Below are 72,089 nucleotides of genomic sequence, written 5' to 3'. Positions count from 1 at the left end.
TTAGTGGATTCTGAGAGGTGTCGGCAGGTAGAATGCTGTGGCCATTTGTTCGAACCTCCTGCGCAGTGGCAGGACTTCGGCGGCCACAGGGTGTCCTCCATCGTGAAGTCGCGCAGGAGGTGAAGCGCCGCCCTGAGCGCCCGCTTTTGAAGCGATTGCAGGCGCTGGACGTGGGTGTGAGCCGTCTTTGAGCAAAGGTCGTACGAGGGACTTGTATAATATGAGGCTGACGGGGACTGGAAGTGTCGCGGTGGCGTTAAGCAGTGGGTAGAGCAGCCTGAGTCTGCACAGTGCGTTCTCATGACGAACTCGAAGTGAGGGTCCAGGATGGCGCCTTAGGTACTTCGCGGTCGCGCTCCGCGGCAGTCGGACTCTCCGGACGGAGATTGTGGGCGCACCGTTGCTGTAGTGGCGTGTCGCGACGATGAGTGGTCGGAAGACGCCACTTTGTCGCTCACTCCGTGAATGCGCCAGTGGCCTTCTCAAGTCAACTGTGCAGTGCCTCGACACATCTGCTGTGGCTGTAGGTGGCCGTGTCATCCGTAGGTTGACTTGTGCTGTGCGCCGCGGGTCGGTGGTGTAGAGTGAGTACACTGTCGGTTCAACGACCGAGCCCCCGAGCTGCACATACAAGTGTTCGACATTCCGTGGAAATTCCACTGTCTGCTCTGACACGAACGTTCTGCCCTTGAGGTAGCTCTCGATGAGCTTCGTGTGATACACACAGACTCCCATGTCAAGAAACTTGCACAGGATGCTCACGTGCCACATGCAGTCGAAGGTGTGTGACTCGTTGAGGAGAAGAACGCCTAAATATCCACGTCGGTCGATGAGACAGAAAGCTTCAGTGTGGTACAGTAGTTGGTGTGTCGACAGATGTTGAATCCTGAAACCAAACTGTTCGTTCGGCAGGACTCTTCTACCTCGATGTGCACGTGCGGGCGGTAAAGTAGAGATGTTGAGACATCTTCGAAAGTGCAGGAAGCAAGCCGATGGGTCTGTAATTCTTCGTGATGTAGGTGTCCTTCGCTGGCTTGGAAAGGTCAACCCCTTAGCATGCTTCCATCACGTCGTTACCTGCTTGGTAAGCAGTAGCTGAGGACATAGACTGCCACGCTGCTTCAGGTTCAGCTTTGGGGTGTTGTCTGGCTTGCCTACTTTCTTCCCGTTCAGGCAGCGAAGCTGGTGCCGTACTTTTTCCGTCGTGATGAGGTCGACGACGTTCTCTGGGTCGTCGTTGCGGAACATCGAGGAAGACGGGAAGACACTCCTCGACGAGCTGGATGTGGGCAGCGTCGACTGGGTCGTCCATTGGGATGACATTCGCGGTGAACGCGTCAGGTGAGTGTTCTGCCTTCGCGATCGGCTCACTGACGAAGTCCCCGCCCGCTGGAGCGGCGGTATTTTCTGTACACGGCGCAAGTACCCTTTCACAGACCTCCAAACCGAGCAGTCTTCGACGTCGAGTTGTTCGACTTCGCTCGGTCGCTGTTCGTAGCGGATTTGCATCGATGTCGGACTTAAAGTGTCTGCACATGCCACTTAATTCGCGTTTTGTGGCTGGATTTCCCGTCCTCTGGCACTCACGCTGCAGCCTGTTGTTGCCTCGCAGATGTATAGAGGCAGAGGGCGTGGTCTGCAGTCAGTTGCGTCATCATCTTCGGCCGACGTAGCCACGGTCGCGGCGTCGATGATCAGCTTCATAACGTGTTGGTGTGCTGCGTCCGCTCGGTTCTCCGCCGCGTCCAATGTGCCCTCTAGGGACTCGGCGACGACATTTCAGTTATCCTCCGAGCAGACGTCGCGCGCATTCAGTCCACTGGTGTTGTAGCCCTGCTTTACCAGACCGCGTGCTTTGCGTTAAAGTCTGCCCCAGTGTGACGTTTTTGGGGAGACACATAAGCTTGTTGAAGTTGCCTGTAAGCAGTGTCCTCTTGGGCGGCCGTATACAGTGGCAAAGATGATTTTCTCGTGAGCCGTTTCCACTGTACCATCGATTACCTCTGAAGTCGCGCGCTAGGGTACTTTCACGCAATGATGACGCAGTGTCCTCCGCATGCACGTGGGCGCGCCACCTCCGTGCATTGGCCTCTCAACCCAGAAGCAATCGTATCCAAACGTAACGTTTTAGCCAGGACGCATATGCCGATGTCTTCGTTCCTGATGAGCTGTCTGAATTCGCCGCCTTGTTTTATTAATCCCTCGGCATTCAAGGTGCAGGTCTTCATGCCTTACAGTGTTTCAGGCATGGTGGCTGTTACTGGGTAGGATGACGGATGGAAATGACAGCACCACAGCCAAGGGGTCGGACATCTGCTGGATAATCTCCTCCATGCAGCAGAGCATCCTCACCCTGCGGTCTTCGTTGCCACCATTGTTGCCGAACCACATGGTGCTCTGCAGCTTGGCTAGGCTCTACATATGCGCCATCTTGTCGCTGGTCGCCAGTGGACCACAGCAAGACGCCGCCATCTTGGTTTAAGGAAGTCCTTCTGACATGTCAGGTTTGGTGTAGTTGGTGCCGATTGGTTCATGCAACCACGCTGTGACGTTGCGGACTGGATGTCCGGATATGTTGAGGCATTGGAGGTGGGCGTCCCGGTTGTGCGATGGCGCTGATGGCGCAGCTACAGTAGGTCGGCCTGCGGTGGGGCGGCCCACCACCTGGTGAGCGGAGGCTGCCTATCATTGCTCCCCAATGCGGCTGCGCGGAGCTACATTGGTAGGTGCGGCATTGTCTCGATGGTCTTCGTTCTAGCGGACTTTCCCGTTCGTTAACCTTTCGCAGCTGCCTCGTATCCTCCTGGCTCCTTTGCTCCAGGCCTGGGCAGCATGTTGGCGGAAACTCGTGGCGTTCTTCCTTTACGCCCACATGTCTTCGTTCCCGCTCGCGCGAGCACTGAAGTCTGTAAGTCCAGGGCAACCACAGTAACTTGTCAAGCGTTTGCAATGGCAGAGTTTGCATTTCAGTTCGAAATCTCTGTGCGGCACCCCCTTTGAGTGTGCAAGGCTCCATCCAGTGCTCTTCAACTCACTTACAGTTGTCTGGCATGTTGCAATATTTGCGTACGTGGCCAGGCTCAAGGTAGCGGCAGCATTGCGCGTATGCTCCTCTGTTGCGTAGTTCTAAGGCTTTTACTTCTATGTTTCCGATCTTCGTTAATTTGAAGAGCTGCCTGTTGCGTGCTGTGTTGGTCGCGATCACGAGCGTAAGCGGGCCGCGACATTGTGTACGTAGTGGTCGCATCTTGACCACTTTGTCCACAGTGAAGCCCATATTTTCGAGGTCTTCTATAACCTCTGAAGGTTGTAAGTTTCGTGAAAGATACGAAATATGACCTTAGCCGGTTTCGTCTTGAGGAGACTGAAGGGGGTAATGTGCCTACTTTATGTAACGCACCAGTTTTGAGTCTTTCTTGTAGTCTTCTGTTGACTTAGTGCACACTTTGAAGAGTTCGTCACCAGTCACTCGTACAGTGTAATTGTCTTTGCCTGTGCAGAAGCTAATGGAGTTCTGGAACTCTCAGAAGTGCTCACCGTATTTTATGACCAAGAGCGATGGTTTTCGGCGCTGATGGGCCTTGGATACTTCGATGGCTTCATTTTGGTTGTCACTGATTGCCCCAAAGGTGTTCTGCACGCCGACAGGTGCACTGCGCTACTGGGGCGCGGCCTCTGCTGTTCTCTTTGTTGTAGTAAAGCTGTCCTTGTCAGTCACAGTGGTGCGGGTAGAGGTGGTGTCGTGCTCTCCTTCCTGTACTTGACGGCCGCCAGAACGTCGTCAGACGGCGCGCCCTTGTATGAGGAGGTCGCGTTATGCTGAATAGCTTCTTGTTCCAAGGCCGCCCCTTCGTCGCTGTAAGACAGCGATGTGGTGATGGCTTCTGGCAGCGTCCCCACAAGAAGAGCTACGCTGGCCTGCAGACGACGTTTCCCCGTAAATCTGCGTCGTGGTCACAGTAGCACTCGGCACACTCGTCACGTCACTTCACTTCCACTGCGCGACGCCGAAGTTTCGTTACACAACGGAACACTCGTCACTCCTTAAGGGAGGAGCACTATCGGTGACACGCGAGTGTGCCACTGACATACTGACCCTCACTGCGTGCAGGGACACTACCCTGTCCACAGGAGCGAGCGCGGTCGCTCTAACGTGCGGCGTGGCAGAGCACTCTGCGAGTGTGCCCGTCTCGCGCAGCATCGCTGACTCGAGTCTGTGGACTGTGGAGCAGTGACCTGTGACTGGCTGCTGGCTATAAATAGGATGGGGGCCCCTCCACGCCCACATCGACGTGGTGGCCAAACCAAAAGTTCTACTGTCACCTCTGTATAACGTGTTAGATTTCGAACCAGGAATCACAGGATGCGGGCTGTGATGTTGTCCATGGGTCTGCGTAGGTCCATCAGGAGACAGAAAGTGGACGAAAGCGATAGAAGAGTAACGGTTTGTAAGGGCAGAAGGGAAGAAGGGCCAAGGCAAGCACCAAGGGGAAAGAACCTCTGCAACAGTAGGATGGGTAGTAAGGGCAGTAGCGGCTTGCTAACTGCGACATTGCATGCAAGGTGTGGTTATGTTAGTGCGAGGAATCGTGCGTCGTTACCTTTGTCTCTGCGGGTGCTCGTTATAGATTGGTCAGACCGGGTGCTGCAGCCGGGCTCCTGTGAATTCTGCTGGGCCTGCTGCAGCCGCTTCATCCCTGTAACCGTTCTAGGTCGTCATACATTAGTGCGCGATCGGTCAAAGATCGGCTCACAGTCTAGGGGGTTGTGTGTGACTGGTCTTGCGTGTACAATACGGCTTCCCTGCGATTGCCTGTTTTTTGGCGGGTCGAGCAACTGTGGTTGCCAGTAGCAGCTGTGTTGCCGGGGCTCGCCAGTACTGTTGTGTTAGCGTGCTGTGGACCGTAGATGTTAAGTTCCTCGCTAATAGTGTCTTTGGTCTATTATGTTTCCATGTATGGTTGTGGCTACAGTTCCACAAAGAAAGAATAAACGGGTTATGCGAGTGTCTCGTGTTTCTGTACACTTGTGTGGAGAGTTTTTGAAATGCCTGCAAGAGGGTATCTAGCCGATATTCCCACTGAAGATCCGCAGTGCGTGTGTAACGTGCAGCATCACTTATGATTCTGAGTACTTTGTTCTGTATGAGCCGCAGATGGAGCTGGCGTGTAGCTGCAGCATATCCTCAGATGGGAGCAGCATATGTCATCAGAGGTCTAATAGGTGTGGTGTACATGGTCCTGGACACCCTCCTATTCAGTGTGCTACGCCTGTTAAGCATAGCATAGAGTTGTTTGGGTCTTGCGTTTGCTTTGTTGGTCATCTGTTGAGTGTGGTCCCCCCAGAGTAGTTTCCGGTCCAGTAATACACCGAGGTGTCTGACCTTCCCATGCAAACGTATTGGCCATGCATGTAGTGTTACTAGTGCAATCCTGTAGTCGCAAGTTAATGTTAGATGGTTTCCAATCTTGCGCGAGGATGGCAGTATCATCTGTGAAAATTGCCACCTTCTTGTTGTGTGTAGCTGGCAGGTCGTTAATGTAGAGGGTGAATAGTATGGGCCCTAGGATGCTTCCTTGGGGTACTCCTGCCTGGATACCATGTTGTGTTGATTGTTTGCCCTGCACGTTGGTGTTGAAACTCGTGTCCATGTGATACGAGTGTATGAATCATACGAACCCGTCAGGGAACCCTGTGTTGCTGAGTTTGCAAATGACGCCATTGTGCCACAGACGGTTGAAGGCCTTTTTGACGTCCAGGAACACCGCCCCAGTTGCTTTGTTTGTGTTGTATCTATGTGTTATGTATTCAACGACACAGAGGAGTAGTTGTGTTGTCGAGTGGTCATTCCTGAAGCCGTATTGCTCCGGCTTCAGGGTGTCGTTCGTAATCCAGTACCTAGTGAGTTGTTTCATTATTACCTTCTCAACAATCTTGCTGAGCGTGCTTAGTAGACTTATGGATCGACTATTTTGTGGGAGGGAGTGGTCTTTCTGTGGCTTCCTGAACGTCAGGACCTTGTCCATCTTCCAAAAGGGTGAGGAAGTTTTAGTGTTTAAGGATGGAATTCGTGATGTGTGTAAGGTATTCTACTGCTTCATCCGTGAACTCGTGGAGAACATGGTTTTGAATGTCATCGTGACCAGGGGCCTTCCTAGCGGTGGTATGCATGATGGCCCATTTGACTTCAGCTGTGCTAGCCTGTCGGATGTCGTTGCGTGATGGTTGGGCCAAGATGCGTGTAACCGCCTGGTCGGTCGCAAGCGTGAATTCTTGGTCTGTGAGGGATCCAGGTTCGGCGTGAATGATGCTGCAAGTGAGAGGGCCATCAGTTCCGCTTTCTCTTCTGCAGAATATGCCCGTCCGTTGAGCCCTTGCAGCGTGATGTGTAGAGTTTCTCCCTGGTGAAGTGACAGGCCAATTGCCATATGCCAGGTCGTGTGGTGTCCAGCCCTTCGAGTTTCTGGTTCCACTGTTGTGTTTTGAATGTTTGTATTTTGTCCCGGATTATTACCTGGAGCCTGTTCATGTGCTGTTTGAAGTGGTGGCGCCTGGTATGCTGCCAGTGTCCCCTGAGGCAGTTCCTTATGAGATAAGGCCTAGGATTTCCTGGGGCAGTGCAGCACTATGTTGTGGTGTGTGGATTGGTATGGTGTCGGCTATTGCGTCGTGGACGGCCCCAGTGAGGGTTTTGACAGCCTAATCAATTTGAGCTGTCTCGTTAATCGTGTTGGTGGGTGGTAGGTGACTGTCAAGCGTTTCCTTGAACAACGTCCAATCCGCACGCCTTTAGTCTAACATCCTGCGTTGGTCCAGGTGCTGCAGTGTTTCTTCAATGTTAAGTATAACATGTTGGTGATTTGAGGGCAGATCGTTTTCAATAGCAACGCTGAGTGTCGTTGTTATGCCCTTGATGACAGCCATGTCTATCAAGTCCGGCATGTGACCCCTCTGGTAAGGAATGTGCTTCGGTTCGGTCGGCGCTAGTGTAATGTAGTTTCGTCGCAGTCCGTGTTCGTATAGTTTCTTGCCGTTGGAGTTTCGTGTACGTGAGTTCCAGTCAGGGAGTTTTCTTTAAGATCTCCAGCGGCGATTAAATGCGGTGATATGTTGAGTATACTGCTGATGTCGCATTTCTTGATGATCTTAGGGTTGTTACATACTGACACCAGTGTAGTGTAGGCTCCGTTGAACATGACCCTGACAGCGGCTGCCTCTAATTTTTTCAAGTTCAGGGACCACTATGTTTGTGTGTTGAATGTTTCTGTGTTTGATGATAGCTGTTGCGTCGAAACCGGAGTCATCCGGTCGGCCGGTACGATAAACGCAGTAGCTGGTGAAGTTCAGGTTGTTGTTTGGTTTAAGTTTCGCTCAGTATCACAATAAGGATATTCTTACACTCCATGAGCGTGGCAAGTTCTGCCCTTTTGTGGTTGATCTCATCTGAATTCCAGAACAGTCTCTGTGATGGTGTCTGGTTGTTTGCAGTGGGGGCCAGGTGTGGCGACTTATCTATGAAGGCGTGTGAAGAGCGTGGTGAATGCTGTTTGCTCAACTTGGGCAGTACTGGACTGCCATACAATCATGAGCTGTGTAAAAAGTGTAGTGATGATCGCCATGATCTTGCTAAATATCTGAGCAATTGTATGCTGGGGGAATAGTGTTGCCAATATTCCCCCTAGTGTTGTGCATGTCAGCCTGTGGCTCGATTGTAGTACGCCTTCTCTGAGTTCTATGGGTCCTTGTGTGGGTGCGTCTTCCTGTGGATGCTTCAAATGGCTCTCAGCACTACGGGACTGAACTGCTGTGGTCATTAGTCCCCTAGAACTTAGAACTACGTAAACCTAACACATCCATGCCCGAGGCAGGATTTCAACCTGCGACTGTAGCGGTCGCGCGGTTCCGGACTGAGCGCCTAGAACCACTAGACTCACAGTTCGCGCGAGGGAAAAACGACTGTCTGAACGCCTCAGTACCAGCTCCAGTTTCCTTTATCTTTGAATGGTGATCATAGCGCGATATGAAAGTTGGTAGTAATAATACACGCTCTACATCCTCGGCGAAGAATTTGGAATTTAGTGAGCAGCCGCTTCCGTTTAGCGCGTCGCAAGTGTGTCTCACTTCAAACTTTCAATGAGATTTGTAACGCTCTCGCGATGGTTAAATGTACCAATCACTAATCTTGCTGCTCTTCTCTGAACCTTCTCAATCTCTTGAATCAGACCTAACTATTAAGGGTCCCCCATACAGTCTACACGCCTAGTACCGTGAGACCACCGCCGCCGGCCCTTCCTTTGGAGTGTGCGTGGTTTTGCTGGCCATGGCCTCAGCCAGCGGGGTCATGTTGTTTGTGAGAGCTGGTGTTGGTACTGGTGCGGCTGTAGTGTTTTGTGTTGGCTGAGGTGGTTTTGTTGTGTTCACAGCGGTTGTGTCGAGTGTGTGTGATGAACGCAGAGGTTCTGCGGCCAGCCCCGTACCCCCAGGGCGCGTAGCAATGGCAGACGAGACACCATTTCTGACTGGGTTTGGTGCTGGCCTTGGTGGTGGTGTGGCGTTGAGTGTCTTGACTTTTAGTTTTGCGCCTCCGTGTCTCTTTGTAAACATCACAGCCCCTGTAGTTGGTCGTGTGTCCTTGACCACAGTTGGCGCAACGGCTTTCGTTTTGCTGTGCACATGTACATGTGTTGGATGCAAATTGCCAGCACATCCTCGGCAATAGGGTCGGATGCCAGGATGGTTCCTTTGAAAGGGCACGGCCGATTTCCTTCCCAATCCTTCCCTAACCCGAGCTTGCGCTCCGTCTCTAATGACCTCGTTGTCGACGGGACGTTAAACACTAACCACCACCACCATCGGATGCCAGGCCACAGTGAAAAACTGAATGACTGTCTAGCGTGTGAGCGGAAGCTCGTCATCTGGGAAGCACTTTTGCAGTCGAATACCAAGAAGTAAAGCGCCGCTAGAACTGTTTCATTTGGGGTGCTAGGGTCCACTCCCTTGACCATGTACTGCTGTGTTTGTTCATGTAGTGCTTGTACGTATAGTACACGATCCCCTTATCTTTGAGAAAGTTAAGGAGGTCTTTGTATTCTGTGTTGCTAGAGACGGACAAAGAGGCCCTATCCTCTGAGTACTTAGTGTGAAGCGTGCAAGGTGTGTGATTATCTGCGAATGTGGTGTTGAGGAAGCTAAGATCTCCATAGTTCTGTATTTCGACTGTGGGAAAACCATTCTTTTGCTGTGGGAGCGTAGCTGCGGTTGGTGTTTGTGTGTTGTTGCAGACCGCAGGTCGGTTCGTGTTGGTAGATGTGTTTGCGTTCCTAGCCGGAGGTGCGGTTTTTGGTGTAGGCAGCAGCGCATTTCGGCTGCCAAGCGAGTGTGGTTGCTCGCTTGTTTGTGATGCGTTGTTTTTCTGCGTCGCTTCGGCCGGGAGGTGCAGGTCCCTAGCAGCTCGGGTGTGAACTTAGCGCACTGCGCTGCTCACGTCTTCCCGCCTTGCGCATTGTTCTTGTCCCATTTCCACCACACAGCGTGGTGTATTCCCTCGGCATTTAGACAAGTACTAAAGCTAGTATTCTCTTTCCCACAAGATGCTAAATTCGACAACAACTTCGGACAACACGTAGAGCAACAACTAACCATAACCCTAAAGACACCAACGACAGAGACAGAAGACGAAAACACACTGACTGCAGAGATCACCAACACAGAAATCATTAATGCCATTTACTCAGGACGCAACACAGCCCCTGGACAGAATGACATAAGACGTCACTCGTGGCTGAGCCGCGGTAGCGTGAGGTCGTCCAGACGCCGCGCCGCTCCGCCACGCAGGAGCCGCCGGCGCCTCAGCCGCCGCCGGCGCCTCAGCCGCCGCCTACGCTGCCGGGAACGCTGAAAGATGAGACAAAATTGTCGTGCTTAGTCAGGTCGACACAGGATAGGCGAGATATTCTGGAGAGCCAGAATCATTAGGGACTGGTTAGCATAGGAAACGCTGTAAGGTCAGGGCCCGTGCTGTGGCTGGACAAGCCTGCGCTTTGCCAGGCCAGGCTCAGAAAAGCGGGGCAGGAAGAACGAGCTTCCCACACCAAGCACAATTAGGGAAAATGCCCTCCCCGTAAGGTAACCAGCACCTGAACTAGCCTGGAAATAGGGAAAACAGGGGCCCACACAAAACCGGATACCAACATTACAACACCAGGCTGGAAAGAATGTCAACCAAAAAGCACGACCGTGCCAATCAACACAACACCACCTCTTCCCCACTGGCATTCGGGGACGAGAGAAAGAGAAAGAAATACTGGACAAAGAATGGCCAAAAAGCAAACCGCCAAACTGGCGACAGCCCAATACAACACAGCCCGACAGAGCCGCCAAAACCACGCTCTGTCTACGTCACAAAACAGCACTTGCGGCACCCGTGCCAGCATCGCGAACCACACGCAAAAAATCCCGAGCAACCGCGTCGCGCCGATCTCCGCAACTGCGAGCAGACCAACAAACGCACCAGGAAACACCACCCCACGACACGAGCAAGAGGCAGAAAACGAAAGTTCCAAATCCCAACAAGAATACATCAACACAGCTTCGAGAGTCCCAACAGATTCGACGGCTTAGGGGACTCGGACGAGGATGGTGAGGCAACCGTCCCCCTAGATGACAACCCACCACCACCACCACCACCACAACCAACACCACCAGGGTATACATCAGCAGTCCTCACCGAGGACACTGCTACGCCACACGACAACAACTCGACTCCCGCCGTCGAGGGTCAACAACAGCCCACCAACAGCGGAGAGGACGAAACCACCCCCAGAAACGTACCAACAATAGTAGTTTATCAATTAGAGGGGTACACCAAACTGAACAAAGAAAGTAAAAGCAGAGTAGCAGGCCCCCTAAAGGCTATCTTCCGTGGTGTCTCTGTTAAGTACCACTTCAAGTCCCTAAGAGACTATTATGCCATGGCAGCCTTTCTAAGAGAAAGGGATGTACCGCACTTCACTCACCAACCGCCCAAAAAAAAGGGAACCTAGCGTACTCATTCACGGCCTGCCCGCCCAAGTCCTGGAGGAGGAAATGAGAGAGGGCCTCGTAGAGGAAGGTGTCAGACCTTCCTACGTCCACCAATTCAAAAAGCGGGCCCTAAAGTCACGAAGGCTCATAAGAGAGCCAACTTACAAAGTTACCCTACCTAGGGGCACAGGCGGTGAGAGGATATACGAAGTGCGGTACATCCTTCACACAAAAGTGACGGTAGAAACCTATCGTCCCAAAAAAGGTCGCCCACAGTGTCACCGCTGCCAGCGCTAACGCACACGGCAAATTATTACAACATGCCGGCGAGGTGCGTTAAGTGCACGGGCCTCCACGCAACAAAAGACTGCCAAAAACCCGAAACCGAGCCGGCAAAGTGCGTGCTGTGTTCCGGAGACCACCCAGCGTCTTGGAAAGGCTGCCCGTAGCACCAAAAGTACATGCACAGTCTCAGACAGCCGACAGAGGAACAGCCCAAACAGCGTGCGCCCTCGAGCAACAGACAATGTGGACACAACACAAGAAAAGGCCGTGAACTTGTCGAAACACAGGTCAGGACTGACATCATCCAAGAGCTAGAATACACGCCAGAGACTCAGACACAACACAAACAAACGTAGAGAAACCCCCAGAAAGAGTCCCCATTCCAGGGATAACAGAAAAAATAGAAAAGGCGACCATTGACGGAAGAGAGAGAACGTCACGCGTAGCAGACAGACCACACACTCAACAGAGGGGGCACGCTCCCCAAGTTCCCAACAAACACGACCACAGTCAAGACAGCAGTTTCCACCTCTCCCTGCGCGACGACAGGTCCATCCGGACAGTGTCGCACCCGCACAGGCGGAGGCAGCATACACGGACACGAACTCACCAACACCTCGCCGCCGCTCCTTCTGACAGGCGGTAATGTAAGCGACCACCAAGGAAACAAGCCACACCCAAACAAACACCACAAACCAAACTCAGATGTACAAGGAGACAACAACAACCCCACAGAGAAACACTGCCACATCAAACAATAATGAAAAAGGACTGGTCGTGAACGCCCTCTCGGAGATCATAAACACAATACGTACCCTCGATCAGGACTTAAACATAGTCACAGCAATACTCAACACCGCAAACGCGCTCCCACAAACATAGGACAGGACGGAAAAAACACACACAATTCTGCAGGGTCTGCTTAGTGCGTTCATGTAAAGATTGCGCAACGAGGCAGACAAAACACTGTCAAAACACTTTGCATTTGGAATGCAAACGGCATCAAAAACAAGCAAATGGAACTACAGTCGTTTATATCGGACCACGATGTGGACATCCTGTTAGTCTCTGAAACACACCTCCGGCCTGCGATACCTTCAAACTGCGGAAAGTGACGAAATACCGCACCGACAGGCAAACGAGGAGGCTGTACGGCTGTGTTCCTAAAACGATCAATTCCGCGCAATGTGGTGATCACACCATCGGTGCAGAACATTGAGGTCACTCTGAATACAATAAACACAGAGAGAGGGAAATTGACGGTGGGGGCAGCATACCTAGCCCCAAACCGCCAATTGCTCGAAGACGACCTCAGAGTGATCTTCGACAGGCACCAAAAGGTGGCGTTGGGCGGGGATCTAAACGCTAAAAATCCAGCGTGGATCTCTCACACAACGAACCCGAAGGGAACAAAATTCCTGCAGCTGGAGGACGCTTTCCATTACATCGTCCGCAGCCCAGACGACGCGACACACGTCCCATTTGTAGCCGGACACAGACCGGACGTCCTGGATGGACTGCTGACGGAAAACATCGGAGACGACGTCACGCTAGATGCGATCCAGGACCTGACGTCTGACCACAACCCGATAGTAGTGAGGCTCCGCAGGATGAACACTCTCCCGATGTACAGATGGACTGGGAACAGTATCGCAGAGTCCTCACAGGCACAATAAACCCAGCACTGGACCTGTCGTCAGAGGAAAAGCTGGACGTTACTGTCGACTACCTGACAACCAAAATACAGGCAGCCATAAAGCAGACCAGGACAACAACAATATTAACGAAAAGACACGAAACAGAACTCCCCCCCCCCCCGCCCCCGCTACTGCGGGAGCTCCGATGCCAGAAAAGCAAGATGCAGAAGGCTGTGGCAAAGGAGGAGGGACCCGCGGGAGCGGAGAGAAATGAACAGGTTCTCTCGAGAACTTGAAAAACGTCTGAAAGAAAGGCACACAGAAACCTGGGAAGACAGGATGAAGACCTTCTGCCTCCAAACCCAGGACGAGTGGCAACTGGTCAAAAACATACGACAGCAGCTACCAGCCAAAAGGGCGATGCTAGGAGCCCAAGGAATCGTGTTTGATGCCTTGTCGAAAGCTGAACTGTTTGCGGACACGTACGAGGAGCAAAACACAACACCGCAACTCGACCTCACAGCCGCAGAGCAGCTTGAGAAAGAAAACATCACACAAGCAGTACAAAACCTCAGAGGCACACCGACACAAACAGCACCAGAACTCACAACACCGACACAAATCAAGAAAATACTACCCTGAAGAAAGGGTAGATCCGCACCAGGACTAGACAGAATTTCGAACATAGATCTAAAGAACCTCCCTAGGAAATCACTAGTCCTGTTAACACGTATCATTAATAGCTGCATGCTGCTACAAAAATTCCCTGAAGCCTTGAAGGCAGCAAAAGGTATTACAATCCCAAAGGCAGGGAAACACCCAAAACTACCGGCGAACCATCGCCCAATCAGCCTACTCTCCACAATGGGGAAAACGCTTGAAAGAGTAGTTGTGGACACGATAAACAAATGTCTCATAGATGGTGAAACCATCAGACCGGAACAATTCGTGTCCCAGAAAAAGCTCTTTGCAGAGCTACAAGAAGTCCGTCGACTGACAGAGCACATTACACACGCATTACACACAACTTCAACTGAACAAATTCAACAGCAGTAGTATTCCTCGACTGGGAAAAGGCTTACGACAAGGTTTGACACGACAACCTGACCTTCAGGATAAACCACAATACAACGATCCCTGATGTGTACACAAAATTGATAGACAGCTTTCTGACAGACCGGACGTTCCTTGTTGAGGTAGACGGAAAACGCTCCTCAAGAAAGACCCTGAGGGCCGGCATCCCCCAGGGGTCGGTATTATCACCCACACATTTCAACATCAATGCTAACGACATCCCCCTGTCGCCGCATGGCAGGATAGCCGAATTTGCGGACGACACAGCCTTTTACACGAGTGGCAGGCAGCACCTCTCAAACGTAGCACGCCTCCAAGGGCAGCTAGACATGGTAGAAGACTGGTGCAGGGGAAACAAACTGACACTAAACGCAGGTAAAACTACAGCTGTCTACTTCACAAGAAAGTGGCCGGTACTCAGAAACCAGCTGTCTCTAAACGCCCAGAAATTACCGTGGAGAGACTCCGTGAAATATCTGGGCGTAACATTAGATAAGAAAATGCTCTTCCACCTCCACATCGGGGAAAAGGGGAAGAGAGGTGTAAACATCGCAAAAGCCCTCCTGCGCTTCTTCCTCAGCAGGCAGATGTGGATGGAGACCAAAAGAACACTCTACAAAACAACAATCCTTCCAGCACTAACGTACGGGTGTTCTGCGTGGGGAATCAAGTGCCAGACCAACCAACCACAAAAAACTGAAAAGAGTGCAAAACAAGGTTTTAAGGTGGACTGTGGATGCCCCACCATGGACACCCATACACGAGTTCCACACAACAGTGGAAACTGAAACCATACATGACACAGTGAAAAGACTGGCGACTACACTGTACAACTCTAAGAGACAGTTGTAGACAACTGAGGGACACAGGTACTGTGATACCCAGAACATTGCACAGGCAGAGTGTACCACACCTAATCATTCAAGACCCTGTAGAATAGTAGTAACCAATAGTGAATAGCTAAATGTTTAAAATGTTTTTGTCGTTCTCGTGTTCCCTTTTGGTATAATATGCTTTTGTTATTTTGTCTTGCCAATTTCGTGTTTCCTCGTTGGGGTAGTTATGTTTTGTTTAGTTAATAAGACCTGGCACAACCATTACAGCCAAAGTTCACTAGGAACTTAATTGAACCGCGAAATCCAAGTAATTAGTAGTTTAAGTATCCAAACTAACCTAAAGACGTAGCAACTACGTCCAATCCTCCCCCCTCGCCCTCCCCACTCTCTGTCGGCTGTGTGACCACCCTTAGCAACATTGATTTACCTAGAGATAACCAGAGCTAGACTAGCAAGTATAGAGTCCAAGTTAGTGTAGACAGAACCCAGCTGCGGACCCACGCACGCACGACGACCGTCCTCAGCGGGCACGCGGCGGGGAACACCGAACCCCACCAAGGTGGGGACGGCCAGCACCCTGCCACAACGAGCACAGCGGCCGCCACGGAACGACGACATCTCGCCGAGCGGCCGACTGGTGCAACTACACAAAAGAAAGCAGTGGGAAGCAGCACCCCCTGCACAGAACAAAAACAACCCTGAACCCATGCCCCATAAATCGAGGATGGTCGGGGGCCACAAGGCCTTATTGTTCCGACCATGCCAAAGCCCACGATTTGCTTTGTAAATAAAAGAAATCCCAGAGCAAAACAACCAAAACTACACACAAATACATGTAGATTCGGCGATACCGAAGGCACTGCAAAACACACACACACACACACACACACACACACACACACACACACACACAAACGTAAGACGTATACACCTCCAGAAATCGCCAGCCCACCTCCTGACACCCATCCTCTCCCTCATCTACAACTACTGTCTCACAAACGAAACCAGCTGGAAAACTAGCAAAACAATAATGTTACCAAAACCTACCAAACCAAAGACTGACCCACGATCCTACAGACCGATATCCCTAGTCGACGTCATAGGAATAACGTACGAAAGGATACTAACTGACCGCATAAAAACTTATGTAGAACACAAAGAAATCCTCCCCATGACGGAATCAGGCTTTCGACAATATCATCCCACCAGCGACCCAGTAATCAGACTGGCGAATGGAATAATGCAATGTTTTAATAGAGGACACCATGCCTAGCAGTCTTCTTAGACATAGAGCATGTCTTCGACAAGCTCTGGCACACAGGACTGCTCTACAAACTGGACAAGTTGGGCTTTCCTACCAAGGTTGTACGACTAATACAGGCATACATCACAAACAGGAAGTGCAACAATTCACACCCCAAGCAGGTGTGCCACAAGGAGGTATCCTATTCCCACTTCTGTACGCGCTTTACATGGCTGACTTAACAACGACAACAACCCCTACAGATGCGGTAGGACTTTATGCTGACGACACTGCCCACTGGTGTGCAGAATTGAAGACGACAACTGTACAACGAAAGACGCAGATCTACTTACAAAGACTAGAAACCTGGATGGCAAAATGGAGAATCCGCTAAAAGCCATGCAAAACCCAAATGGTTCTATTTAGACACAGACACCTGACCAAAAACCGACAAAAAACATAAAACTGACGCTGTGGGACACACCACTAAGACTTAATGACACTGTTGGGTAATTAGGAGTGTACCTATACAAACATCTAAACTGGAAAACACACCTCACATACCTGCTAAATAACACGAGAAAAAGACAGTGCCTACTCAGACGAGTAAAAGGACGATTCCATGGGTGTGACGACCAAACTGCAATCCACACCTACAAGACGTATATTGGACCTGTGATAGCATATGCTGCAGCCCCCTTAGGGGGCTTTTATAAACCGGTAGCTGAACGACTTTTTACTCAACCGAAAGACGACTTTTACACAGCATCTGTGGACTGCCTTGGCTCACACCCAGTGACGACGTATATGGCATCCCAGGTGTGGAGCCGCTACGGAACAGACTGAGTAAACTCAGAGGAAACTACAGGAGACATATATTAACCAAACACCCAGACATGGAAGACATCGAGTGAACAGGCGACCAAAATTCAGATACACCCAACCAGCGCATACAGTAGCACACAACACCAGCCAAGAATACCCAGACCTCGCCACCATCATGGAACCACTAACCCAAGCCATCCAACTCCCCCCATACCTGATGCAAAGACAGATAAACTAACCTCATAAAATATACACACCCACACGATCAATATAACTAAGTTAGACATAAAACGTAGCATATACATGAAAATTATGTAATTGTTCACCACTGCCGCGAAAGTCATCTTCCTAAGGTGACTGGAGGACTTGATGTAAACAAGAGAGCACCCTAAACACCAAATTGACAGCTGCTCTCTAAATTCAGTTGCACAGTAAAATCAATTGTATATCATCAAACTATCCTCACCTCCCACCTACAACGGACAAATAAAGAAAAGTGCCATTGTTAATGTGAATACTGATGTTTAAGCATATCTGCCTATATCTATCTATACACATATACTCACATGTAATTAATAAATAAATAACTCACTTAAGTAGTAACATAAAATAACACCACCACAACTCACACTCACAAAATGAAGCAAGACCACATTGAAGCACATACATCAGTCACCTTAAAGCATTTCACGCACTATATATTATTGTACTGTATTTTTATTCTATGCTACAACTTTATTGTAGTTTATTGTATTTGAATATATTCAAATAGGATTTATGGAGTAATCATGATGAAAAACACTGTGTAATCTATAAAACGTACACTGTATTTCAATATGACTTAAAATTTTAATTTTATTTTATATTCTTGTATACTGTTTCACACTCTATACTGTAAATAATGTTGACTGGAATACTCTCTTTCAAATTCTGAAGGTGGCAGGGGTAAAATACAGAGAGCGAAAGGCTATTTACAATTTGTACAGAAACCATATGGCAGTTATAAGAGTCGAGGGACATTTCAGATGTGTATTTTAGGTGTATAAAACTAAAATAAGATGAATTATATAATTTTTCTCAAATTTAATATTTTTCCATTTATTACAAACAAGATTGAGTTTTTAGAAAAGTTTTATCTAATTAACAAACAGTTTTTATTCTAAATTCTTTTAGTAAAAAAGCTGACATACTTATTGTGCACTCATTATTATAAAATTAATTACTATAATACATTTTATGTTGTGCATTTATAATCATGAAGTCTGTTTGCCAAATCTGCATATAACGTATTTGTAAAACACTGCCTAACATTTTTTCTTCAGTTTATTTGCACTCACTTATCTGAATTACATATCTTGAGTAGCAGGAACTACGTATTATGTCCTTTGAACGAGAACACTCGCCGTTTGCACTTCTTGCAGATGTAACTTGTCTTATTCCTACACTTCATTTGACATTGTCTCCTCATTTTACTTCCTCCACAGAGTTTCCAGTTTCTGTCTCCACCAAGTTACTTTTCGCGTCCATGTACCCCATACGAAGCTCCTCTGCTAGCTTCAGAATATAATTTAGGCGATTTATCTTCTTCCATCAATTGATAGCTGCCAAGTCAAGAATATTATAAAATACATGAACTGGCCATCTACGAGTACCAGCTTGAGCAGTGTATTTTCTTGTCATTTGATCCACAACATCAACACCATATTTTGCAGTGTTAGATCTATTGTATCTGGAGTTTTTTTCGGACCACTTTGAAGGTCACCTTCTCAATGTAAAGCAAATTCTTGTTTCGTTTGCCTTGATATACAGTAAGAGTGCCACTGGAATGTTTGAAGACATCTGAGCCCTAAAAAATGAGCCTTCATTGCCTTGATAGCATTAAGGATTTCTCTTGTTGATCGTCTACTTGTTCCAACAATGCTAGTACCAGTAGATGTCAACTTCTCGCCCAGTTTCACTGTTCTAAACAAAATTATCTATATTCATGTTCCGCGCCTTCTTTTGAAACGGCTCCATCAACTCAAATTACTACACTTTCAGGAAGAGTCTGGTCACGTTATCTGTGGTCGTGTTTCCTAAATAAGGGAATCCATTGCACAGAAATTTTGAGTCAACACCGACAAGAAGCCAGAATTTTATACCAAATTTATCTGGTTTGTTTGGCATAGGGGAATACTGTAAGATTAGACACCTTGTTTTGCTTGGAAAAAGCTGTTCAGCAGCAGTCAGGTTTTCACATGGAACGTAGGTCAAATGGAAATTTTCTGTGAAATTGTTCCAAACGTTCTGATCCTTTCACTTTATTTTACAGGTCCGTCTTGATCACACAAATTTCTACACTTCACTGTTACCGGTTTCGGCTACTGCCATCATCAGTTCATAAAATATCCTGATGTAGTATCAACGTCAAATTAAACACGTAGGTACATAGTAAGAGAGCCGAAATCGATAATAGTGAAGTGTAAAAATTTGTGTTATCAAATAAAATAAAGAGCGAAAAGATGATGATCACGGACTCATTTTCAAACTGTCTTCACTTGATATTCTATCATTATGCGATTGCCTTATGATTTTAAATCATTCACTAATCGGGCAGTCGCTCGGCAACAGCTACAGTTAGCAAATAATGTTGCGAGAATGTAAAAGGTGAACGTCCTGTGACGTAACCTGTTTATTGCTGAAGCGCGGTCAGAGATGCAGTGAGTTACCGACTTTGAAAACCGCGGCGCGAAAAACGGACAGAAGAAGAACACTTTTACACTTTGTTTTGATGTACGAGATATTCTCGATGAAGTTACTCATTTTTCTCTTGTCTCTTGTAACTTGTGTCAGACGCGCATGTCTAACCGCCGTATTATTATTGTTAAAAATATTATTTTAGTGTAAAGTAAAAGTGCAATACTGCAAAGCAGTAGATTTATTGTGTGACGTGTATGTGAAAACGTCAAAGCAATTATTATCATTACGAGAAGTGCCAGTCGAAACGGCATCCATGTTAAATCCTTCATTGCAGTGTAAGTTCATCTATTAATTGCCATAAATTCAGAGTTAAATGGAACTGGTGTATGGACTATTTATTTCGTATAGAATCATGAAGTTATTTAATTTTCTTTATGTTTCTGCCAAATAGAGAGTTCAGTCACGAATTCTTTCGTCGAAATCGGACGGTAGTTGCACACGGTGAAATATTTTCTCCGCGCCATATTCTACTGGTAAATGCATGATATACTATGGTCCCTTAGGAAATTCATGTTGAGCTATCCAAATATAATTATATTTTGAATAGGCATTTACTCACCTCTGCATGCAATGCAACTCCCGACTGATCAGACGATCCAACAAGAAACAGCCGCACACGGTCAGCATTCGCAAATATATTTCCACCGCTGATTATAGCTATATGTTACAACACAAAAGTAAACATATTGTTGTAATTAGCGACTACGAACGGTGACATTTATAACTATATGTTTATGTATACACATTAAGTAAACATATCGTTATAATATGTTCTGATCTTGTTTCTAACGTCGAAGCGCAAACATCTTAGAATTTCTCGAAAGAAGTTTCTCCCCGTAGTGCCACTTTTTAGACCACAGTTCATCAGGTTCAATACTATTGGCTCCAAGAACACCACGAGCCTACAATAAAGCAATAAAAGCCTAAAGTTTCTCCAAACTTAACACTCCACAATTCATTTCCTAGAACACGTTTTGATTCAATTTCCGTAAAGTGTTTTATTTATTTCAATATCGATTTATGAATAAACAGACGCCATGCACTCACTACACCGACGTCAGAAGCATACCGCTTTGAATATGATGCAGCTCCTGGATTTTCTCTCACGGTGTTACGACTTGCCAGTCTACCAGATGTGGTCTTCCCAAAATCTGCTGCAGTCCACTCCGTGATGCCATCAGCACCCAGCAACATATTAGGTGGTCCTGGGAGGCATGTGTTGTGTCCCTTCTGACATCTTCTTTTACGTGATGCATTTTCTGCTTCTGTAATAGAACAACAGAAAACTTCAAATTAGAAATGTCCGCTCAGTGTAACTGTCATCTAAATCCTGAATTTTATATGAAAGTTTATTTTCGACATGTAAATAACGCATTTCGTAATTGTACCTGGTTGAACAACAACGTTTTCAACATAATCTGAATCACAGCTTCCAGAGTGATCGTTCGGTTGACTGTTTCCTTCGATCGTATCTTCTCTTAGGTAAGGCGGCCAACTTTTTCAAATCCCAATGCGGGACATTTCGAGGATGGGGATGGGGACTGAACACATGACTCAGTGCGTCGGTTATTCTGAAACTAGGAAAGAAATGCAGGCGACAAAAGAACTCATTTACTTTTAAAATAACGTAAGTGATGTTCTATTTTTATTCTAGATCTTTATTAGTGTTTCATAAATATATTCGCAAGCGCCTATATTAAATGTTTGAGTCTGCAATTTTTGAATGGTTTTTGCTTAAGACAACCAAGGTCAATGTAGGACATTTAATGCGTGTGGATGGGAATTGCGGGTACGTGACCATGTATCCTGACACTGCTACAATTAGAAATGAAACATAATTTATTAATTTTTCATTTATTTTTAAAATAATATTTCTGACATGAGTAGCACTTGTTTTTACTAAATCTTGCTTTTGATTGAGAACTTCACAAAACTTTGTAAAATTCAATATGGTAGCTTGAAAATCAGCATTGCACGTGGTGTTTCACATTTAAGTGAAGTTTTTTCCTTTGTCCACATAGTATTCATCAACGAAAGTACTCGTTCTGGAGGTGCGTCCGTCCCTGGTAGGCCGAGTACATATTGGACGATGGCCAGGCAGTTTGCGTGTGGTATGTGCTGTTTGTTAAGTTTGTTGGACACCTCTAGCCACCGTTTCTCTGTGCTGCTCTTCATATCTTCCCATCTCTTCAGGACATCGTGACTGCCTGTCAGTCTGAAATGGTCTGTCTGCTGTGACGATCGCTGTTGCATTAGTGAGTGAGTGGGAAAGCTGATGCCAAGAGATGCTGTGCCTGTTCTCTGGCTGTGAAGCTCCACTGGGCTGTGCCCACGTGACATCAGAATGCATGTACTTTTATGTTTGCGTGTGTGCTTTTGCTGAAATGTTGTTGCTACATGTACATGGGTATTATTGCTCTCTGAACTGGTGCGTAAGGGTTAACTATTTCTGTGTTTCCTCTGTGTCTTTTATTACCCTGACATTTGTGTGTTTCCTCTTTGCGTCTGGAGCATTGACGCGTTTGTGTATTGCCTATCTCACTGCCGAATCTGATCGTCCCACCTGATGGTTCGTCGTCGTTGCTGCTGGCTTTCCAGACTTGAAATGAGCGTATTGACAGACTGCTGCGACGCTTCATACAACCGTCGGGAAGTCTGTTTTATGGGATCCCTTATGTTTCTAGGCCCTACAGTCTGGAACCGCGCGACCACTACGGTTAGTTAGATTTAAGTAGTTCTAAGTTCTATGACCTTAGAAGTTAAGTCCCATAATGCTCAGAGCCATTTGAACCATTTTGAACCTTATCATGGGGATCCCTGTCTCCTCATGCAAGGCCTTGGTCGAGTAGTCTCTTGAGAGGTGCAGGGCGAGTCGCAGACCTCTCCCCTCCACCCCTTGGAACCGACGAGTGTGCAGATAGGTCACGTACCCCACACTGCAGACGCATATTCTAGGACTGGTCGGATAAATGCCAGATACACCGTAATTCCACAGTGTGGGGGAAGCCTCGATTGTGGATTTAGTAGGGAATGTGGCGCTTCAAACGTCCGCGAGACCAGGGGACGGGACCGCCCACGATTCGTAGCGGCTGAAGGTCCGTGGGCCCACTACGTTTCTTTATTACGACGGCCTGGCTTCTAGTGGCTACCATTTCGTTTCCCAGGCCTCCAAGAGGTCACGTGCCTCCTGCAACACGTGTAGAGTGCAGTGTTATCCACGTATAGTGCGAGGGATATCCTGCCCGAGCGCGGTACATTGGCTGTATAGAGGGAGTATAGCAGGGGACCGAGAACCGACCCCTGCGGCACTCCCGCTCGTATAGGCCTATTTGTTGATTTGTAGAGGAAGCCCTCGTGCCGTACACAAAGGCACTGGAGGCATCAAGAAATACCGCCCCTGAGCACTCTCGACGCTCCAGAGCTCCCATCGCGTCCGCAGTGCATCAGGTGGCATTTGTTTAAGCATAAGAGCTTCCACCTGGTCACAGCTGCAGTCCTTCCTGATATTTATGGATTGAAGTTGATCGTCTTCCTCCTCAGTGATTGGTTCGATAACGTCGCCTGCGTCTTCTGCAAGGAAAGTGGGGAGCCATTGTTAATCAGCTTGTGTGTGCTCTCCGTCTATGTTATCATCTATGTGCGTGAAGTTATTTGCAGAGCTGTCAGCCAAGACATTAGCCTTAGGGTCAGGCTCGCAGACAACGCCTCTGCCGACTTGCAGAGGAGTAAGACGCTGCCCTTTTCTTAAGAACTTCTTGGTTATTCGCCAGGCAGAGCCATCATCATCGCGAAGCATGGCTATTTTGCGTGCGCGGTTTTGATTCCGTGGTTTTCTACGGCCAACTTGATTTCACGGCGCAGCTGGTTGAGGTGGCGTTTGGTGGTAGGATGGCGTGTAATTTGCCATTCGTGGAAATGCGTATTCTTTCCAGGAGGCCTCTGCGTACTCCTGGTGAGGCAGCGTCTACAGCCTGGAGTGTGTCCACTGTGAGCTGTTGCAGTGTCTCGTCTGCGCCGACGTTAGGGTATGGGATGTGAGCAAGAGAGTCTTGCAGCTCCTCCCTAAACTGTTTTCAATATATCTTCCCTATCTGCCGACGTGGTATCGGTGGGTCCAATCCGTCAGTGTCTATGTCAAAAATGACAGGTCTGGCAAGAGAGCCACTCGGCTTGCGGTAGTTGTGAGGTGTCTGACTCCCCAACCTCCACGATATCAAGCACGTCAGGACAGCCGGGTGCGTTGTTTGGGTAGTGCGTCGCGTCATATGGCCCTAAAACTAGCGCATTGTGCTACCGAACTACGCGCACTAGTCGGTGACCATTCTTATTTTATACTCTGGAATGCCACTCGGAATATTTTGTATTTGTGCCCCCCGCGATAAAAATTTTGCTGCGGAAAGAGAGTAATGCTTCAACATCTCTCGGTTCTAGTGGTCGTCCGGGAGGCCAAACACGGAGATAAATGTAATCTGACCAGACATTGTCTCTGCCGTAAGAGCAGTGGCCTCAGCTGTTGCTTGTTGTGGGACCTGTACAGCGTGGTGTTGCACCGAGCTCTTGACGTAGACGGCAGTGCCGGCCCACCTGTAGGCGTGTCGGTGACAAATGAAATTTGCCGCCCGTGCATGGACGCCAGAGTTCTAACCCTCTGACTGCTATGCGCGACACATCGTCGCGAGGTCGCCACGCGCAATGCTTCCGACACGCTCGCTGTTTTACGGCTTTCTATTTTGTTCTGGTCTTTGGACTGGCTTTGGAATAATTGGGGGTATTTATTAACAATATTCATACTTCATTTTCGTGTCAGGTGCATTTTGATAATAATCTATATGTTGCTGTAAAAGTAAAATGATAGGTAAATTCTAGAATTAACTGATGAAACCTAAGAATTACCATCACGATGTGCTAAAAAAACCTAAATTTCTTATATGCATAGATTTCGAACTTCTACCAAGAGACTTCGGTAAATCTTACGATGTACCCATGCTAACTGCTAAAACCGTATTCATTAAAAAAATCAGCTTAGCAATTTATTGAAATAATTTGTTTTTATTGTAAATTTAAGTGTTTTAAAGATTCTTGCATTCCAATGAGATTATGATGAGCAACATTCCATATTAAATCTCTGTTGGTCCATTGTGACCAGGGGACATCAGCTGGTAAGTACTTTTCAATTCAATAAACTTTACCAACTGCCGACACTTTTCGGGTATCTAGCGATTTGAAGAAAAAAATTCCCTGAGTTCGAGGTCAATTTTTGTATTTTTCCAGAGTCTTGCTGTGCTTACCTTAGTCCCAAACAAATTTGTCCATACATAGGTACATAATGGGGGCTTTACTACTAGTAGAATGAGAAAAACCTTGAAAAAATGTTTTATTTCAATAAAAACTGAAACATACCAATGTTTGAAAAAATAATTCGAGTGTCAAATGTAATTTGGACAAAATTACAAGATGAGAACAGTTTTCGAATGAAATAAAACATTATTATTAAAATATTTCCATTTTGAACAAATAGATGTTGGTAGCACGCAGGGGTATAAAAAACATTATTTACTTAAGGATAAATTATACTTTTCACAAGCACCTCTAGAAATAAAATTCACATACAATTTTAACACAATAGTTATTGAGAAATAGTAACATTTGTTTGGTAACGATATATATGTGAACACTAATTCAAATCATGGACAAGCATTTTGTAATAACTTCTTGTTCGGTCTTAGCAATCTCTCTATCAGCACTTTCTAAAGGTTTAGTTTGTTTCTTTCGTAGCTCTCGTTACTTTTCAATTATGTCTTTCCTCTTTCTCTCATTTTCTTCTGAGGACTTCTCAGCTGCCGTCACCTACGCTAGTGCTTCACCGAATCTCCTATGTGCATTTCGGAAGCTCTGGGTTAATTGTTTCGTGATGGGTACAGATCCAACACCACCAGCAACCTTGACTGCATCATTAACAATTCAAAGGTCTGTGAGGGACAGTTCTGTCAATTTTTTTGACAAGAATGGAGGAGTTGTCAGAAAATCCTCTTTCAAGAGTGGCATTGCTGTGGTAGAGTATGCAAGCCAGCTTGACAAATTTCTTCAAATTTTCGCATCCCCTCCTATCCCCAATGATCATCATCCAGAATTTATCAATTCGATCAAATTCTTTCAGGATTTCTTTTGTGGTCCTATTCTCTAAAAGATTCTGGAATTCCCTAGCAAAGGAAATAGCCTCATGACTGCCAAAGCGACTTAAATCTGTCTGATTTGTTAATGCTACACTTACACGTCTTTGTGCAAGGTCAGAGTTGATGGCCACTTCTGGGTCCAAACATGTGATGCCCTTCATGAAAGAATGTGCTATGGGTGAATCGTCCAGAATTTTGGATACCATACTCTTCATGTATGTACGATACTCATTTCAGAACACCAAGATACCTTTCTGAGATACATCACATCGAGCCAGAGCTTTTCTGGTTCCACACCCAATCCTAACAGATTTGTTCTGTCACTCAAATCTATTTTGAAGATACTGTCTCTCCAAAATTTTGGGGTCTGACAAATTTTTTCATTAAGTCTCTGACCATAGAGTGGAGTGATGTGTAAAGAAAAGGCACTAAGGAGGCATCCGACTGAAATTTAGTCAAGAATGTCTCGAAGTGGGCAGCCATAGTCTCAAAAAAGGCGAGACGGGTTCTCAGCATCTTGTCCCTCAAAGTCTCATGCAATACTTTGTAACTATGATTCTTAGGTATCCCAGTATTGATTTTAGGTTTAGGTTTTACCTCTCCCTGTTTTAGCGTTTCTATTTCATTCACATACTTTTGAATCGCTGTTAAAATGTTCTGAGCCCTGACTACTACCATTTTATTTTCCACCGATTGCATGGCACTAACCTTCTGGGCAAAAACATACGTGCCTGTAATACTGGTGAAATCAGCTCTGCGGGAGGGAACATTTTTGAATAGGTTATATAATGCTCTCAAAAACTGAACATTGCCCCAACCAGCACTAGCACAACCTATCTTGAAAGCACCATGAACTGTGGAACATGTGGGTTGCACAAAGTCCAGAAGCATCAGATCTCCCGGATTGCCTAGAAATTTAACACTGCTCTTTAGTTCTTTTATGGATGCCTTGTTAACATTAGGGCCATCTATGGACACTTGGACAACCTGCTTGGGGATGCACCTGCTTCAAACGCTTCAGTTAATTTTTTTGCAGCACTTTCCCCCCAAAACACGGATGTGAGGTACCTGCTCGATACCTGTCCTGACAAACTCTCCCAGAAACGTACAAAGAGATCTATTTGCTGCTTTTGACTAATTTTGTTAAGGCTCTCATCAAAGCCAAGTGTGACAATGTCTCAGACAGCAACAGGATCTTGCCGCTGTTCAGTGAAAAATGGACCCCGTCCAAACACAATACCATAATTTGTTTTTCATTTTCGAAGTTTCACTTTGGAGGGTATGTCACTGTCTGGAAACACATCTGGTAATACACTAACAAGGCTGGCGATGCCCCGTGAACACTGGTGTCTCACAGCAGCCAACAGACAAAGCCGAATTTCTGCCTTGGTCACAGCATCCCTCTGTGTGTAGTCTAACATCGTAGGCCGCCATCCAGAACTTACTGCAGTAGGAATCTGATGAGTTGGCCTCAGATTAGGGCCTGGCTGCTCGGCCACATCATGACTGCACGACGCACTCCCTGCCTGCATTGCAAAGAACTAAAATTACACAGAGACTAATTAGAGATACTATCTTTCTCCATTGAAATTAATAATTTACTTTTATAATGCACCTACCAAGTTCAGTGCACTGACAGAATTGTCCTTTTCATTGTCAATGGAAAGCTGATTGTGTTCAGCAGTGGCAGGTGGCACCACCGTGGCTACGACTGAAGCTGCAGAATTGGAAGCACAGCTGTGTCCAGCAATTAGCTTGGGTATAGGCGCTGTTCTCCTTCTAGCAGCGTCAAGCCCAGTGTGCTTCTTACCCCTTGCATGAATGTACAAGGCCTGCGTGCCCATATTGTTGAGGGAGAAGTTCCTTCTGCAGAGCTCGCAACGAACACTGAAAATTTCAGATGTGTGCTCAGTGGGCCACCGAAATTCTGGATCCTCATCCCAGCGAGGGTTGAAAGCACACTTCCAGTTCTTTGGTTGCGACCTATGTTAACATATGCATTAGAAAGAATTACATAAACCATGTGCGCTTTTGGACACGTCTCACTAGGGGCTATAAACACATTCAGACACTATTTTAGGCATACCACTAAATCTCTAGACTCAGTTTTATTCATACACTAGCTATGAGACTGCTGCTTCACTCTCGAAGACATACATAGATTTTATTTGTTCTTCTTTAATCGAATTTGTGTTTTGTAATGCTCATTTCTAAAACATATGTTTTATTAGTAATAGATAAGTTAAATACCTTTTCTCATAAATTTATCTTTAAAATTCGTTTCACGTAACAGAATAATATGAAAATGTCCATTCTCCTTTTTCCTGCCCTTAGGGGTTGCATTTCCAAAATCACTGAAACACACATTTATTTATTTCTAGCCCAGAACTCAAATAACAATATTTCTAGACATAGCGTTAACAATGCTTTAGTTCTTTAACAATGACTTATTTTCAAAAAAAATTCACCCACTATCTCACCCCCCCTTCAGGCTTGATTTTCCAAAAGTGCTGAAACACTTGTATTTTAATTTCTCATTTAGAAACTAAATACCAATTTTCGAAGTTCTACCTTCAAAATTGCCTTATGATATACATATTTCCAAAAAAATGTTCATCCTTATTTCACCGCCTTGGGGGTGGAATTTCGAAAACTCCCTTCCTAAACGACGCCTACAGTGTAAGATCAACACCTCTCCCAAATTTCAATTTTCTACCCTTAGTGGTTTGGGCTGGACGTTGATGAGCCAATCATTCATTCATTCATTCATTCATTCATTCATTCATTCATTCAGTCAGTCAGTCAGTCATTCAGTCAGGACATTGCTGTTATCTCTATATATAGAAGGCAATTAGATGGATAGCTATTGGCCTGCTTTAGTAATAATTTTCCGGAATGCATCTAAAACAACATATACTATAATAAGTACCATACTAGAGATGATAGATATTCATCGATGTTAGATAAACATCAAAGTTTAGAGGGCAAACATCGATGTTTTTACATCGATGTTAAGTCCTCTAAAAGATCGACACGTCGATGGCACTAGAATACTCTAATATCAGAACATTAATATTTCCATATTCAGCTTGTTGATCAAATTAAATTTTGGTATACTTCAGGATGCCAAGCCACAAAAGAAATAGACACACCAAAGAAACTTTTGCATTACCCGGTTCCCAGAACTCCTGGAGATAAGCGTTGTCTGTGGATATTGTATCACAGACACAGTCCCTTTGACTGATGAGAGATGTCACTAAACCCGCCCAAAGATGTAAACAACGATGCATGAGCAGCGCTTGCTGAAGCGACGGGGTCCGACAGCCGATCAGTTCCCATCATTCCACCAGGGAAGAGGTACACGGCTCGTGTTGTCTGTAGCTCAACAGTGCCTAGACGGTCAATAGCGCCATTCGATCGCATCCGCATTGTTACTTTGTGCCAGGAGGGGCTCTCAACAAGGGAAGTGTCCAGGAGTCGAGGAGTGGCCCAAAGCGACATTGCTCGGACATGGAGGAGATACAGGGAGACAGGAACTGTCGTCCACATGCCTCGCTCAGGCTGCCTAAGGGTTACTACCGTAGTGGTTGACTGCTACCTACGGATTATGGTTCGGAGGAACCCTCACAGCAATGTACCGTGTTGAATAATGCTTTTCGTGCAGCCAGAGGACGTCGTGTTATGATTCAAACTATGCGCAATTGGCAGCATGATGCGCAACTTCACTCCCGATTTTGAGATATACGAGTAATTTGTGTCCGTACCTTATCTGTAAGACGAGTAATCGCCGTACTTCCTAAACTGCGTAAGTGCCGAAAATTCTTCAGAAATTAGGCCACTTTAGACTGATGCTCTTTAGGAACATGTGCGAATGTTCACACAAATTTTATGAAAATGCGTTAAGCTCATGTTGGAATCTCTACACCACTTGGCACGAAATGATAAAAATAAATTGATTCGAAAAGGCCGCGACATTCCCCCTTTTGGACACGTCTCTGTTGTCATATAGTGTTAAAACAACGCAATACTTACACAGCTGTAAATGTGAACCACGACAATTTCTTCAGTTCCTCAGAACACCGCGTCAAGAATTAAGAGCGCACAACACAGCACATCAAACGTTAGCACAGGCAGGGCAAGATTACTACCGGAACTGCGACTGAAGCTAGGCAAGGCTCGGATCCGTACGGTTCGGCCGTACTACCAAGTGTTAAAATTCCATATAAACCATAAAGCCACACTGTAGTTGCTGTGCAAAGTGGAGAACAAACGTAGCAAAACAAAAAGTAATTTGCACCATCCCACCAGTAATAAAATAACATTGTATTCATAATAATAACGAAAAACTCATCAAATTAATTAAAATCGGACTGCCACAAGTAAATAGTCATAACCGCCAAATTTCACAGTAATAATCTATTGCAAGCCGTTTACTCAACTATGTCTAACGAGCAAGTTATCTGACAGAGGCTGCAAAAGATCGGTAATAAAATAAATATACAATGTGCCAATTTCCCCTACTCACATAGTTTATGTAAAAGAATGAAACCAGGTTAACGAGCCGATTAAGAGATACAGACTCCCGAAAATCGGCCAAAATTGTGAACCGAAAGATTTCATAACAAATTTATAACGGCGTAACTAAATAATTGTACGATATCGTCACATACGGCTGTGTACATACGTAGTATAGCATGTCCTCAAATGTATGTGAAAAAATAACCGCATGTGAAAGAGACGATTAGGAGATACACTGCTGAAAACCGGCCAATTTCGGAAACAGCCAATTTCATTCCAAGTTTGGACTGCCGTAAGATTCGGAAATTTAGCGAATATTTTGGAGCCTGTATCTTCCAATCAGCTCATTAATGTGCGTTCATTTTTTTTTCGGAACAAGTTGAGGAAATGCTATACTATGCATGAACACAGGGGCATCTGGGAACAGCATGTAGTCTTTTAGTTACGTTGCTCGGAACTTAGTATGAAATTGGCAGATTCGTAAATTTAGTTCATTTTCTGAAGTCTGTGTCACCTAATTGGCTCACTAATCTGCGTCCATTTTTTCCATATATATGTATTTGAGGAGGTGCTATACTATGTTTCTACACTGTGGCATGTAACGACACTGTATTGATCTATTAGTGAAAAATCGCCGATCCACAACTACTTCCGACCTTTTGTAGTCTCAATGTACTAGCCCTAATGGGCTAGTTAATTTGTAATCACATTTTAGACATAAGCGTTTGGCATGTAATGTGACATTTCACGATGATGAGTAATTACTTGTGGCAGTCCGATTTTTTTGTTTTCCTTTATACGTTTTACGTTATTATTATTGAGATAGGTTCAAATGGCTCTGAGCACTATGGGACTTAACATTTGTGGTCATCAGTCCCCTAGAACTTAGTACTACTTAAACCTAACTAACCTAAGGACATCACACACATCCATGCCCGAGGCAGGATTCGAACCTGCGACCATAGCAGTCTCGCGGTTAAAGTCTCGCGGTTCCGGACTGGGCGCCTTAACCGCGAGACCACCGCGGCCGGCTATTGAGATAGGTCTATGTGTAATAATTTTCAGAAGAGTGTTAAGAACACAAATATATTTTATTACAAGTGAGCGGGTGGCGATTACCGTTTCTTGGTTATATATTTTCTCCAATTTGTACAGTAACTACGGATTGATCGTACGGTTTCCTTCGTAATGTAACAGTTGGTAGTATGGCTCTTGCGCCTGGCAGTGAACCGTTGAAGAAAACAATTCGGCGTTGAAGCCAGCAGGCCTCTGTATTAGGCCTGTGACAGGGGTTTGAGAGGCGGAAGGGACGAGGGTTTGCAATCGGGAAATCCTGTTGGCTTCAGGCTTAAGGATAACGGCACTGAACAGAGCCAAGTGGAAGGCTCTGCCGAATAGCGAAGCGGGTACTGAGCGGTCGAAAAGTGAATCGGGCACTGACCTTTTCCCAGGTTTTTTTTTTTTTTTAATCCAAAAATTCCCTGAATTTTTCCGGTTTTCCAGGACACTGGACCCCTGACTATAACAGATTTTATGGTTGCTTTCGAAATAAAATAAAATACCTTAAAGTGTACAGCTATTGGTAAAATTTATTGAATTGAAAAATGTTCAACATTATGGAAAAAAGTTGGAAAAAAATGTTACTTTGTGAACGTTAATTTCTGTTACAAAAGGCTGACTATTGTGGCGATTCGAATTACTAATACGAAGATGATTTACACAAGCATTTTTTAGTTAAACACCTTCTTAAGCAATTGCACTTTTTGAACCCATGTCCTCCAGTAAAAGATCGTTCGGCAACCACTTCCCCTAGACTAATTTCTTCTCTTCCCACTTCTTCGACGTTAAACTTTTCCTTGCACAGTGTATATTGGTGCGTAGTGTACAGTGGCTTCAGTTTACCAGGTTTGGTACCAAGTTGATGAAATTCGTCATCCTGAATATTTATCACTACTGCTGTTATAGATTTTGCATCAATTTTTGCCCTGTCTACATCTGGTACTTTAATTCTCACATTCTGTCCAACTGAATGTTTTGGAATTTTTTTACGTGAGGCTGCTTTCATTTTCTTTGCCTGCAATTGATTACCCTCTTTGGCAGCTTCTCGGATCCGTTTCACTTTATTAACATGGTTGAAAGTTGTCAGTGTCTCGCCACAACCATCAGCTGGTGCCGGTGTCTCGTTAAACTGTCGTCGAATCTTGTGTCTCTGCTGCTTTTTCAACTGCTGCAGCCGCACTTTCTACTTCCGTTCCTTGAGTTCCAGATCTTGATTCACTGTCATCAATTCCTTGGCCATCATTTTCAGTTTCCTATGAGTCAGTGGAAGTAGTGTTTACCATTGCCTCCGAGTCTTCTTCAGTGTTTATATTTCTTAATAAATGACGTGGTCGCAATGCCCATTTTCATTGGAACCCCAAACATGGCTTCATATGGTGAACATCTCATCCGTTCATGATAAGCCGTACTTTTCATTGCCTGCAAAAACCTTAGCCCTTCAGACCATTTTAAAGTTTTATTTGTTTCCATCCAAGTTGATAAAATATTTTCGATATCTTGATTTGCTCATTCGACTGATCCCTGAGACACAATCCGCGGGAAGCTGAGGCACAATCTTTATATCACTCCACAACCCACATAAACTCTGAATGACTTGACTTCCAAGATGCTACTCCAGGCAGGCGTAAAAATGACTGTACGCAATGGAAAATGCTGAACGCGAAAATGAAGATTTGGCCCTGTCTGACTGCACCCTGAAGCAGATCTTAGGCTCTCTTACTCTTTAACATATAATTGCAACATAAAACATAAATTAATGATTAAGGGAACTAGTAACTAAAAAATGATAAATGTTGTTTCTGCTTATACATTTATTGTAGATTAAAACCCATTTTTACATCACAAATTTTTATATATTAATTTCCAATGAACATAAAAAGATAAAAATCCATTGCCTAACTAATATTACTGATAAGTTGTCCAAATCTGCCATTTATATGGATACGCAATCTAATATAAATAACACGAGCCAGGTGACTGACATCATCTAGATACCAAGTACTGGAAGACGCTACTTTCAAAGATAATCTGCAGTGGTGTGCAACCTCAGTGGAAATGAAGTTACGTGATCACAGATATTTAGCTTTATAGCCCTAATAAGCTGAATCGATTAGCAATATCACCGTATGTACTGCGTGTGGTACGTCGGAGTAATGCTTCTCGTACACGTCTGCGACGATGGAAGAACTCCAGCCACAAAATATCAAAAGAAAACTCATTCAAACTCTAGGACGGCAGAAGGTGGTCCTCTGACTCGTATAATCTAATACTGTCTTCTCATCTCTGTGTTCTACAGAGAAAGTGGTCTTAATTACTGAACACTGCCTCTCCGTACCCGGGGACAAAGTCCAGAATCGTGTAAGTTCGCAACAGTACAGTGCCCAACCGTTCACCAACTATAAAATCTCCTGAGTGCAAAGACAGCAAGTCCGTCTGTACCAACTAAAGCTGGTTCTGAATGACCATCAAACACTGGCTCAAAACCGTAGACCTCTTTCTTTGCACCGCAGGCTTCCCAGCAAAGCTTGGCTCCCCTCCCTCATAAATGCAGAAGGCGAATCATATCCTCAGAACCACGGAATATTCTCCCTCTCTACAGATTCGTCCGAACGCCGACGTCTTCTGTCGTCAAGCGCGAAAGTTTGAGAAGCGTACCATTGTGTGAATTCCTAATTAACAGGAACAGATATTTCCTCTCAGAGTAAAAAATATCCTCAGAAATAACCCAGCCTGCGTGATTTCCGAGGTAACGCTTCCTCTTTCCTCTCTGTTGCGTCCAAGATTTTCAGAGCGTCCGAATTATTATCCTGTTATCCTTCCGCCTCTCTATTTGTGCTTGAGCGCTCAGGTGCCCCGACCGTCCATCTTGGGCTGCTTCCTGCATTAAGCAGCCAGGATCTCACAAGGGCCAGCTACCTAGAGGCACTCCCAAAGACGGCTTGGCGATCTTCCATCACAACAGAACACCAGCAATCAGTATCGACCTACCGCCACACTTCCCTAACATCCAAGCAATCCACCTCGAACTACAGACACGCGCAAGGCAATTCCTACGTCTCATTAGCGTGTACATCCCACCCTTACAAGGAAACTCCATCGACTATCTGCATTAAATCAAAACATTAGGCGACTTCGTCATCATGGGAGATTTTAACGCGAGATCCGAAACTTTTGGCGATACGAGAAACAACCAGAACATCTAGAAGACATAGAAAATGGGATTAGGCTGCCATACAACAAATGTACCTTCGTAAATCACCTGGGAACTTCCATCCCTGACCATATCCATATATACACATCTCATCCCCCCTCCCCCAGCCCCTGGGCAGCGGACAGCATAGGAACAGACGATCTGCCACTAATAACGCGTAACCATCTGATGACCTCGCCAAAAGGCGAAAAAAGCACAAAAATATTGTATACTTTAAAAACATAAACGTTCAAAAATGCGAAAAGGGCCTAATTGAAAGCTTACCACCAACCAAAGACATGACAAACACCGACGAACTAGAAAAAATACAACGATTACATCATTCAGGCAATTACGAAAGCAACAGATAACACACCAACCAAGACGATAAAACATAATGCTGATCGAATACCACAAAGGATATTAAACACGATTAAAGAAAAAAATGGATATATAAACTAATACGAATACAAACGTGAGTGGAACAGGCTGTACGATCTGGTCAAAGAACAATTGAAAGATTTCAGGACCCACAAATGGGTCGAAATCAGCAAAAATCTAACCACAGGAAAGCAAATGGATACTGGCACACCTGTCGGAAAGTCACAGAAATTCATCACGAAACGGATTTGTCTCTTTACCACGAAGGATACATCATAACGGTCGATGTACAGAAAGTAAACATTTTTTGGGAATTACTCAACAATATACAACACAGCTTTCCAACTGACCCACATTTTGACAAAAAATCATGAAGAGGAAGTCATGCAAAAACGCAAAACATTGCAGCAAACCTTCATCACACCAGCAGAAACTAAAGCCGCGCTCACAGCAGAAGTAACAAGCACAGAAGTAGAAAAGGCCATACTAAAGCGGAAAAAAACAGTGCACTAGGAATACATGGCATAAAGTGAAATCAGATCCGCCTAGCCCCTAGAGAACCAATAATCACCAGTCTCAAGATCCTGTATAATGCAGCCCTGAAAATAGGAAATCTTCCAACCCAATGGAAGCAGGGCAAACCAGGGAAACCACCCAACGATCCGCGACCTTATCGCCCAATCACTACTAGGTCCTAGGAAAAGGCTTCGAAGCAACAGTTAAAAACAGGTGATTTTTGTCCGCAAACATGGTGATTCTAATACCCGACTGCCATTCAGGATTCAGAAAGCACCACGCCACCATAGACCCCATAGTACAACTATGCAGTGTCGTCACCGAAGACATCAATCTCCTAGGCTGCGCTACAGCTTTATTTCTAGACATCGAAAGGGCGTTCGACAAAATGTGGCACGAAGGACTATACTACAAGCTCCTCAAAATGTGCATTCCAACAAAACTCACCACACTTTTATCGAACACCCTGGAAAACCGCCCATCCAAGGTCATCGACAACGAAGCGGAATCAAAAACATTCACACCGAAAGCTGAAGTCCCACGTTAGCTATCATCTCTCCCATATATTGGGCAGACATTCCACTCCCCACCAAATGGAATGAGGGATTGACGCTGTAGGCCGACGACACAGTATACTGGTGGCACACACCAACAACTAAAGAAACAAACAAACATACAAGCACAAGACTACCTACCATATGTAGAAAAATGACTCAGCGAGTGGAAAATTAAGCCCAGCGGAAATAAAACCCAACTTGTTGTATTCAAACTCTGGCACGCTCGCAGCCACTATCAAACAACGGAAAAATGTAAGCTACAACTCTAGGGACATGCCACATTACAGCTAAGGACAACGCAAGGTGGACAAGTATTTGTCATGGGCATCCCCACAAGAGACACCACAACGAAAGCAAAAATCAGGCTAAATTTACTCCTCCTACTTAGAGGCAGAAGAAACAGCGCAAACATAGACAAACTGATATGCAGTATACACGTATAAGACATCTGTTCCCCCTGTACTAGAATATGCTGCACCAATATGGATGACCAAAAAACAGCAGCAAAGCAGACAACGGAAACAGAAAAGAAAATATTAAGAGACACGGGGAAGATGAAAGCCCGGGACCAAAAATGAACCAGTCTACCGAAACACATACTTAGAACCACTAAAGAAAGGTGGCTAGAACTAGCAGCGAAAATTCGCTCCAACCGTTTGCAGAACACAACAGCAACAACAGTGTTTCTACATAGACAATACACAGCCCTGGTTTCCGAGCATCTCCATAGGCATGATATAACCTTCAGTCAACGACAGTCTGACGCTAAAAGGTTGGCGGCAATGGTCCTTAGGCCAGGTGTCGAGCTTCTTGTGATCCTGCTTAAATTGCAAGATAATCGGTGGCACCTTTCCAGTTGCTGCATGTGGCGTTGATTGCTCAACCGGTGGCGAGGCGTCGACCTACTCTTCTTGCCGGTGTGGATGGTCATCAGAGGTGTGCTGTTGTTTCGCGTAATCTCGCTGTTGGGCTGCCAATGACGTCACAGCGTCGGCCAGCGTAGCCCTCTGGACTCGCATTCGGGAGGACGACGGTTCAATCCCGTCTCCGGCCATCCTGATTTAGGTTTTTCGTGATTTCCCTAAATCGTTTCAGGCAAATGCCGGGATGGTTCCTTTAAAAGGGCATGGCCGATTTCCTTCCCAATCCTTCCTTAACCTGAGCTTGTGCTCCGTCTCTAATGACCTTGTTGTCGACGGGACATGAAACACTAACCACCAGCATAGCCCCTGTCCCTTCAAGAGGCTGATATCGATTGGTCACATCCAGCTCCCTAGCAACATAAAGCTTCCGCGGCCGCGCTTGCTTCTTCCTGGGCGACATTTGAAAACCATCGACTTGCGTGTCGGATTGTGAAGAACGCCGTGCAGAAGATAGATCGTGGAGTGCTCTTCTATTACGCTTGTCAGTCCGCTGCTGCTCATTACACGCTTCCACAGCGCTGGGGACCGATGACCGTAGCAGTCTGGTACCTTTAATCCCCCAACCAAGCAACCACGGCGCTGTCGGCATCGGTATCCGAGTGATATTCCGTCTCGGAGTCCGCAGGCGTCTCCGGGGCAAGGGTTCTATCCGGGTCACCTCCTCATATGCGCTCCAGCTGGTGGCGAGGCAGCAGGTGGGGCAAGCCCCATTGGACCGTGGTCGGCCGGCGTGGGCGCTGCTGGCGCACACACAGACCGGTCGCACGAGAGAACAGTTACATGTCCCCACTCTCCAACATCACTAACTAGTTTGCATCAGCTCCGTCCGCATTCTTAAGGCTATTCTGTGTAACTTGGGTGTATGCGGCCATGGGGTTAACAACGTATATGGGGCAGTTTTTCATTTTCATCATTGGGCACTGCTTCCTCATCAGTCAAGCAGTGCAATGCTGGTAACGGTCTCTAGGGGCTTGTGAGCCTCCCAAGTCTTTAATAAGGGATTTGACAATGCCGCAGTCCTGCTATAGAAACAGTGGGCAGTCTGCTGGTGCCACTGAGGCACTTCCAATTCTTCAACTGCTTCATCAAGGCAGCAGTGTGGGAACTGGGGATGCACGTGGAACACTCGATGTAGAATTTTGTTCAGGAACGACTGGAGGCACTGCAGGTGAGTCTATGCTGCATTAACCCAGACCTTGAAGGTGTAGTCGAAGAGGGGAAGGATTGGCATCCTGAATATGAGGAATCTGTTGGCTATTGACAGGTATGATCACTCGTTGATTATCAGATACAACACCCCTATCTGTTGGCTGGGGCCTTCCAAGCAAGCTTCTTGTCAAGTAGTACTCCAAGGCATTGAATTAATGGTCTCCACTGCAATTCGATTCCATACAATCAAAGGAGGCGGTTGCACATGGTATGTCGTCTAGTGAAACTGGTGGCTTGTGTCTTCAGGGGATTGAAGAAGATGCACCACTTCGCTGCCCATTCTTCAAGTGCATGGCAGGCGCTCTGGATGTATGGGACTAGAACTCCTCGCCAGCAACTGCGGGTGTAGATCATTGTACCTTCCGTATATATGGCCTTATCAACCCTTGATCATGAGGGGAGGTCAGACGTGTAGATTGAGTAGAGGACCGGCCCTAGCACAGAGCCCTGTGGAACTACTGCGAAGACAGGATGGGGTGGTGGAGAGTGCATCATCTGCCCTCACAGTGAAGGTCCGGTGTTGTAGGTATGAGGTAATGAGCTTGATGTATGCCCTGGGAAAGACAAGCGTGTTCAACTTCCAGATGAGGCCCAGATGCCATACACTGTCGAATGCTTACGTGATGTCGAGAAGGATGGTGCCGCAAAACTCCTTCACGTTGAGAATTTCCTGGGTGGTAGAGTGGCCAGCTCGGAATCCAGACTGCTCAGGAGACAAGATGTATTGTGTGTCGATTATGGTTTGAAGCCGCTTGAGCACAAGCCTCCCAAACAACTTGCTGGCATGTGGCAGAAGACTGATTGGCTGATAGCTTGTAAGTTGTTTCCTGTTTTTGCGAGGCTTTGGCAGATAGACTGCTGGGGTGAGTATCCAATTGAAGATAGCCACCAATCGTACTGTAACAGTCCAAAGGAGATGTTTCAGTGCATGTCCCATAATTTCATCGTAGCCCGTGGCCTCATTCTGAGGTAGAACTCGCATGCCTTCCTTGACATCTTCAGCGGTGATAGGGGAAAGGGGGTCATCTGCGCCATCACTGTCTTCATCATGCAAGAGGGCCTCAGCTTATCGTTCTATGGTGGCAACATGTCGGGGATCCACCCGATCATCCAGTGTCCAGAAGTTGGCTTCAGATATGGCTGCCAACATGTTAGCCCTGTCCTCTGATCTGCAGACAGTGTGGCCATTCGATGTAAGCGGTGGAATCCTGGTCCTTTGGTTGGTGATGAACCGGATCCACTGCCACATCATGGGGTCAGGCTTGAACGAACAGAGCTTTGCTGCCCACTGCTAGTTCTTGTGGACGACAAAGCTGGAACTGATCGTAGTTGATTGATCTGGCAACTGAGATCCATGTTGTGTGTGCAGCGCCACTCACTGCAGAGCCTATTTCTCGTCCAGATAGCATCAAGGATGTGTTGTGTCAGTCAAAGTGTCGGGAGGTGAGACGGCTTCAGAGGGGGTGTAGCCAGCCTGAATGCTTCATAGTGATGGCGGTAGTGAAATGTTCAACTGAGACTTCTGTGATGTTCTCGTTCACAGGGGTGATGTAGATGGATAAGGCGACGTGCTTGCAGAAGAGGTCCCAGTTAGTTTGCTGGAGGTTGAGGTGGCCTGAGCAGTGGTCTGGAACTACTTGCAGATAGGACCGGCAAATGGTTAGAGTTGAGGACGTGGATCATCTCAGCTGCCATAAATTGTAGGATGCCCTTGGTAATCACCATGTCGAAGATGTCCTGTCTTCCTTGGGAGGGTTAGCACGTGACCTCATCTGGACCAGAGATGTACATTTGGGCTTCCTCCACAGCCTACAGGAGGCGGCGCCCACGGATCTTGGTGACCTGGAAGTTCCAAGTGGTGTGCTTAGAAATTAGGTCTGCAGCCAGGGAGAGCTTTCTGGGAATGTGTAGTAGTGTCCTTGTGCTGTAAAGATTGAGGAGGCTATGAGGGCTGTGATAGACTGCAATGAATGTCACAGGTGCCATCCTCGTTTCGATGAGTACTGCCAACGCTTCAATGGCCCTGGTGTCTGGCGGTTGCACCTCATGATGGCGGATGGATCTCCAAATGAAGATTGCAGTGCCGCTCCCATGTGTCAGTCGGTCCATCTGGTAACAGCAGTAGCTGGGTATGTTGCTGTGGATTCCAGGTTTAAGGAACATCTCAGTGACCAGGCAGACGTCAAAGTTGTTGTCAACGAGAAACTGGTGCAATTCAGGTATGTCTCGCATCATGTTATCAGCGTTGGATGCCACTATGCTCAGGTCCTCCAGTTGTACTGTATCCTTGATGTGTAACAGGTACTTCTCTAGCTGTCCGAATGGCTCTGCTGACTGACACGTCAGCTGTGGTGGCGATGGTGGCGGGAAATTGCACCAGTGTTTTACTGACTTGATCAGGCGACGTTGCAATTTGAGTAAGCATAGCGAACAGATCTGTCAGTCCTCCTGGGGAAGCTGGCGAAATGCTTGCCGGTGCTATTGCTTTGGGCGAAGTGGCACAGCTGGTCGAACTGGAGCAGGCGACGTCGACGATGTTGCAGGTTGCAGTGACTGCTTCACAGAATCTGCAGCGGTGAGTTCATGACGGAGTCATGCAGCTCGTCGTTCCATCAGAGAAGGGCGAAACTGTTGCAATTGCTGTTAATGGAGGCGGCGGTCGACGTCGACCAGGATCGTCAGTAGAGGTCTTGTTCAGGACAGGTCGAATGCCTCGCTGTCCCCTGCTCTCCTCCTCGTGTTTCATGAGGAGCGAAAGTTGGCAGAGTGAGCACCACCGCATAGTCCGAATGTGGGAGGTTGATCTCGACTTCCAGTGCATTGCCTGCTGTCGTGGCCGCCTCCGCATTTCATACAGACCCAAAGCATCTTGCAGTGTCTTGCGATGTAACGAAGGAATTGGCATCTGAAGCATTGTACTGGACCGCAGGGCTTTCTGACTTTGTCCGCCGCAATGTCTAATTCGCGAAATCTTGTCAGTTCAAAGATTTTTCGATTCGCAAACTTTTTGTAGAGGATGACGACACGGTGACCAGTCCTCCGGTTAGTGCCCGGTATTCAGTCGTGGTCGACAATCGACGCAGTGTAGCCAAGAGCAGCCAGTTCGGTCTTGATCTCTTCGTTCGAGAGTGACGATGGAATGCGCTGGAGAAGTGTGCAGCCAGTTCGGTCTTGATCTCTCCGTTCGAGAGTGTCGATGGAATGCGCTGGAGAAGTGTCTTCAAAGTAGGGGGGCGAACCGCCTGGAAGGTGTACATTGGGACGCCTTTCTGTCGTGGACCTTCACTCAATCTTCTGTGGAAGATAGTTGGAGTTTCAGGGTGTCACCGTTACTAGTTTGCCGCACTGTGAATGGTTGCTTGCGGGTGGCTTCCAACTATGTGCGAAAATCTGTATAGTACTCCTTGTATTGCAGGATGATTGGCGGTACTTTCCGGTGTGGGGCCGGCTGCGAGGTCGTTTTTCGGTATTCAGTCTGAAATGGAGATCGCTGCCTCTCATCAGGCCGTAGCTGGCGGTCATCTTCTGCGGTCTGTTGCACCGATCGTGCCCGCTGTTTCTCTGCCAGGGACGATGCAGCTATTTCTAATGTTTCCCTTTCCCCTTGTAGAGATTGGTAGCGGTTGTTCTCTTGCTATGACAGTCAGTTTATGCGGCCCAGCCTGATTCTTGAGTGGCGGCTATTGGAAGCCGTCTTCTGTAACGTTACGGCGCGAGGCACAACGTTAAGAATTGAGGGCCGTTTTTCCAAAACTCGCTTTCTGTAAAAAGTAGAATTTTACAAGAATCGAATTTATTTATTTAACAAGCAAGTTTACAAGGAAAAATTGTTTACTATTAGCAAATTTTGTACAGTTTCGAACATGTTTTAAGATAGTATTTGCCATACATAAAATTTTTGATAGTTTTCAACCACTGTGAGTAGAAAAACCGTTTTCTTTTTCAAAACTCGCTTTATACTGAAACTAGATCAGTGCTATCTAAATATTAAATGGCTGTTTTTAACATTAACGTTTTGGAGTAATATTTGGTTTTCTCTTTTAAACAAATTCAGGAGACTCTTGGTCCTCATAAATTCTCTGTGAGCCTTCATGACCTTCATGCTCCTCACCACTTGCAGATTTTATATCGTCGTAGAAACTTGCAGCATCCACAGGAACAGTAAAGAAACGCATTAGCTTCATTACATCCTTCTTCTTTTCTGCACTCACATGGTTTTTCTTGGGAATAATTACAGCACGTTTCATGGCTTTGAACGAAGGAATGTTCTTCTTCAATACATCACAACATACTTCTGATGCAGAGTAATAAGTAGTTTTAACAGCACATTTAATCTTACCACTGGTTTATCTGTATGTTATTGCTCGTACATCCATCATTTTCAAAGGCAAGGTAGACTTCAAGCAAATTTCTAAGGAAATATTGAAGTTATAAGAAAACCAGTCTTTTCCCCACCAAACACCTTTCCAAACCTCGGTAGAATACTCCTGTATTCGTTAGTTGATATGATCTCTTCGTTCTTTCGATATTCCTTCTCAATCCCACCAAATACACGATCTGGTGGCACGTAACTATGTCCACGAATAAGGAAATAGTGGGTAAGTTCAGAGAACACTTTAGTGTGTTCCATAAAATGTGCCAGCATACAGAGCATTATAGAATTCTTATTCTGGCTGGTGCACGAGTCTGAAAAAAGCTCAAGTTTCAATCTCCTCTTACCAATATTTCTAGTTTTCACTTCTAAATAATTTAAGAGGAAATGTTGTAGTGCAGAAGCGATTTCATTTGCTCCTGTTCCAGCTTCTGTTTCACATCAAGTATACTGAAATACGTTGTCATGATCTTGTTTTGGTTCATGTATCACCACGTCAGGTTATGGAACCATACCTGTCGTGTGTAAAACACTTCTCCAATAGAGAGCTTTGGCAAGGTTGATTTTGTTGCATGTCAAAGGCCATTTTTTACAATGTCTTCATAGTACTTTTTCATGATACTGCAGAATTTCTTTGCACGAGCTTTATGGAAATGCAAGTTAATTTTACATACTTCATGAGATTCTTTGGTTTCCGCGACCTTTATTTTCAGTTCCAGCTCCTTGCATGTTGAACAGGTGTCACTGTCAGCGTTACCGAAGCCGAGATTAAAATTCTTATAGAACACAGTCTTAAATTTTGACACAGAACAGCTTTTATTGCCTGCTTGTCTCCGTTCTTTGCAAAAAATTTCCCGTATTATATTTACATTTAATGTTGGCGGCAAATATGACCTACTCAGTTTTCCTCTGCTATGACACTATCTACACTTATACTTCAGATTGTGCTCTTTCACTTGTTAAGTCATAACTACGTCGGCTTGAGTTTCTCTTGAGCCACCTTTTCGTTCCGGTAATGCGGTCCCATGTTCTTGATAGTGCCGAACAATCCGGGGTAAGCGATCCCGCGATACACCTGTTATTTTTTGAAATGTAGGAGTTTTATTTTATACTTGACAGACACTGATTTAGAAGCTTTAGCTTCAGTGGGATCCACAACGTACCTAGCTGGTGCTAATATGTCCATGTATGACAGAAGGAATGCACCTTGCTTGCTCTTGTCTCCCGTAGAATATAACAGATCAGTGAAATATGTTACGTCCGCGCAACTGAGTTTGCCTGCATGACAATCTTTCCCTCCATTGTTGCTTGACTTACTCCTTTTTGCCGACAGTTAATATAAGGCGCAGTATTTTGCTGTAAATATCGTGATGATTTTGCTTCGGAGATGTTAGAGTGCTTTGGTTCTCTTCTTTTCCGCCCACCAAGTGTTTCACTCATAGGAGTCTTATATTCACCATCACTTTCCATGGTCACTATAAGCACAAGTCTAGTCTTCTACACGCAACTTCCACGAAACGGCGGTAACTGGTAACCAAAACACATAACAGCTATCGCCAACAAACTGAGAACTACTGCCTGTGCAAAGTACGTACATACATGCGGCAGCGACTGACGGGGGTCCCCATCAGCATCTGCGACGGCCGTCACGCCAGTTGCCACGAATAGTAGTATGCCCTGCCATCTACCGCGCCAAGTACAACAATTTCTCCACGAGTGCTATTATATAGTCAGAAAGGTACTTGGCCTGACATCTATGGCACAGCAAACAAATTATGAGAAGATGCAGCACTACCTATAACATCTTTGGCAGAAAAAAGTAGCGTAAAACGAATTTTGGAAAGACTCCAGCATATGGTCGAGGCGAGTTTAGCAAAAACGGCCTGTATTCGCTGTGCTTTAAGTGCAGAATAAAGCAAGTTTTGCTATAGCCGACTGCACAAGCCCGTAGAGCTAGCCAAAAAGTATGTGTTAAGGTAAAAAAAAACTGTTTTAAGTTTTTTTCTGCAGAAAGCGAGTTTTGAAAGAACGGTCCTCAATTACGATCGCTACTGGTTCGTCGATGCAGCATTGTCCTCCTCCTGAAGTCTACGTGATCTTCCGTAACTGTTGCGTCGCTGTAGTCCCAAGAATAATCAGTGTCGCTGTCTATAGGCTGGTCCACGGCGAGGGTAGTGAGACTTCCCACACCGGACCGCGGCTGGCCGTCACATGCGCTGCCGGCGCATGCGCACCGGTCGCCCGAGCGCAGAGTAGTACCTCCTCTCTCTGACATCACTAACTCCAGTGTTTGCACCAGCGTCCACATTTGTAGACGCGTTTACGTTTCGCGGGCGTTCTTCTCTGGTCCCGTTAACGTCTACCGCGGCTTGTTGGACAGCCAGCGTTCCATATTTGGTCTGGTGCTGGTGGAGGCGACCGGATGTTCCCCGTTCGGTCCCCGCCCGCTAACGACAACCTTTGCGGCGGTTATCGCCAGGCCGAGCAGGAGGCCTGTGTGTCACTTGTCAGTGCGATCTCGCAACTGAGTGCCACTAGTGGCGAACAGAGACTGATGGCACTGGTGTGTAATTCCAGTCACTAAAGCAACGATCGAGAGCGATTCAGTGCTTTAACTGCAAATGATAGGGGACGTTAATGCAAGCTGCAACATACCACCGAAATGTGAACGATGCACAGGGGACCAGGCTTCCCGAGACTGCAAACGGGAGAAAGACGAACCCCTCAATTGCGCAGCGGAGGACATACCGCCAGCTCCTTGGTCTGCCCCGCACAAAAGGGCGCAGGCGAGCGCCGACAAGGCCACGGCCAACACAAATCCCACCAAAAAACACGGCAGCACAAACGCTGAGACACGCAGGAAAGGCAACAGGCCTGCTGTAGACAATCCACCAGCGACAGCAAACCCACCCGCCGACAATGACAAGACCCCTCCTACTACATATGCAGCGGTGCTCTCGCCTCAAGAAGCGGACCAGGCACCAGACAGACACACACACACACACACACACACACACACACACACACACACAATCCCAGCGACACCAACACAAATACGCAAGCACAAGACTTCTCCACTGCCGTCACACAAATCATTAAACTTATGGACATGCTTTTGCAGTCAGTGAGCATGAGCTTCGAGAAAATCATGGCCGAAATACGATCGACTCAAAACGTGCGCGTGCACGTTTAACGCTAATGGCCTCGTCCAGCAGTTCAGAGAGTTCCTGGCGGACAAAAACATCGATGTATGCATCGTATCCGAAACTCACCTTAAACAAGGAATGAGAGTAAAATCACCGAACTACCTCAGATACAGACCAGACCGACCAAACCGACCAACTGCAGGGGGCAGGACATCAGTCTACATTAAAAGGGGAATATCACATCAGCAAGTATATGTACCAGACATGACGCAGTTGGAAACAGTAGCGATTGAGGTAACGACAACCACAGGTCCGGCAACTGTGGTTGTGGCACACCGTCTTCCGACACGCACCTTAGATGAAGCTGACATCGCAAATTAGGGCAAATTAGAAGCAATCGCGTAGTTGGGGGAGACCTCAACGCAACACACACACAGACTGGCATTTTAGGTGTGCAAACCGAGCGGACCGACAGTTGAAAGGCATCACGCACACACACCAGCTACATGTGTGGGGTCCAGAGGAAGCCACACACTTCTCCCTGAATGGCAACAGGGAAGACGTTTTAGATGTATCTGTTACGAGAGGTCTCACAGGTATGGTGGCTGCCAGTTCGCTGAACAGAATGTCATCCGACCACAATCCTGTAATATTTGAAATCGACGTGGGCAGGTGGCCACCGCCCACCCAACGTCCTACCATTTATAGGCGCATAAATTGGGAACAATTCAAAGAAACTGTAACACCAAAATTGTAAATATCCCGCCGTCGCAGCTGCCTTCGCCGGTGGCACTGCCTGCAGTCCATGGAGCCAGCTTGCCGGTGCCTGTCGGTACGAGTAGTGTTGCCGCCTCGCTGCATACGGGAAATGTCCCGATGGAGTCAAACCTTTCCGAAACAGCAAAGGAAGACACCTCCAAGCTGACTGCGCTTCTGCGGTCACTCAACTTGCTCATGACCCAGCTACTGGTGCTTGTGAGAGCAGTGACGACGGCCCTCCAGGCCACTGCCAGAGAAGCCAGCCTTAAAATGGATAACGTCCATATTTGTGGGTTAACCATTTGCACATTCTTCGCTAGGGGCTCCACCCCCAGCATAGCGAATTTCACCAGTTCCTACAGGACGAGGTGGTAGACATTTGCATTGCACAGGAGACCTTCCTCAAACCTGGGGTCGATCTGCGAGCAGCAAATTTTTGCTGCCACCGAGATGACAGAGCCACCACAGGAGTGGTACTGGTGTCTACATGAAGGAGTTACTGCGCCACCACCGGGTCCACCCGCCGAGCTTAATGCGCTGGAGGCCACAGGCATGGCTGTCAACACCACCACTGGAAAGATTCTTTTCGTGTCGGTGTACCGCCAGCCCAGCTGAACGCTAGGTGGCTGACGTCCTCGACGTGGAACATGTATGCCAGGTCCACGAGCAACTACCAACCTTCCACGCCGCAAGGGAGGAAGACGACGTTATCGAGCCGATAACGGAGTAAGAAGTTGCTGTACAGCTTCACTCGCTGAATTAAAATAAGGCTGGAGGCAGCAATGGAGTCACAAACCTCCTGCTGAAGAACCTACCTCCACGATTACACCGGCAACTTGCCAATGGTTTCAACGATACCTCCGATCAGGTGTCTACCCCTTGTGGAAACATGCAGAGGTTGTGGCCATCCTGAAATCTGGCAAGGGCCCACGCCAGGTATCCAGCTACCGACCCATCAGCCTGATCCTGTCCCTCTCTAAGGTTTTCGAGAGGCTCTACACAAGAAAACTGATGCAGCACGTCACCCAGGAGGGCATATCCCGGACGAGCAGTTCGGGTTTGGAGAAGAACATGCCACTTCCCACCAGCTCCAGCGGGTGAGAGCACTAGAAACAAGGGAATACCTTGGGGCAGTGTTCCCCCGAGCATTTGAACTTGAGACCGTCCTGCCACAAGGGATACCGACGTCCCACAAGACGTTACTGCGGTCGTACCTGTCTAAACGAATCTTCCAGCTGAGGGCCGGCGACGGTACCTCCACAGACCGGCAGATACGTGCAGGGGTCGGTACTCAGTGTACTCTCTGTACACTACCAACGCCCCGAAAGTGGCAGGAGTTGAACTGGCACTGTACGCGGACGTTACAGCCCTGTTCACTCGCAGCATGAACGCCGAAGTGCTGATAACCGCCTGCAGCGCTGATGCGACGTCTTGGGTTCATGGGAAACATAATGGAGGCTGAAATTCAATGTCACGAAGAGCAAGGCAGTTGTCTTCACCCGAAGACTCCTGCCACCAGGTCTTATGCCCGTCGAAATCCTGGGAGAACCTATCCCATTAAGTGAGACGGCGAAATGCCTATGGATCATCCTAGACTGCAAGCTCACCTGAAAGCATCACATTCGTGATGTGAAAGGGACAGCAATAGGACACTTTCGCGCCTTGTATCTGCTGCTAATCCCGCATACCTAACATTGGTCCGCCCACTGTTAAGAGTATGAGGCCATAGTCTGGGGGAAAGCCGCAGATACTCACAATGTGACTGCAGCGGATATAGAATCGCGCCCTGAAGACTGCCACGCGTCTTGTGAGGCGCTACTTGATGTGCCAATTCGACAAGGACACCGGAATCCTGCCGCTCTGTGGCAAGATCCGCGCGATCGCCAGGAATTTCTACGAGAAAGTGGGCCACTCCTGTGAGGACTGGGCAACAACCTCGCCACAGGCCAACCACGCGTTGGCCAGACCTGCTGAGGGGTTAAGTTTTACCAATCCCCCAGCAGAGTGTGTTTACTTCTTTTACAGGTATCCACCAACAAGGGCGAATCTATTCTCTTCCCCTTTGAACCGCAGGAATGTGACGATTTCTGCCTAAACTGCACCATCTCGAGCCAAGAACAGGCTCGTCTTTTTCAGCATAAGCGTCCGGGCCATTCCGAGTCGTGCTTTCAAAGAGAGCAGGACACTTTTCTTCCTGTGCTCTGCCGCCTTTGTGTTGTCACGGCTGGGAAATTCCGACCGCCGCTTCCGTCTGGAAGTGGCCATCTCCGCTGCTTGGAGCACGTATGCGTTATCACTGCCTTCAGGCCGCAAGGAGTTCGACAGCTTGATGCTCGTTTCCGAGCGCACAAGCGCGCAAAATTGTCCGTGTCGCGTCTTTGTCCCTGATGCTCATCGCCGCGTAGGTATGATTCTGGACTAGCCAGACTCTAGATTGTTAGCTTGGGTATTTGAGTGCCAGGGCCGCCTTCACGTGGGACCAGCCCGCGTACTCGGAGGCAAAGGCTAGATCAAAATTATTGAACAAGCATCAGAACATGTTTCCGCTGTCGAATCCTTCAGGATTCCCACGGCCGCTAGGGCCAACCCAAACTCCTCAGACCATCCCTCCACCCCCTTCCCCCCCCCCCCCCCCCAACCAAACGCAGACGGTAGGATGATGGGGGAAAATGAGACCCAAAAGTATAAGAAATGCGTTCGCACATAGTCAGGCTGCAGGCGACTCCAGCACTTCAGATGGTACTGCAGCAGCGAAACGGAAAGTTTCAGATTTTTCGATGACCGACCACCCAGATCAGGAAATCCAAGACTCGACACTCACAGACGATACCAACATAGAAGCTGAACCTGTGGCCAACATATGACATACAATAAGTTTCATGCACTGCTGCAAAACGTATCAGGTAGTGATGGGCTAAACTGCGATTTTTCGTTATCAGTGATGTCTGTGAATGCTACTTTTCAGTGTCTGTTATTCTTACTGTGATTTGTCGCAGTTAAGAATCGCTGTTAAGGAATCCAGCTCTTGTATCCCTTCGCACTTAACCACTGCGATTTCTACGACTTATCTCCGAATGAAAAATTTACATGTGTTCACACAGAAAATTGCATCTCAACAAAGCTGTCAGTGTGTTTTACAATTGTTATTCCGTTGGCTTTACTTTTGTATTGAAGAAACAATTATGAAAATATTAATAGTGTAATTAATATGTAAGCAGCCAAACAGTACTGTAACAGTTCGTGTTTAGAAAAAGAATTCTAACGTATTGTTATGTTCACAGGTACCCGAACTACATTTCAGTCTTGGCCTTATTTTGTTGTTTTATTAGAGGTGATCGCTCTAAGCTAGTGGTTATAGCTTGATACCAGTGCCTACCAATTTTAATTGAATATTACAGCACTGAGAATGGTCACTAAGTGAGCGAAAGTCGATTTTGCGGACAATAAAACAACAAAATACTGCCAATGCTGATTTTCGTTCCAATTCTATCCACTATTTGGTCGTGGTGCGCAGAATACTCCATGGAGTCGCCAATCAATACATTTCAGTCACTCAATAAAGCGATGATTCGAAATATCGTCAACAGATCTGGAGAAATTGCCACTTCGTCTTAAGACTGTCTTCGTCAGACGAGAGGTTAGTTTCTAAGTGTTTCGATGAACTTACTTACTAAAATGAGATCGTTCTTGGAAATGTGAAACATCCCCCATTGAGTGGCTCTCATGACAGCAAATATTAGTAATACTACTCTGTCAATTACATTTCTTGTAATTAGTGACAGCGAAAATGTTTAATAATCCTTGTAATTTTGCAGATGCAGTTCTGACCCTGATTACTGGTTTCTGTACATAACTGTCCACATCAAGCTTCTTGAGAGAGAATCGTGAATATTCAAGACAGAGGATTTGCAGTTTAAAAGTGCCATAATTATGAAATAAGTGTGCATAATGAATGATTGAACTGTGTTTAATTTGAAGTTCTTAAGCGATTTTAAAGGAATGATAAATGTTAATACAGTGAGTGAATAATGAAAATATTTTCCACATGTTAAGCTGTCCTATACCAATAATTAAATGGTGGAAAATTTTTGGGTAAAGACTTGGAGAGTGTGACAAGACACACCCCCTCCCCGACCCCCTTTCCCCACAAGCTTTGTGTGACACTGACCTGGAACATAGCCCAAGGTCTAAAGTATGCATTTTGAGCCTGTTGTGGAAGTGGGAAGTACAGATGTTCCAGTTAAATCAGGAATCATTTAAGTGCAGTACTTGAAGGTAACCCAGGAAAAGTTTACTTATGTGGGTTGTTGTGTGTAGTTGGCATGTAGAATGCCAAGTGTAAAATTTTTCTCCATAGTCTTGAACTGTCTCAGAACAAAAGTGAGGCATTCATATGATTCAATACTACTGTCTTCGTTTCATTACACTTATGCAGATGTCAGAGTTTTGGTGTGTTAACACTGCAAAGCCCTGCAGCCATGTGGAGTATTTACCACAATTTTCATATGGGAAGCAGAATCAAACATTTTTTTAGGTTACTTGTCTCTAAATGATATTTTCAGGAGAAATATGCAATGCTGCTTCTTATTGATATAGGCTAATACATTCAGTTACAGCTGTTTGACCAACCATTACTGGTGCTGAATGTGCATGTCACCATACAGTATGCACACACAGTACTAAGCTGAGGAATATTACCACTGTTAAAACCACTGAGGCAAATTTCTTTTTTTAATATGTTAAGTAAGTTGCCAATAACTTTGAGTATGAGGTTATTGGAGTTGTTTTTAAAAATAGCATTGTTAACATAAAGACCAAGTAGTACTTCAGTAATCCTGAGATAAATTTTAAGGGCAAACACCTAGATCTTGAGGCCAGTATGAAGTCTGTTGCAATTCCTTTTCCAGTACGTAAGTTTAAAATGTATAGGCCCTATGCAATGTGGCTGGGTTGGAGCAAGTAAGTTGAACAATGCACAGCAGTTTGTTTTGAAGAAAATGGTGACAATACAGCTACATTTTGGGAATAACATATACATAAAACAGAAAACATTGAAATGGGAGTCTTCACCCAAGTCTATTAGAAAGATGAAATGTTAAACTTGCTCTCCAAATTTTAAACTTGTCTGCAGCCCTCACTCTTAACTTGGTTTAAAGAAAGATACTGGGTACTTGAAAGGTACATTCTCACATGGTGAACTTACCTGCAACTGCAGGAACAAACTTCATTAAATTCTTCACATTTTTAGCTCTGTAAGAGACTTAACATTGCATTAGCAAGTGGTGTCGGGAAATGCTAGAGAGTACAGTAAGCAGTAACATTGTGAACTTGAGCACATATCTAATGCCATCTGACTGGCTATTGCAAGGGATAAGAGCTATTTCCTACCAGATAAAATGCAGTATTTCAGTTTAAATTGCAATAGATTTTATTTATCTATGGTTTCCCATGTGATATTGTCATTAAATATTAAATAATACAATGTTGGTGTAAATACAGTTACATTGTTATGTAGACAAGCTGTTTCTTCCACATAATTAATTCAGTTTTACAAGTTACGCAGACTGCAAATATTTAGAAAAGTCACAACTTGCATTATTATGATATTTTTAATGAAAGATATGTGTTACAGGAAGCAGTTTTCTTTTCGTATTTATCTACAGCATTTTCTGAGCTGGAAACTTCCCATATGTCCTGGCATTTGCCAACAGTCTGAAGGAAAACCAGCTCCTCAAAACCCCAGGAGGACGTTATGAACTGTGTGCATCAACAAAAAAAGAAAAAGAAAAAAATCACTGTTAGTGTGCATTTGGAACAAATTTTTCAAACATGCATGTGTTCCACCACTGGTCACGGCTCTTTCTGGCTTTTGGGTCTTAAACTTGGTTGGTATTCTTTGCTCATTCCAGTTTTGCTCCACATGTCACCAAGTTCATTATGTAAAAGATAGCACAAAACAGATTATTTGTCTACAACATCACACAATATAATCAACTTTTACTACATATATAGAATTTATTTTCCTTCAGCCTAAGGTCATGGATTATCATTGACTGACTGTCCTCACTTGTAATATTCTAGATGGTATTCCTGTTATTTTTCAAGTTGAGGTGCTCAAGATATTTCTGAAACATAACTTAAAGAAGCAAGTTTTAGTATAAAGAAATGAAACTTCCAGTATTTACATGCACTCAGCATCTTAATCATTACAAAGCTTTTGTGCCTTAATTGTATCAAATCAGTAACTGTGCTCCATCAAAGTCAGACTGATACTGCTCCCAGTATGACCTGTTCCTCTATCACCTTTCTGTGGACAATTGAATGAACAAATATTTAATGATCTATAAGATTTAAATGTAGTAGTGGATGATGAAATTCTGTATAAAAATATGTGGTCTCTGCCTCATTAAATTGTTCATTACTGTGCATATATCAATAAAACTAAATGTGTGTTTTTCACAAACAAACTAGTATGACAAGGAAAACACAGTCTTGGAAGTGATATCAGTGATCTGTGTTACCTTTCTTAACGCTAGAGATGTAACTCACATTTATGCCAAAGTGAAATACTTGCATTGAATGAAAAGTATCTGCAACAAAAGATAAAAAATTTAAATTTTAAAAAGCCCACAGTGTATGACAAATGACTTGTTTGTGAGCCTTTACTGTGTAAGGATTATGCTCTGTTATACTATATGTTGATCCGTCTAAACAATATTGAAAAAGCATGTCTTAGTAGAATACATTATAACACTTAACTTTGCACATTTACAAAGTGAATCCAAGCCCAAACGTTTCATTTCATTCATGTTCCTAGTTATATCCCATACTTCCTAAATAACTTATTCCGGCAAAATTATTCTTAGCATGAATTATGAAACACCAAAATACATATTTTACATTTTCCTAGGCATCATACAGTTGTGTGGTCTTGTTCGCTTATGTTGAAAGTGCCCAGTTACCTGCCTGTGATCAAAATACAAATGAGTTCAGTGTTTTTTTTCTCTTTTCTCATGACAACATATGCACTAGAAGAATAAAATGTCATCTACATACAGGACACACACACACACACACACACACACACACACACACACACATTGTAATATTGCTAGGCATCATACAGTTGTTTGGTCTTTTTTGGTTGTGTTGGAAGTGCCTAGTTACCTCCATGGTAGCAAACCTCACACGGGTCCATTCTTTTCTGCAAGAGAGTGTATGCATGTAAGAAACATATTGAAGATGAAAATTATTCTTATTCACAAACAACTATTCTGATTATGAGCAGTTTAACAATGTACTGTGTTATAAATGATGTATCACTTACCAGCTTCTGTTCAATGGCTTGAGGCGGGTTCTTCTGTCATTTCTTAAATGTCCAGTTTTAGTGAACACCCTCTCACAAGGCACAGAAGTTGATATAATATTGAATCTCTCTTGCACTTCTTTTGCAATGGTTGGGTATATGTACTGATTTTGCCTCCATCATGCCAGAGGATCCTCATTTTTCTACTGATGACTGAGCTGTCAATATACCTTTGAACCTCTACAATAGCACATAACTGTACTCTACCCTGTGGCTGTGCATGTTTCACTAACTTATCAAATATGCCCCACAGAGAGAAGGGCTCAGTTGCCAAATTATTTGGCTCAGCAGGTTTTTGTGAAGGCTGAATACCTACTGGCCTACATTTTTCCAGTCTCTGGCAACAATATTAATTAACTGTTTCTTCGTGTTGTCTGCTGCTGTCTGGTTCTGAAATGTCAGCAATTTGAATCGTGGATCCAGCAGAGTAGCAAGGGCTATGGATTTGCTCTTCTCAAGATTCGAAAACTGGTTTGTAAGCCCCTCTTTCAATCCATCAACAACTTTCATTGAAACTTCATGTAACCGCAATTTGGCTATTTCATCACACACTGCCAGAAGGCCATGAGTCAGGACTATAACCTGAAAATTGAGACAAATGTGCTAACAACTACAGAACACATAAGAAAAGTGTACATAAAATGACATTGAACTTACATGAGCCAAATAAAGTAAATTATTAACTTACCAGGCTGTCAGTTGGGTACTCCCACTCATCATTTGACAGTGATGGAAGTTCTGTGGGCCTGTTGCAAAGGGCAACTGTAATTTTTACTGCCTCTGATAATTCAACAATACATTCCAACATAAACAGGGTTGAATTCCACCTTGTGGACAAGTCCTGTATCAATTTCTTGATGTTTACTTTTCCTCTGTTCTGTTGGCATGTTAAGAACCACTCCGTTGCACAGCTGCTCCTTTTAAAAAGCCTACAATTGTCTTGACTTTCTGGTGAACTTCCAGGACATTTTTAAGTTCATCCTGCACAACTAAATCAAGAGTATGGGCATAACAACCAAAATGTTTCCACTTGAGAATGGTGGAAACTCCATTTTTTTTTTAATATTTGGTGCATTGTCCGAGACCACCATTAAAATTTTGCCACCAAGACTAAATTTTTCTGTAATTTTTATCAAAGCTGTGGACAAATTTGAGCTGGTATGGAAACCACTGAAATGATTGTATTCCAGCAGTAGAGACTATAATCTGAATTGTTCATTTATGAAGTGTCCAGTCACAGCCATACAACTTTCGTTAGAAGTTGATGTCCAGCAATCTGGTGTTATACAGATTGTCTTTATGCCTTGCAGCTTTTGTTGTACTTTCTCATTTGCTTCTGCATATGCTGCTGGCAACATTACGTTTGTTACAGTCCTACTCGGGATTTCATAATCAGGATTCAATGCATGTACAAAACTATGAAATCCCGAATCATTTACAATAGAGAAAGGTTGATAGTCTTTTGTGAACAGACCCATTAATTTGCTATCCACCTTCTTTTGAATCAGTCCCATCTTTTTGGGAACATATTTCATGATGGCTATCTGATGCTCTAATGTGGAGGGAACTGCTTCCTCCTGTGTGCTGCTGGCTGTGGTGCCTTCTGGCAACTCCACTGCAAGAGAGGCTTCACCTATAAAACAATAAGTTTAACATCAACATACAGATTGTTTCAGCAACAGAGGCAAGGTATACATTTAGAGAACAAATTTACTTTCCAAGTACTGCAGGCTGATGACATGACACTCATCATTGATGGAGAAAAATCACAAATATGTTAGAATACAACAAAGTTGTAACTGAAATGAGCAGGGCCAATCAATTATCAATAAATAAAATAAAAATTGAGGTAGTTTACTTCACCCTAAAGACGTTTAAACAAGACAAAATCTGTTAAATTACTGGAATTGCATTTACATCAAAAACTCACGTGAGATAAGCATATAAATCATCTGTGTGGCAAACTTGCTACTGCACAACATGAAATGCATTATTAGCAAACCTTTATTAATTTCTGCATATTTTTTTCTTTCTTTCATTCAAAATTGCAGTATGGAATACTGTTTTGGGGTAACTGAGTGAATTCAAGTACAATGTTGAAGTGGTAGAAGAAAGATGTATATTGCATCTAGCACCAAGACAAAGCTGGGAAAAACGCTTTAAAGAATTCAAGATAATGACTGCCTAGTATGTGTACATACAACTGTTTAACACATGCTAAAGGAAACATTAAGAATTTTAATTTAAGATCCCAAGTCCATGCCCATAACATCCAAACTAATAGTAATCTTGATCTTCATACTCAAGACTGACATTAACCTATAAGAACAGGAAGTAATCTACCAATGAATAGTTTGAACCATCTCCTAGAAGTGTGGTTCAAATGTAAGCTGTACTTCTCAACTGATGACTTTCTAAAGAGTGATAGACATGAAATATGCAGAAGCAGTAAGCAGGTGATAACTACATAATGAAGTATGACTATAGGTGTGTATATAGTATAAGCATTCACACTTTTTTCCTACAGGGTACTTAAGATACAATTGTATAGATACTTTTGTATAATATGTGATAAATGTAATTAACTACTACTACTTCTGTTATGTTAGCACTGTGTAGTACCGTTGTAATTATGATTATTTTATTATTACCATTATTTTAGCATATGTATATTTGTCCTGCACATAAATACCTGGGTAATTATATTTTACTTTTATGTGTTTAACACACTGTCGACGCCAATTGTATGGATAACATACCAATAGGCAAATAAAGATTTTGTTCTGTTCTTTTAAATATACTTACAATGTAAACTTTTCCTCACGCCACTTCAAGTTTGAAATCTTATACAACAGTAATTAAGAGCCACATGAAATACAATACACCATTCAGATTTTAAATTACATCACACTTCACTTGGTGTTAATTTGGCACAATCAAAATCAAGTCGCAGCCTTTAGTTACACTATACAGCAACAAAAGTGGAAACTGATTTCTAATTACTGTCTGACGTAGAACATAAATTTCAGGGAAGTGAACATCCACATTCTAGTTTAAATAGAGTGGGTTCGCAGGTTGCTTTGCAGCCGGTTACATCATGCTACATATTTTTACCTCAAATTTTATAATTAAAGATGAAATCAGGAGCTGAGATCTTCACTATAATTCTGACAGTTAATGTCCTGTAACTATACTATCAGCAACTGCGCAATTTCCACAGGAAATGATCATGTTGGAAAAAATTATAAGTGAGACCTGAGTTTCTCCTGGCGTATACAACTTTCAAATAACTTCCGGGAATTCAGCAAGGTAACACTTTCAGCGACCGCCGACATTTCGGCGGGAGGACACCGGCCATTTTCAAGGCCAACTGCAACGGAGAGGCGGCGTACATACAAATGGAGCAGGAAAGATAACACACACACTAAACACTAGTGCCACCAAAGATGACCAGTCAGAGCTATCGATAGTGAGACTATGAATTCGCAGGTGAGGTAGCATTGACTCTGTCCCTCTATTTTTTGACGAGGGAGAGAGCCGGATTCCAAATAGAGTTTAAACAGAAACCTCCATCCCTGTTAACGAGGTTGCTCGCTTATTTAATCTCAACTGCCTCCCTAATAACACTGTCCCAATAGCTGGACGTGCATGCCAATATCTCGGTGTTATTATATAACATGGGGTGACCAGTATCCAATCAATGTTCGGCAATAGCAGATCTACTTGGCTGCTGTAATCGTGTGTGCCGTTTTTGCTCAGTACATCGGTCCTCCACGCTCTTGATAGTTTGCCCAATATATGCCATGCCGCAACTACAAGGAGTACGAATACACACGCCTTACGCAGTCCAAGATCATCCTTAACGGAACTCAAAAGTGCTCTAATTTTAGATAGATATTAGAATACACATTTCACATCTTATGTCCGTAAAATACGACCGATTTTGTTGGACGTGTTTCCTACGTAAGGCAAAAAGGCAGTAGATTTAGGTGTTGACTCAAAATTATCATCAATCACCTGATGTACAGTTGGCCGACAGCGCAACACATGTACAATCTATCTATCACTATAACCATTTTGACGCAATGTAACTTCAAGATGGGACAGCTCAGCTGGCAAAGTCTCAGCGTCAGAAATGACATGTGCCCTGTGTACCAAGGTACGAAGTACCCCTTCGCGCTGAGCCAGATGGTGACAACTATTAGCCTGTAAGTACAAGTCGGGGTGAGTACGTTTCCTGTAGACTGCATGTCCCAATGATTCATCATCCTTCCTCCTAACCAACACGTCAAGACAGGGAAGGCAACCATCCTCTTCCACCTCCATCATAAAACGAATGTTCAAGTGGATCGAGTTCAGATGTTCTAGAAAGATATTCAAATTCTCCCTACCACAAGTCAAACAACGAAGGTATCATCAACGTATCTAAAGAAACAGGCGGGTTTCAAAGGCGCCGACTCCAATGCACGCTCCACAGTGTCTTCCATAAACAAATTTGCGATCACAGGAGACAACGCACTACCCATCGCAACTCCATCTGTCTGCTCGTAATAATGGTCATTAAATAAAAAGTAAGTGGATGCCAACACATGCCGAAAGAGATTAGTTAATTCGGCACCAAACCTGGCCTCAATTAACCGCAACGAATCAGACAGAGGAAACGAGTGAAGAGAGAGACCACATCGAAACTCACTAAAATATCAGAGTCATTCAACTGCAGTCCCCCCAAACGATGTAAAAAAAATCTGCGGAGTTCCTGATATGATGTTCACACCGACCTACTTGTGGACTCAACAGAGAAGCAAGATGCTTGGCTACACGATATGTCGGAGCGCCGATATTACTCACTATAGGACGGAAAGGAACTCCTTCCTTGTGAACCTTCGGAAGGCCATATAACCTAGGGGGAACAGCACTATAGGCGTTAAGACTCTTGATAGTGTCCTGCGACAAACAGCTTTTCTTAAGGAGGCTGTTGGTCTTGCTCTCCACACTTTTTGTGCGGTCACCATCGATTCTGCGATACGCTGAATCGGATAGTAAACGTTGCACCTTTTGTACATAATCATGTTTATTCAAAACAACGGTGGCATTGCCCTTGTCTGCAGGTAAAATATCAGGATCACCTTTGAGAGAGCGTAGAGCAGCCCTCTCTACTACTGTTACATTACTCTTGGGTTGGCCCGCATCTCGTGGTCGTGCGGTAGCGTTCTCGCTTCCCACGTCCGGGTTCCCGGGTTCGATTCCCGGCGGGGTCAGGGATTTTCTCTGCCTCGTGATGGCTGGGTATTGTGTGGTGTCCTTAGGTTAGTTAGGTTTAAGTAGTTCTAAGTTCTAGGGGACTGATGACTGTAGATGTTAAGTCCCATAGTGCTCAGAGCCATTTGAACCATTTTTGAACTCTTGGGTGGACGAGCCGTAGTCAAAACACGGCATGCATCCCTCCTAACTTCCTTTGCAGTGTCAAGAGGTAGTTTGCAAACTGTTTGTTCAATTGAACTAATAAAATCAACTACCGGCAAACTCTTCGGAGTGGGTACAAAATTTAATCCCTTCCCTAGCACGGATAAGGTTGCGTTGTCAAAAGATTTCTCTATGAGATTTATCACAGAAGGTAGAGATATAACATCGGACTCCACACGATGAAAACGTTCAAACTTTGCAAATGCCGGGCTGTGGCGGAGCTGTATTCCCAGTCAGCTTGAGTCCATGGACTTCCATTGGGAGGGATGGTTTTGAAGGAAGACATTATGGCTTGTGTTTTATCTGAATTAATTGTTATTTTCCATCGGAGGGCTAACAGTACATTTCTTCCAAGTGTTCTTCCAGTTTCCTAGCGATGTAGGTGAGGTTCAAATTGCTCCTATATATGACAGTGTCGTCTGCGAAGAGGGCTAGTTGCCCTCCCATCTGGCGTGGGATATCATTCGTACACTACTGGCCATAAAAATTGCTACACCAACAAGAAATGCAGATGATGCACGGATACTCATTGGAAAAATATATTCTACTACCACTGACATGTGATTAGCTTCTCACGCAATTTGGGTGAATACATACTGAGAAACCAGTACCCAGAACAATCACCTCTGGCCATAAAAACGGGCTTGATACGCCTGGGCATTGAGTCAAACAGAGCTTGGATGGAGTGTACAGGTACAGCTGCCCATGCAGCTTCAACACAATACCACAGTTCATCAAGAGTAGTGACTGGCGTATTGTGATGAGCCAGTTGCCGGCCACCATTGACCAGACGTTTTCAGTTGGTGAGGGATCTGGAGAATGTGCTGGCCAGGGCAGCAGTCGAACATTTTCTGTATCCAGAAAGGCTCGTACAGGACCTGCAACATGTGGTCGTGCATTATCCTGCTGAAATCTAGGGTTTTGCAGGGATCGAATGAAGGGTAGATCCACGGGTCATAACACATCTGAAATGTAGCGTCCTCTGTTCAAAGTGCCGTCAATGCGAACAAGAGGTGACCGAAACGTGTAACCAATGGCACCCCATACCATCACGCCGGTGATACGCAAATATGGGGATGACGAATACACACTTCCAATGTGCGTTCACTGCGATGTCGCCAAACACAGATGCGACTATCATGATGCTGTAAACAGAATTGGATTTGTATGAAAAAATGACGTTTTGCCATTCGTACACGCAGGTTCGTCGTTGAGTACACCATCGCAGGTGCTCTTGTCTGTGACGCAGCGTCAAGGGTAACTGCAGTCATGGTCTCTGAGCTGATAGTCCATGCTGCTGCAAACATCGTCGGACTGTTCATGCAGATGGTTGTTGTCTTGTAAACGACCCCATCTGTTGACTCAGGGATCGAGACGTGGCTGTACGATTCGTTACAGCCATGTGGATAGGAGACCTGTCATCTCGACTGCTACTGATACGAGGCCATTGGGATCCAGCACAGCATTCCGTATTACCCTCCTGATCCCACCGATTCCATATTCTGCTAACAGTCATTGGAACTCGACCAACCCGAGCAGCAGTGTCGCGATACGATACACCACAAATCGCGATAGGCTACGATATCAATCAGTCATTATGTGGTAACCAACAGCGTGCCAGTGCACAGCTGGGACGGAAAAGACACCATTGATGTATTCTAATAATAAGCATCACAGTTGATAGCACGAACAATTTTAGCAATCCAACCTTTATGAAAATTGGAAACGTGATGGTACTCATTTCTCCTCCTTACACGAGGCATCACAACAACGTTTCAACAAACATCGCCGGTCAACTGCTGTTTGTGTATGTGAAATCGGTTGGAAACTTTTCTCATGTCAGCACATTGTAGGTGTCGCCACAGGCTCCAACCTTGCGTGAATGCTCTGAAAAGCTAATCATTTGCATATCACAGCATCTTCTTCCTTTCGGTTAAATTTCGACTCTGTAGCAGGTCGTCTTCGTGGTGTAGCAATTTTAATGGCCAGTAGTGTATGTATGGAAATTGGCTTGAACCTATGATGGAGCCTTGCAGGATCCCTGCAGCTATCTCCCTGAGTTCACTTTAGCAGTTTTGTAGTGCTACTAAGAACTGCCTATTTCATAAGAAGGAGTGCATGATTTTGGCAATGTGCAGACGACAATGGTAATTTAGGAGTTTATTAAGGAGGCCCTGGTGCCACATCTTGTCGAACGCCATTTGAATATCCAAGAATACGGCACCAGTTCTATGTCGGATTTTTCGGGCGTTGCAGACATGTTCAGCCAGAATCATCGTTTGATGGATGGTGCTGTGCTGTTCACGGAAACCTAACTGCTGCGGGATTATGATGTTATGCTCGGAAAGGAAAAGCTTGAGGTGTGAAAGGATTGTACCATCCAGAATCTTCCCAGCACAGTTGAGAAGGGAGGTAATTCTGCGGGAATAACAAGTCTTTTACAAGTTTTCGTAGCGTGATCACTATTTCTATTTTCCATTGTTTAGCGAAATAGAGCAATCTCAGGCAAGCATTACAGATATTCGTCAGAAGTTCCAGTGAATTTTGTGGCAGGTGTTTGAGGTGCAGAAGGAATATTCTCTCGGGGCCAGGAGATTAAATATACAGGCACTGCAGAGGCGACTTTAAAATTTAATCACCTATACTCTAGGCGAATGATCGTATTGCACAGGCTATACTAAGTCGCAAAAGACGCTCCCTCTGGTCTTGATTAGTTGTTTGAAACACTGTTTTCTAACACACTTTTGTACAATCCAAACATTTCGTTTTTCTGCCACGACTCCGAGGCCTGTGCCAGGTTCTAAACTGACATCAAGAAGTTCTGATCCATGGCCCTTCGCAGGAAACTAGATGTTGCACAGTTTAAATCATGCTTTTATGGTGGACAGCATAACACACCACACATTGACTGATTTGAAATAAAAGACAGTTACAACATAAGCAAACTGGAAGAGTTTTAAGGCGTTGGCGTAGGTCTCCATTTAGACTCGTCTCCCACACTGATGGAATAGCTGATGGCTCTACGTCCCCTCACAACTGATTCCTCATGTTGCACTCATGTACGCAATCAGTGTTTCAGTGCTATCCACCCCAGAAGGTGCTGTCCATCCACCAAAACTCTTTCCCCCACTCAAACAAACGATATCAGTCAGTCATTATGTGGTAACCAACAGCGTGCCAGTGCACAGCTGGGACGGAAAAGACACCATTGATGTATTCTAATAATAAGCATCACAGTTGATAGCACGAACAATTTTAGCAATTTTACAGTAACTTCAACAACAGCCAATGGTGTGACAGCATGTTTCCCCAATTTCAGTATCATAGCTAAACCACCCCTTCTCCACTTTGCGAGTATCATTGCGAACATGGATAAATGACTGTGCAGTACTTCCATTCAGTGTTAATTCTCGAACACATACATTATCAAAGTATGCCAGACAGCGTTCCACATATTTCTATCACCTCGATCATTGTGCTGAATTTATGATCTATCTCTCTGCATATGGGAGTCACAGAGTATTCTCGCTGTCTTAAGGTAAAATTATTGAGTGAAAGACCTTCCTCACACTGTCACTGACCAACCTGCCCTGCAACACCATTACAAAATTAATCTGCAACCGACCAGAAAAAGACCGGTACACCCCACGCCTCATGAGTGAATGGATCTTTCTGAGTCCTCACCCATCTCGAGATGTGCCTATGTCGAGGAAATTAGCACTCCTTATCGATGTATAGTAACAGATTTCAAAGTGCTGTGATGTAATAGAAGATAGCTAAGAACAGGAAATAAATTATTTTTATGACAATGGAGCTCCAGACGGATGGAGTTCGACACATTTTTACGTAAGTCAACCAAGCTTTCAACTCGATTGTTCTAGAGTCTAGGGTCGGTACCTGGAAGGTATTCGTAAGAGATAACATAAATACATGCACTCCTAAGGCTACAACGTTCTGTACTGAAAACAGTCTATAATGTTAGATCGCCTATCAGTCGTATGGAACGTAGCGCTGTTAATATTCCAATGTAAGAAACATATTTCAACCGCATGACATACATCCTCCTTCCTGGATTCTCTACGATAAACTATGTTATCGAACCGTGAAACGAAAAAACTGCTTCCGTAAAACATTTGCTCTGCATAATACGAGCACAATGTAGCTTTCTGGAGACATAGTGTCCACTGTTCACATCTGATCACGGTTTAGAAATTATATGAAGCCTGCATCAGGCCTACGCAAAATGATCGTTAGTAGCGGGGGATACCTCCTACAAGGAAAGAGATAAATGTATAGCAGCAGCGCCCGACGTGTGAAAATTACAAGTCATTCCATCACTAATTCTGTAAACAGCACATCTGTCGGGCAAATGTGTACACAGGGATTGCAGTGCCTCACAAGCTCCTATCGCTGACTTAGTTATGATGCTGAAGTCTCGATTTTACACCCAAGATGTGGCAGGGTGCTGGAGTACATGGCATAAATCAAAGTTCTTTTAAAGGAATGTGTCAAGTTTCATCACACATGAGATGGAAGTCCTCTGATGACCGACGGGTTTACCATTAACGATCGCAAGTTGACAGTGCTTTAAACCACATGCAGAACCCGTGGCTGTATACGAGTAGAACGCAGGCTGTGTCACACGACTGATGCATCTGGGCAGAACACTGAAAAAATTGACCTGCTGTAACTTCTCTTTCCCTAGAATGCATCAGTCAACCGTTAAATCATACCTCGTTACAGCTCCCTCTCAATCGATCACCACATCCACTTGCTGTTAGCCTTTAAGGCAGATGCAAGTAAGGTTAGAGGTGAAAGGTTCTCTGTCCTCCTGAAAAGCATCAACTAAAGTGGCTAACTCTCGTGTATCACTGGTGCCCCAATACACATATAGCATGATGCTGCCTCGACAGAAAAAAATTGACTGCTGCCCTGATTCCCTTCATTTCGATGTCGACGTTTTCTCGGATGCCTCTTGTTGCCGCATACTTGTTCCCATGTACAAATTGTTCTGGGCGAACCAGAAGATACGCAAGTATTTCCTCAATTTCCCCACGTTTCGGTGTATATTTGGTCAATTTATACTTATTCACTCATCATTTTTTCGCAATTCTATCGATTTTATCTCAGATCTATCCATGCAATCAGGACATAACCTTTCGTTCTTTGTTCTAAAATTGCCTATAAATGTAGCACAGCTGCCAACACCTAGCCCAAATGCACCAATTGGAATGTGTAATATAGCACTATACTCAACTGGACTTTCGTGATCAAGTAGAAATTTGAGAAGATTGTGTATGGAGGTGCGTTTGCGCTGGACCATTATTCCCTCCCATGTAAATTGCTCGGTTGACTGCTTCTGCACATTCCGCGCCTTTATTTAGTTGAAAGAAGATAGAGTGTGGAGTGTGTACCTAGCATGTGGAAGACACGTTTGCCGGTTCTATAGATATGAGAAACACCTTACTTGACCTTGTAAATTATATGGATGATTTCGAATCTGTTACATCACCGAGATCGGAATTCTCTGGTGAAAATATCATTTTTCGTCTGTTTGTTTGTAGTTACTCAGCAATCTAGAGCACGCTGCACCTAGCTAAAATTTCGCATTTGTATAGAAATAATTCCCAGTCTATATCTTCGGTATTATGTTGCGTGAGTGATCAGAAGAATGCTGCCTAATGCTTGATATTGAGAAGTACTGCGAAAATGGTATAATATTACGGCGAACCATGCGAAAATACGTGTGTTCTTGTAATCTGTCTGGAGTGTAGAAAAGCGGGCAATCAAGGAAGCAGGTTTGGAGCAGAAACATTAACGTGCTTGTGCCGAGGGGAAACGATTCCAAATTTGTATAACACTTCTGAGAGCGACTTCGGTCGCTGAGGGTGCTCTAATCGCGCGTAGGGGGTGGATCACTTGTGATCGTTGGCTGTGGGAAAAATCTAGTGCTGTGAGGAGTATATATACGGTGCTGTACGTCTTCACGGTATATGTGCAAATGATGTAAGAGGGATGATTTTCTTAGCTGCAGGATACGAATTGTATGTTACTTCATCGGCACTGTATGCAGTGATATATTGCTGGGTTGGAGATCGGTTTCATGCACTAATATTCAAGCTACTTTCCTCAGTGGGAGAGCACTGTAATTTAGTAGGAGTCCTTCCGTATTTGACTATATGTATGGTAGTTTGTAAGATTTAGTTGGCAGTGCAATATAGCGATCAGTGTAAAATAGTGTTTTGCCATTGAAAGTCACATCTGCAGAAAGAAAGAAAATGTAGACGTTGCTCCCGCACCAGGAGCATCAGTAATTCGATAAGAGCCAATGGTAGTGCACGATTCATCCTTTGTGTTGGGATATAGGAGTCTCTAAATAATGACTAGAACGTTTGCGTATGTTGAAAGCATGAAGGGTAATGCGTGATGGATGAGTGTCTCATTAGAACCTCAAGGAAGAACGAATTCGATTTTTCCTTGTTGATAGTGATGATGATTACAACGTCATGTCCGCAGGTGCGGTATTCGTTATCACGCATAGCACCTGACGCCTGTTCATCATAAGCTTTGTTTGTTGTTTGAGTTATGTTGCAGCATGACTATAGAAGATGAGTGTGTGTCCAATATGACGGATGTATAGGTTCAGCACATAGATAACCGTGAGGGTTTGAGAGAGATTTTTTACGTGGAAAATTATTGGCGCTATAGATATGAATATTCATTCCCGAACCACAACCGTCAAGAGCAGGAATTACTTGTACATCAACTGGTGTCAGACTGTTGTAGCAATCGTGATAATATTTAATTGTAGTTAGACTGGTAAATGTGCTCCTGGCTTCCGATATTCCTGTGAGTCTAGTATGTATGTATTTGATGACCAGTAGACAACTTTTGTGTGTTTAATTGTCAATGCAGTTTAACGATCTGTGGAAAATAATTTTATTGCTGAAAGTCTCCTCTGCAGAAAACAATGGTGAATGGTGCTCCCACTGGACCTGTACTACAGTTGTAGTGTGATCGCGCCAGCAACGTTAAAGAAACACACAAGCATGCTGTCCAGACCCGGCGTGAGCACGCTCTGAAAAATTAGGTCTTCACTCTCGTCCGGTCAAGTCAGCAACTGTGCCCAGGTGAAGACGTATTTTCAGATTAATTTCTCAGGTATGGAGTATGAATGGGATGTCACCGGCTCATGATTGCGGGCAGCTGTGCGTGACTTGGCAGCTGACGGTCGCATCACTTTGCTGGTAGCCGCCAGTGCAGTGCAGTAGACAGGGGGCTGTGAGCGGTGCTTGAGCGTGTCTTGGATTACTGTGTGAGCAGGTCTGCAGACCTTGCTATGCGCTATTTGGACAGTTTATGAGTAGACTTTGTGTCCACACATCAGTGTACTGAATTATTTAGGAGTGGTGCAACAGTTTTTGTATAGCACCATCTGTGACGTCCGTATGTGCATCACACACACACACACACACACACACACATACACACACAGATGTCTCGAATGGTGAAACAGCACGACCTGCGATGTCAGTATGGGCATCACAAACATGTCACGAGCGGTAGAACAGTACCATCTGTGACGTTGGTATCTGCACGTCAGAGGTGTCCCGTTAGAATGACGATAGAGAGAAAGCAGTCGAACACGAGAGAGGGATGATAGCACGCTCTGGTGGCTGTGCTGTGCACTAGGTGACTTGGGTCTCTGGACCTCGTGGAAAACACACCGGATGGCGTAGTGGCTCAAACAGTTTAAATAAATACTGGTGCATTATTTCGGCAGTTGACGATTAGCAAGCAAGTTTGCAGAGTCTTTTAGTGGTTCGCAAGTCTGTAGGCTGTGTGACGTGACCCCAAGCATGTCAGAGCGTGTGTTTTGTATCAGTGTAATAAATATACTCCATCCCTAAATAATTTTTTCCAAAATAAATAAAGTACACTCCTTTCTCCCTCCAACAGCCCAGTGCAGGCTGAGTCCCTCTCCCACGAATCCCTAGAAGGAGGTGGCGTTCAGCTGACTTAGCCTAGTGAAGGTAGTCCAAGTGTCCTTTCTTTAGCGCCATTTTCTTAGGGTTGCAGAGGTAGACCAGTTGACCTATCTTCCCCCCAAATTCAAACTTGGCGCCAGTTCCTAGGAGGAAGTGACAGTCGGGTGACAGGTTAGTGGAGGTAGTCCAAGTGTTTTTTCTTTCGCGCCATTTTCTTAGCATAGTAGAGATATACAAATTGACCTTTCTTTACCACCAAAATTCAAAGTTGGCGCCAGTTCCTAGGAACAGGTGGCGGTCCAATGACTTAGGTTAGTGGGGGTAGCCCAAGTGACATATTTTCCCTCGATTTTCTTAGGTTAGTAGAGATGTTGGAATCTGAACTTTCCACCGTTTTTCTGGGGGAGGGGAGGGGGTAGGTTAGTGGAGGTAACCCAGTCGACCTATCTTCCCCCCAAAATTCAAACTTCCCACCAGAGGTGTGTGGCATTTACATCATCATCTGACGTCATGGCCGCCATTTTGGATGACGTCATGCGCTGTGCCCTTTAGTATACATTTGTGCACGTTAGTGAATGTTAGCGGTCGGTTGAGGATCATCGTAGAGACATTAACTATCCCTTCCAAGTCCAGGTGGGTGTAGCATTCGCGAAAATCTGTCAAAAATTGTATTTCCCGCCTGGGAGGAGGCGTGGCACTTTTTGGTTCAAATGGCTCTGAGCACTATTAGACTTAACTGCTGAGGCCATCAGTCCCCTAGAACTTAGAACTACTTAAACCTAACTAACCTAAGGACATCACACACAGCCATGCCCGAGGCAGGATTCGAACCTGCGACCGTGGCAATCATGTGGTTCCAGACAGTAGCGCCTAGAACCGCTCGGCCACCCCGGCCCGCGGCACTTTTTGAGTTTGCCGCCGCCGGCAATTTGGATTTGGGGCAGTAACCCTGTCAGGGTGTCTGTGATATCACAGGTGTAATAGTACTTGCATCATAATGTGACGTCACAGTCGCCATCTTGGGGGTGTCTCTGCGACATCACAAGTCCTACAGTACTTGCGTCATCATGTGACGTCTCGGCCGCCATGTTGGGGGTGTCTGTGACATCACATGATGACGTCACGGTCGCCATGTGGGATTTGTGGTGGAAGCCCCGTCATTCATCTACTGCCACTCTGTATTTTCGCCCGGTTGCCACCACCTGGTTGCGACGTGTAGATTTCGTCGCCCATAAAGGCAGCTCACAGACAGCCGCCCCTCCCCCCCCCCCCCCTCTCGCACCAGGACGCGTTGCTCGGCATCGGCAGCTACCTCCAGGACGCGACGAGTTGACGTCGGCTCCTCCTGGCTGCTGCTACCCAAGATTCTAAATTCCTTTGGCAACAGCACCCTGCTTCCACTCCGGAAACCGCTGTGCCTCGTGACCGTCGCCCGCGACGTCGCCTGGAACCACCAGGAAGTGCTGTTCGATCGTCGACAGCGCTCGGCTGCCACACCAGCACACGGCGCCTCGTATTCGTTGTTCACTGGTCAAAAAGTCTGCTCCTCTCTTCTAGTGAGCTTCACTTCCGCGAATCTAGGCTCATATCTCACTGAATCTGTCGCCACACCCATTTTCAAATAGGCTACAACACCAGTACGTGCTATAGTAATGAGAACTTGGAACGTGGAAAGTGCTGAATCTTGAGCGTAACAGACTTCTTTTCCAGAGTGATGGCACAACGAAAATTTGAATTAACTGAAAGAATTGTTTTGATTAAAAGTTCAGAGACGACGATTCGGTTATGTGTGTCTCAAACGTTCAGAAAACTCCTTGGCTTTTACCAAATTACACCAATTGTCTATTACTTCTGCTGGCAAGAGTCAGTGTATCGATCGAAACCTCACTTAAATTTTCAATGACCTTCCAAAATTCGTCAACGACATTCGGTCCTTGAAGTAATCATCAGATGACGACGGTAGCCTAAAAAAATCATACACGTTTTTATCGTATTCCAGCATCTCTTGATTGAGAAACACGATAGCTTTCACAGTTATTGATGCATATTTTCACATCCGAAGTCATACACTACACGAATGTTCTTAATATCAAGTTTAAATAAGATCTGATCTTAAACAGGCACTCTTTCATTTCCAACACAGATTTCCATTACTACAAGATATTTTGACAATTATTTTCATTAATTAATGTGATTTAAGACAATGGTGATAGATAACACGTGGTTACAATATCTCCCGCACACCGGCCTTCGCGCGAAGGGTAATAGCGCCCAGCTCACCGTAATTGGCGGCGCTGTCGAAGACTATAACGAGTGCAAGTGATGGCGCCTTTGCTCGACATGGAATGGACACATAAGGAACATTCAGTATACAATTTAAACATTCTTAGTTACAACAATAACATTTAAGACTAATGCTATTCAACTTAGGTCATCATAGCATAATATTGACTCAGCTGCCAACTTGGCGGTAGGACATGTTCTGGACCTTCTTTCCACCCTACAGATCCCAGTATGAGGATTATAAGTAGTGGTGGGAGGTCCCTTACTAAAGCTGTATTGAAGAATGGGAGTCTCGTTACCAGAAAGTGACACACTGTACAGACCATGGCAAAGCTTTTCACTCAAATGACATGCTCTGGCAGCTGTTGCTACTGACTGCTCGATGAGAAGGGCAGTTGGGATTTTAGTTCAGCCAGTAATTAGAAATGTTCCCTCTAAATGTTGGCATGTGGAGCGGCTGGCTCATCCAATTTAGTCCAGCGATTAGCCAGCCACAGCTATCTCCTACACTGTTTTAACTGTGTCCATTGCCTTTTCCGTACTAAGTTTTAGAACTGAGAAAAAATTATGTTCGTATGATGTGCACGTGTTTTTAGGTACTGTAACTTTTGTGCTTCAAATTTAGTTCAAGTTTCATTATTTTTATCTTTAGTCGTCTCGTAAAAGTTTAGTTCGAGCACTAAGTTAGCGGCCGGCCGCTGTGGACGTGCGGTTCTAGGCGCTTCAATCCGGAATCGCGCGACTGCTACAGTCGCAGGTTCGAATCCTGCCTCGGGCATGGTTGTGTGTAATGTCCTTAGGTTACTTAGGTTTAAGTAGTTATAGGGAACTGATGACCTCATATGTTAAGTCCCATAGTGCTCAGAGCCATTTGAGCCATTCGAACAAAATTAGACAGTACCAAAACTAAAATATTACCGTCATCAGTCCATATGAGAGATGGGTTTAGCGTTGACTGCAACATGCGACATGGCACCAGGTCACGAAAAATCGGTTACTGCGTGCTTCAGCACCTGACTGGGAATGCTAAGGAAATTCTCGTCCAACGTTTCAACTTAATATGGCAAACTGGACAATTTTCTGACTCATGGAAGAAAACTATTTTCTTCGCTTTGTCTGGAAATTTGAGTCCAGGCAGGTCTTTCGTCGCTGTCCGCGTGGGTTCCTGAGGTGCCACTTCGCCGCTGATAATCTGACACTGCTAGACGCGGCTACTCAACGGGCTTTGCTACACAACCAGCACTTAACATGTTGTTTTGTTTTTTGCATTGGGAAGGTCTGTGATACCAACTGGAAGCATGATATCGTTCGACAACTGCATGCAGGTGTCTTCTGGGGACAACTTTACGTCTCCTCTCTTCATGTTATTTTAGATATCGAATGAGGATGTTTATTGGATTGTTTTATACCAAAGAAACATGTCTCTCAACGCAGTTTTTTAAGTGTGACTCTATGTTTAATAGTTATGTGTATCGCTGTGTCCACAATAAGAAGACTTGGTAAGTATCCTTTATTTGTAGACGACTTCTCAGTATTTTGTTCATCTTCCTACCTTGCGGGAAATACGCACCAATTGCAGATAATGATTGAGAGACTGGTGGAATGGGCACTAAACAGTGGTTTTAACTTTTCATGGGTAAACTCTTCGTCTATTATTTTTAACCGTTCTCGTCGTCCTTTTGATACTCCAAAACTTAAATAAAGTGACATTATTTTAAAAACTAAAGAGTCGGTGAGATATCTGTGCCTCCGTTTCAGAGAAAATCTTACGTGGTTGCCACACCTGAGGGATTTTAGAACTCGATCCCTGAGATGTCGTGACGTAGGCCTATTAAATTATGTTGCACGTTTGGTATGGGTAAAGGACCGAGTGCGTCTGCGCCAGTTTTATAGAGCTCCTGTTCGGTCCTGGCTTGATCACGGATGCGCAGTGTGAGGGTCTGCTATGCCATTGCATGGAGTCCACGATGAGGTCATTAAATTGGCAACAGATGCGTTCAGGGAGAGGCCGGTTCCCATCATCTGCGCTGCTTCCTTTCAGAGGCGACTACTCGTGGCGTGACGAGTGCAGAAAATTATTCTGTAGCCCAGGTGCCAGCACACCATATTGTTGTTTTCCCACCCATGGAGCGACTTTCCAGTAGTCATGTGCAAGCAGTAAGGGCATGTGGGATCCGAGCAAAGAGCTATGTCTCAGAATTGCTGTGGCGAATATTAATGTTTTACTAGTATCGCCTGTGATCGAAATTCGACAAATTGTATCAGTGGACCTGATCTGTGATAGCAGATGTCGTGTGTATTAAAATGTCTGAAATTTTAGCCGCAGAACTGTTACATTGTAGCTACGTGTATTTTCGAAATAATTCTTCGATTTCTCTTTAATTAGTCGGTCATTTGAAGGGAGGCTTAGACACACAGCGTTGAACAATAAATCATGTGTTAATGGCGGCAAATTAACCTTACTCTTACAACAACACCACGTGAATGCCGTTGTATAGCTTAAAGTCACCTCACAAAATCTGGAA

The 72,089-nt window shown here is 45.2% G+C and overlaps 1 long non-coding RNA gene across 1 annotated transcript; it reads right to left on the bottom strand.

Moving 5' to 3' along the window:
* Positions 1 to 51,921: 51,921 nt before the first annotated feature.
* LOC126284363 (uncharacterized) lies at positions 51,922 to 55,457 on the bottom strand. The gene is made up of 3 exons (XR_007551472.1): positions 54,519 to 55,457; positions 53,792 to 54,412; positions 51,922 to 53,668 (listed from the first exon to the last, which is right to left on the bottom strand). It is a non-coding gene; the product is annotated as an uncharacterized LOC126284363 (long non-coding RNA).
* Between the last annotated feature and the right edge of the window lie 16,632 nt (positions 55,458 to 72,089).

Source organism: Schistocerca gregaria, chromosome 8 (assembly GCF_023897955.1).
Source record: "Schistocerca gregaria isolate iqSchGreg1 chromosome 8, iqSchGreg1.2, whole genome shotgun sequence".
NCBI lineage: Eukaryota > Metazoa > Arthropoda > Insecta > Orthoptera > Acrididae > Schistocerca > Schistocerca gregaria.
This window is presented reverse-complemented; position numbering and strand designations above follow the sequence as displayed.